The sequence below is a fragment of the Lycium barbarum genome, chromosome 5, assembly GCF_019175385.1.
Source record: "Lycium barbarum isolate Lr01 chromosome 5, ASM1917538v2, whole genome shotgun sequence".
NCBI lineage: Eukaryota > Viridiplantae > Streptophyta > Magnoliopsida > Solanales > Solanaceae > Lycium > Lycium barbarum.
Genome location: NC_083341.1, coordinates 31,511,968 through 31,584,056, shown reverse-complemented (window position 1 = coordinate 31,584,056; position 72,089 = coordinate 31,511,968). Strand labels below are relative to the sequence as shown.

The 72,089-nt window shown below is 39.6% G+C and overlaps 1 long non-coding RNA gene across 1 annotated transcript; it reads left to right on the top strand.

The window, feature by feature from the left end:
- The first annotated feature begins 48,490 nt into the window (after positions 1 to 48,490).
- LOC132642429 (uncharacterized) lies at positions 48,491 to 53,290 on the top strand. Its single transcript, XR_009583154.1, has 3 exons — positions 48,491 to 48,964; positions 49,875 to 49,925; positions 53,056 to 53,290. It is a non-coding gene; the product is annotated as an uncharacterized LOC132642429 (long non-coding RNA).
- The last annotated feature ends 18,799 nt before the right edge of the window (positions 53,291 to 72,089 follow it).

The window sequence follows — 72,089 nt, the reverse complement described above, 5'->3', positions numbered from 1 at the left end:
TGTTATTCAGCCATCCAGGTAGGTTATGGCTTACCCTTGGTGAGACTTCGTGTAGCGAAGCATATATTTAGATGATATTGTCGGAGATAGCATGTAAACCTTCGGGTATGAAGTTGGGTTAGATATTGTCTTAGGTTGGGCCCTGTTGTGTGATTGGGGCTAGCTACCCCGTTGTGTCATGACTTGATTGTTCTATTGTGATTTGCTTGATGCCACGTGATTGGTAGTAGATATTGGGAACTGTTGTTCCATCTTGATTGTGATATTGTAGTACCTCAGTTGTTGATGTTGATACGAGGAGAGAGATCCATATGACTTGTGTAGTCTTTCATGATATTGTTGGCGTACCCATATTGGTACTTGTGATATTGATTTGATTATTGATGTTGACACGTACATTGCACGCATTCTCATCCTTCATGATATACTGTTGATATATTTTTGATACTTGATGTAACATTGTGATGAGCTGGGCTCGAATTTTTTATGAGAGTGACGTGAGAGTCTGATATTTGATATTTGTCCCGAAATCATGGATTGAGTGAGTGCATGGACTCCATGGGTCCCCCAAGGTGGTGCTGGTGAAAATCCTCCGTGGGCAAAGATTCAGAGTCTCGTCTGTCTGTTGGGGAAAGATCCGGGGCGAGTAGCACTTAGACTTCGCGAGTCTTCTTAGGTTGTGCTACCGAGACGTCGATACTTCTGTTCGGAGTACATGTGTACACAACATTGCATAGCATTGCATTGCATTGCATTGCATTGCATTGCATTGCATACATACGTTATTTCATTGCATTGCATTATGGCCTATATTGTGATGATCTGGTGATTTACTGTGATATTTGGATTCGGATTGCATATACTGAGACTTAGCATACTTGGGTTTAGATGCTTCAACCTAGGTGATGACCAATACTTTGTTCTAAATTGTGTTGACTTATACTTGTTGATTTATCTGCCTATCCTGTTTTATTGTTTGAATTATGTTGGATATACTTTGTCGGCTGATGATACCTACCAGTACTGTGTTTTTGTACTTACCTGCATTTGCTGCATTCTGTTATGAATACAGAGTTTTAGGTTGGATCTGCTTCTGTTTCACGTGGCTGATAGTCGCTTCGAGATTTGCTTAGAATCTACAGGGTGAGCACGAGATGTTGGCTGCCTTGATGATTATTCTTTACTTATGGCTTACTTTATATTCCAAGACATACTCAGAATTGATGTATTGTTGATATTTAGACTTGTAGATTTTAGTTAGATGCTCTTGTATGGATTAGACCCGACTCTGGGGTGTATTTTCTCATTTCCGTACTTGTTCTATATTATTACCGTTAGACTTATGTGATTTATTCTCTTCCGCTTATTTAATTATTTATTTACATTTTAACTATCGTTGGGTTGAGGGTTCGCTTACCGAGGGGGGAAAGGTAGGTGCCCGCACGACTTAGCTAAATTGGGTCGTGACAAGTTGGTATCAAAGCCCTAGGTTACCCACTCTATAATACAAGAGCGTGTCTAGTAGAGTCTTGTGGATCGGTACGATGAGCTCCGTACTTATCGGCGAAAGGTTATAAGATATTTAGGAAAGCTTGTGTCACGACCCACCCTAGGGCCATGACGAGTGACCGAGCTTATCCTTCCCGATAACCCAACTTGTGTTACCTGTTCTCAAATATGGCATTCAATAGGTTTTTTTTTTTTACTAAGTCGGAAAGCGGTAATTAGAATACCGAAGTCGACCTGTAACTCAAAACATTCCAAAGCATATTTATATATATGTACATGACATAAGACAAGGCGAGCCAACGAGGCTACCGCCACTTCTGTACAACAAAATAATGGCCGACAAGGCCAAACAGTAACCATGACACCCACGCTGTTCGCAAACTTCTAAAGAGTATGACCCGCAATATATAGACACAAAATTATACCAAAACAGGAATAGTCTCCGAAGCAAGTGGAGCTGTCTGACTCCCAGTGCTGACTCCTCCTAGGTGGCTGGATTGCCGAGCCGCGTCCCTGAACCTGCGGGCATGAAACGCAGCCCCCGAAGAAAGGGGGTCAGTACGGAATATGCACTGAATATGCAAAGCATTACTGAATCATAAGCAAGGAAAGTGCAGCAGTAAGCAAGTTTAGGAGTCAAACTGTGAGGAACCTGAAACGGTATTCTGAACCAAGTCCTGTGGTCCTTACCCAAATACTAGCGTGCATAATTTTAATACAGTATACGCAAATTCTAGAATACACAATATAAGTTTAGTATCACAAGAGTCCCTTCGGACGGCTGCTTCCGGCTTAATAACAATGATGGCCCCTTCGGGCATGCTGTTTCCGGCATAATAGTAATAGTCCTGGCCCCTTCGGGCATGCCGCTTCCAGCATAATAACAATGATGGCCCCTTCGGGCATGCCGCTTGCGACGTAATAATAATAGCCCTGGCCCCTTCGGGCATGCCGCTTGCGACATAATAATAATAGTCCTGGCCCCTTCGGGCATGCCGCTTGCGACATAATAATAATAGTCCTGGCCCCTTCGGGCATGCCGGTCCCGACATAATAATAGTAGTCCTGGCCCCTTCGGGCCTGCCGATCCTGACATAGTAATAATGATGGTGTCAACACTACTTAATCTACGAATATCAATACAAAGAAGTGATGCTATGGAGAGTAAACTTAACTCGTAAATGAAACGAAATAGTAAAATCTCGCACTCCCTTCGGAGTGGTTTTGAAAATCTAAATAGTAAGATCTCACTTTGTGTTTCCTTTAGTATAAAACTAATTTTCTTTAAATCATTAGTAAAACCATATGCATATAAATCAATTTTAAGACTCGATGGACAAGTGTACTTACCGACACCTGAAAGCTCAGAAACAAGTTTCGGCTCAATCCGATTTTGAATTGGTCCCGTAAGGTTCTATCAAAGGTAGTCTTTTATTTGCTTACCCTAGCACGGATTTATAGCTATGGTCTTGCTATGCTATGGGCACTCCCCCCCCCCCCCCTCCCCCTTTAAAGTTTCAACTAAGTGTCTCACGAAGTCTCTTGTCTCGATTTACCCTGTTAACCGCTATGCTCGTATTCTAACTTATGTTGTGATACATCATGTTATAGTGATAAGGAACGGTTCGGATGTAGTTTAAATCCACCAATAAATTATTTGAAGAAGGGTATACCTGATGGTGCATCCTGCGTTGTCTCTGGACCCGGTCTCCCACCTAGAGCATAGATACGATGCGGCCCCGCACTGGAACTAGATGCTTTACCTCCGCCCCTACCTCGGCCGGAAGAAGTTTGAAGTCCTGTCTCGGGGGCTCTTACTGAGGGTGACGACGCTGCTACCGAATTCTCAGGAACAATACTACCCACTCATTATGGGCAATCTCTAGTATAGTGCCACGGGTCACCACAAGTATAGCATACACCCTGACGACACCGTCCTACATGATGTCTCCCGCAAGACGCACATCGTGGAGGGGGCATCACCTCCTGCCCTAACCTCAGCAGCTGCTGAGAACCCGATGCATAAGAAGAACTCTGTCTCTGCCTAGGGGATGTCTCCCTACCCCGCTGAGGTCCAAGAAACTGCAAAGGTGCACTATACTGGGGTCTGCTCTCTCTAGAGGGACCCTTACTCTGATCCTCTAACCTGGCCCTCATGGGCTGACTGCTACTCTGCTCCGAGATAGCCTCTCGTTGGCGTCTACGATCCTCTGACCCTTGAGCATACGCCTGAATACGAGCAATATCCATACCCGGCTGCATTTCTACTGCCATACAAGACTCCTGCAACCCTGGCTCTAATCCCATCACATATCGGTGAGCTCTATCTTCCATGTCCTGCACAATAGAAGGGGCATATCTGGAAAAAGAATCAAACTCCACACTATACTCTCTAACAGACATGCTACCTTGCCGCAGGTTAAGGAACCTGTCAACCCTTTCCCGCCTCGATTCGGGTGGCATATAATGGCGTAAGAACCATCCATAACATACTACAACATATACAACCATCCATAACATATAAAAGAAGATTAATTCTTACCTTTTTCCTTTAACTTCTCACTTGACTAGAATTATGGTCTTGCAACAAAGAGGGGTCTACTTGTTCCAACAATTATACCACGTTAAAGAGGACCTTCGAATTAGTGGGAATACTAGAAGAAAATATTTTTTTTTGGATCAAAATTGAAGGCTTCAATTTTTATTTTTCTCTTGGCCGAATGGCCCTTGTGGTTGTCTTCTTTCTCCAAGTTTCTTCAATGTTCTAAGAATGAAGAATGGAACATGTGCTATATTTATCATCTATTATTCATTAATATTGGGATCCCATGTGGGCCAAGGCCCACCCCACATGGCCGGCCACTTGGCCCATTTTATTCAAGCCCATTGTTTTTTTTGCAATTCATGAAAATTTATTTTCCAAATTTCAAATTTGCCCTTAGCCTTCCTCCACATTTCTATGAGTCATCTTGCGAATTTCCCTTTTTACCCCTAGCCATTCTTAATATTTCCACATCAAAATTTTTCATAAACAACTCATATATTAAACAAGATCAAAATATAACCTTGCCCTTAACTTGTCGCAATTATCTTGACATATCCGAATATACAAAATATGGGATATAATATCCTCCCCCCCTTTAGAACATTCGTCCTCGAATGTTGAATTGGTCCCGTAAGGTTCTATCAAAGGTAGTCTTTTATTTGCTTACCCTATCACGGATTTATAGCTATGGTCTTGCTATGATATGGGCACTCCCCCCCCCCCCCCCCAAAGTTTCAACTAAGTGTCTCACGAAGTCTCTTGTCTCGATTTACCCTGTTAACCGCTATGCTCGTATTCTAACTTATGTTGTGATACATCATGTTATAGTGATAAGGAACGGTTCGGATGTAGTTTAAATCCACCAATAAATTATCTGAAGAAGGGTATACCTGATGGTGCATCCTGCGTTATCTCTGGACCCGGTCTCCCACCTAGAGCATAGATACGATGCGGCCCCTCACTGGAACTAGATGCTTTACCTCCGCCCCTACCTCGGCCGGAAGAAGTCTAAAGTCCTGTCTATGGGCTCTTACTGAGGGTGACGACGCTGCTACCGAATTATCAAGAACAATACTACCCACTCATTGTGGGCAATCTCTAGCATAGTGCCACGGGTCACCACAAGTATAGCATACACCCTGACGACACCGTCCTACATGATGTTTCCCGCAAGACGCACATCGGGGAGGGGGCATCACCTCCTGCCCTGACCTCACCTGCTGTTGAGAATCCGATGTATAAGAAGAACTCTATCTCTGCCTAGGGGATGTCTCCCTACCCCGCTGAGGTCCATGAAACTGCAAAGGTGCACTATACTGGGGTCTGCTCTCTCTAGTGGGACCCCTACTCTGACCCTCTGACCTGGCCCTCTTGGGCTGACTGCTACTCTGCTCCGAGATAGCCTCTCGTTGGCGTCTACGATCCTCTGACCCTTGAGCATACGCCTGAATACGAGCTATATCCATACCCGGCTGCATTTCTACTGCCATACAAGACTCCTGCAACCCTGGCTCTAATCCCATCACATATCGGTGAACTCTATCTTCCATGTCCTGCACAATAGAAGGGGCATATCTGGCTAAAGAATCAAACTCCACACTATACTCTCTAACAGACATGCTACCTTGCCGCAGGTTAAGGAACCTGTCAACCCTTGCCCGCCTCGATTCGGGTGGCATATAATGGCGCAAGAAGGCATCCTAGAATTCCTACCAAGTCGGCGGAAGAGCATCCTTACCCCTCGATAATCTCCATGACTGAAACCAATTAATTGCTATACCCTGCAACCTATAACCAGCTAACTCAACAGATTCTGTAGCTGACGCCTTCATCACATCTAAGGTACGCTGCATGCCGTCTATGAACTCCTGGGGGTCAGCATTAGGTTCCGTGCCCTTAAATTCCGGGGGATTTAATGTAAGAAAATCTCGAGCCCTGGCACTAGCAGCCCTATCTGGATATTCGTGGCCCCTATCCTGTCGTCCAGCCTGGGTAGCAAGTATCTGAATTAACAAATGTATAGCATCTTTCATCTCTCTTATCTCCTGACTCTGAGCATCCGGCTGAAGGACTGGAGGCGCTGGTGCTGGTGCTGGAGCTGGGGCTAGGGCTGGATCAGGTGCCCCTCTGAGCCCCTCCGAAAATGGGGAAGTAGGAGGACTCTGGGACTGAATGTGTATTCCAGCGTAAGTCTGAGCTCTGGTAGACCTAGGGGCTCGGCTAACTACCTCATCGACAACTGGTTTGCCCTTCTGGGCTGCCGTCGGTTTACCCTTCTTAGTCATCACTGAAATCATATAAGGTTATTATATTAAGGACTTCACTTACGACACAGCTCTATCCGCACGATCTTCACCATGAAAGAAAGAATGAAACCCTATTAATGTCTCGTAGCCTCCTGTTTATAGATGTGGTGCACAACACACCGATAAACAAGACTCTATTAGACACCGTTTGCGAACATGCCGAGGACAGACCTGCTCTGATACCACTTTTGTCACGACCCAACCTAGGGCCATGACGAGTGACCGAGCTTATCCTGCCCGATAACCCAACTTGTGTTACCTGTTCTCAAATATGGCATACAATAGGTTTTTTTTTACTAAGTCGGAAATCGGTAATTAGAATACCAAAGTCGACCTGTAACTCAAAACATTCCAAAGCATATTTATATATATGTACATGACATAAGACAAGGCGAGCCAACGAGGCTACCGCCACTTCTGTACAACAAAATAATGGCCGACAAGGCCAAACAGTAACCATGACACCCACGCTGTTCGCAAACTTCTAAAGAGTATGACCCGCAATATATAGACACAAAATTATACCAAAACAGGAATAGTCTCCGAAGCAAGTGGAGCTGTCTGACTCCCAGTGCTGACTCCTCCTAGGTGGCTGGATTGCCGAGCCGCGTCCCTGAACCTGCGGGCATGAAACGCAGCCCCCGAAGAAAGGGGGTCAGTACGGAATATGCACTGAATATGCAAAGCATTACTGAATCATAAGCAAGGAAAGTGCAGCAGTAAGCAAGTTTAGGAGTCAAACTGCGAGGAACCTGAAACGGTATTCTGAACCAAGTCCTGTGGTCCTTACCCAAATACTAGCGTGCATAATTTTAATACAGTATACGCAAATTCTAGAATACACAATATAAGTTTAGTATCACAAGAGTCCCTTCGGACGGCTGCTTCCGGCTTAATAACAATGATGGCCCCTTCGGGCATGCTGTTTCCGGCATAATAGTAATAGTCCTGGCCCCTTCGGGCATGCCGCTTCCAGCATAATAACAATGATGGCCCCTTCGGGCATGCCGCTTGCGACGTAATAATAATAGCCCTGGCCCCTTCGGGCATGCCGTTTGTGACATAATAATAATAGTCCTGGCCCCTTCGAGTATGCCGCTTGCGACATAATAATAATAGTCCTGGCCCCTTCGGGCATGCCGCTTGCGACATAATAATAATAGTCCTGGCCCCTTCGGGCATGCCGGTACCGACATAATAATTGTAGTCCTGGCGCCTTCGGGCATGCCGGTCCCGACATAGTAATAATGATGGTGTCAACACAACTTAATCTACGAATATCAATACAAAGAAGTGATGCTATGGAGTGTAAACTTAACTCGTAAATGAAACGAAATAGTAAAATCTCGCACTCCCTTCAGAGTGGTTTTGAAAATCTAAATAGTAAGATATCACTTGGTGTTTCCTTTAGTATAAAACTAATTTTCTTGAAATCATTAGTAAAACCATATGCATATAAATCAATTTTAAGACTCGATGGACAAGTATACTTACCGACACCTGAAGGCTCAGAAACAAGTTTCGGCTCAATCCGATTTAGTATAAGAACGTTATGAGCGTTTCAAGTACAGAACCTTCTACGAACGTTTCAAAGGCCATTTTTGGAAAATCAAAGCAACAATCATGTTAGGTACCTTTCGAGTATCGTTATGGATCAAATCAGATAGAGCTTTTGGAACCATATGTACGTATCAAAATGTATCAACGACTCGATGGAATAATCAAACGTGCTATCATTTGAAAAACCAAGACATTAGTCATATCAATTATCTCTCGAATGCCATTCAGAAACATATCAACCGAACTTCGGACGTCATAGATACGCATCAAAACCATATGAAACAGCTTCTGGAAATCAAGAACGTTAGCCATCCTAGTGGCTCTAAGGATAGGAATCTCTTTGAGGTCATACATATACGTCATCTACTTGTTTCATAAGGATCATGCCAAAAGAAAGAAAGGTTAGGCTTTACATACCTTGTCTGCTTCCTAAGCTAGTTCGAACTTAAGTCTCGTCTTTCGTAAGATCTACAACAGTGTCAAAAGATATCAAACATTAGCTATGGACACTTAAGAGTCCAATCCTAAACTAACACTTTGTTTACAGAAATTTTGGCAGCACCTCTCCTGTAAATACAACCAACCCCGAGAATCCAACTCGGCCAAATCATCAACAACAATACCAACAACCATATTTCCAACTTCAACAATTAATTCAAAACGCATTCTAACATCGGTAACCATTTCTACGCAATTCGACGGCATTTCACTTATGTTCAAATTAACCACAACAACACAATCTAAAATCTTCCAACTTACCAAGAATAACAACAACACATTCCTTCCTTCCAAATTCATAAACTACACCAACAATTCACACACTAACAACATTATTTTCCATAAATACAAGAAGTGATATTATAGTCACGTTAGCTTCTAAAACAACTCTCCAACACTTACAACTTCAACTAGAATCATCAAACTTTCATTATCAACATAGAATCCACAACAACAACAACCCAAAACACTAGATAAAATAATTGAGTCATTATTCCTACACAACACACATATATACGGCCACAATATACATCCATATTTTTCATGAATTTCACCCATTTTTACATACTACAACATACACAACCATCCATAACATATAAAAGAAGATTAATTCTTACCCTTTTCCCTTAACTTCTCACTTGACTAGAATTATGGTCTTGCAACAAATAGGGGTCTACTTGCTCCAAAAATTATACCACGTTAAAGAGGACCTTCGAATTAGTGGGAATACTAGAAGATTTTTTTTTTTGGATCAATTTTTTTTTTCTTAGCCGAATGGCCCTTGTGGTTGTCTTCTTTCTCCAAGTTTCTTCAATGTTCTAAGAATGAAAAATGGAACATGTGCTATATTTATCATCTATTATTCATTAATATTGGGCTCCCATGTGGGCCAAGGCCCACCCCACATGGCCGGCCACTTGGCCCATTTTATTCAAGCCCATTTTTTTTTTTTTTTTTTGCAATTCATGAAAATTTATTTTCCAAATTTCAAATTTGCCCTTAGCCTTCCTCCACATTTCTATGAGTCATCTTGAGAATTTCCCTTTTTACCCCTAGCCATTCTTAATATTTCCACATCAAAATTTTTCATAAACAACTCATATATTAAACAAGATCAAAATATAGCCTTGCCCTTAACTTGTCGCAATTATCTTGACATATCCGAATATACAAAATATGGGATATAACAGCTTGAATTCTTTCATTCTCTCGTGTGACTTTATTCAAATTGGTAGCTAGTCGATTCCAATTGGTATCTGAACTTTCTTATCTTAATCACCCACGGAAGGTGGACACTCGTCCTTAAATTCTTGTGCGAATGGTTGATCTATGACGTGTGGTGGTTTGGTGCGAGATGTGTTATTCTGATTCAGGAAAGTGATCAAGTTCAGTCTCTAGTTATGGCCTGAGGTTTCGACTCTGTGGAGTCACGATCAGACTCGTTTATTGTGAGAGTTCGTGAGAAATAGAAAGATAGTTCAGAGGGTTACAAGGTCTCCATGTTTCAGCATTGGGTTGCTCAGAAGTGACAAATTGCAATTATGGCTTAACAATAGTGGGTTGCTCGATGATATGATCGGTTTGACTTCAGCTTCGTCAGCACTTTATGATGGTGTGTGTGACACTGGTGAACCAATGGCGGGTCGACAATTTAGCAATGGTAGAGTATTAGATTTCAGTATGTGAGAACAATTGTAAGTTCGGTGATGACCATCGAATGTGGGCAAACGTTTTTTTTTAATAAATTCCACTAGGCTTGTGGCCTAGGGCTGATTTTATATATTTTCTCAAAAACAAAGCAAGGTAATGTCTTTACAAAGGTGGTCATATAGACCAATAGAAATCATGATTAATCTAATGACCAGCGTAAGTCTTATATGATTGCTTAAGTTGGTACTACAAATGACTAAAATAACAAAGTAGTAAAAAACTAAAACTTGAAGAAGAAATTTGCTAATCCCATCCTGTAAGCCAATGTGAATGATTTTCTCCTGCATGTCAACCAATTTTTGTCTTAAGTTTGAAACCTTGATGCACAACTTGGTCATCAGTCCATGTATGGGCAAACGTTGATCGCGGGTAATAAAGAAAAAAAGTTGACAATAAGGACATGAAGGAAGCTTTTGTGCAAGTGTGTAGTTGTAACGACCTGTTTGGTCGTTATAGCTCTTTTGGCACTTTCACCACTTCCGAGCATTGATTGACTCACTTTTGACCCGAGGTTGACTTTTGGGCAAATGGACCTTTTCCTTAGTATTGTCAACTCCGAGAGGTCTAGATGGTTGTTTAGAACCTGTATGTATTGTTGGTTCAGTTCACAATGCATTTTGGTGCATTTCGGGACTTTGGATGGAAAATAGGAAGTAGGCATCGGTGGTTGACTCGGTCAACGAGACCTCCGTTGGAAATTTCGAGACCACGAGTGCGTTCGTAGCGTATTTTTGTATGGATTTAGGTGGTCGGGTTGTGAGAAGATAGCCTCGGGAATAACTCGAATTTTCGATTGAAACTTAGAAATGTATGGGGAATCTGGTGTCTAGTGCCCGCAACGGCAGCACAAGAGCCGCCCCAACGACACCGCTATGGCAGTGTGATGACCGTTGGGGCGGTCATATGTGATTTAGGCATTACCGCTGCGGCGGTCACGGGCAGTGACATTTCATTAAATGTGTCTTAAATAAGTCTTAGACCCTCATTATTTCATATCTCGATATTGAAGCTTAGAGAAGCTGCTCTTAGAGATAAATTGAGGAGATTTTTGGAGGTAAAACTTTGTCCAATCCTTTACTCTTCCTTAATCACAATCATCTTAGAATTTCCCCTTCCCTTTTATAATCCCTTAGAGTTGGAATTTGAAGAAGGGTTTTGGGAGATTTTCCCTTAGGGTCCTATATGATTAATTGATGATGTTGATGATAAAACTTAATGAATCTAAGCTTAGTAATCATATATCTTTCACTTTTAACGTTGAATTTCGGATTTGGAGAATTAGGGTTCATACCCAATTTGGGGTTTTTACTAGAAATCAGATTTAGGGATGATTCTTGAGATAAATCAACAATTAATGATCAGGTTATGATTACCTAGGATTCAATTTAGTATTTTACCCATGAATTTCCCATTTTTCCCTTATGGGCCCGTTTCGCCAATTTCTAGGGTTAAAATGGACCTAACTGATATCATAGCAATATTAGTATAATTATTCATGATTTCTAATTCAGAATTCGATTATTCTTAGACTACATTGGTTCTGAGCTTCAGAGGAAGGGCAAGGCGATAGAGTGACTTGTTGGTGTTACGGTTTGGCAGTCCAGGTAGGTTATGGTTTACCTTTGGTGAGACTTAGTATAGTGAATCACATATTTAGATTATGATGTCGGAGACAGCATGTGAACCTTCGGGTGTGAATTTGGGATGGATATTGCCTTAGGTTGGGCCCTAACGTGTGTTGGGACTAGCTACCCCATTATATGTGTTGGCTTGATGCCATGTGTAGTTGGTAGATAACGAATGTCGCTTGTTGTCCTGATTCGGATAGGATTGACATACCCGTTATTGGTATTTGTACTTTGATATATATATATATATTGGCGTACCCACTGTTGGCACTCGAGTTATTGATATATGTTGGCATACCCACTGTTGGTATTGTAGTATGATACATTGTTGACGTACCCCATTGAGGTACTTGTGATATTGAGCTTGCTTGTTGATGATTGACATATGCATTGCACGCATTCTCTCATAATTATCATGCATGGCCGATATCTGGTGATGATCCGGTATCGTTGATTGAGCAAAACTGATATTTGATCAACTCTTTTACTTGAGTGATTATGAAAAAGGCCGATGTCCGAAGATCCATTCTGGAATCGTTGTTTATATAAAACTGATACTTGATAAACTCTGTTACTTGAGTGATTGTAAGGAGGCCGATGTCCGAGGTTCAATTTTGGAATTGTTGATTTATGAAACTGATATTTGACACTCTTTTGAGTGATTGTGAGGAGGCCGATGTCCGATGGTTATATTCGGGCATCGTTGTTGCATGGCCACTTCCGATGTTATTTCGGAATCGATTGTAGTGCATGGGCTCCACGCGTCCCTTAGAGGAGTGCCGGTGAGACTCCCCCTGTGAGAAATTAGCCAGACCCTTCTGTCTGTTTAGCAAAGATTCGGGACGGGTGGCACTTAGAATTTGCCAATCACACTGGGTTGTGCTACCGAGACGTTGATATTTTCGTTCGGAGTGCATGTGTACACCTCATTTGCATTGCATGGCATGGCATCACATTAATAACATTATTGCATTGCATTGCATTACTATTGGAGTGAGATGTCATGATGACATTGTTTCATGCGTGATTGGTTTACTTGTTTATCTGCGTTATTTTCTGAATTGTGTTAACTATGCTTAGTCGGCCTATGATGCCTACTAGTACTGTTGTTTGTACTGACCTGCACTTGCTGCATTCTTTTATGAATACAGAGTATCAGGCCGGATCTACTTCTCTGACTCATGGTTGATCGACTCCTCAGCTTCTACTTGAGTTTTCCAGGGTGAGCATGGTGTCCGCTGACCTCGAAGACTCTTCTATTGCTTATGTCTTACTTTTCACTCAAGACATGATTTGAGACATTTTATGTATTATTATTCAGACCTTAGTATTAGGATTTAGATGCTCTTGTATGACCAGACCAGATACTAGAGTGGATTCATTTACTTCCGCACTTATCTATATTATATCATATTGTGAGACTTACGTCATTTTACTTCTTTTGCTATTATTTTATTGACTGTGAATGTTGAGTTAAGGGTTCGCCTACCGAGGTGGGAAGGTAGGTGCCTGCATGACCTAGGCTAAAATGGGTCGTGACAGTAGCGAAGTAAGACTTCTTAGAATATCTTGGATATGAGTACTTTTCGTGATATTGGGACAGGAAAAATTGGTATCTGGCATGGTTGTCAGGGCAAGGTTGCAATTAATGTAAGGACAAATTTTGTGTTCGATTGTGAAAGGTAAAGAGGGGTTCGGCATGACAGAACGGTACCGATATAGGTGGTTGTCTGAGTTATGGTTATTATAGAGTATTAAATCTTGTGGGAATAATTAGGCATAGGTTGGTGACGGTCGTACTTACAGATTCATGTGATATCTCGGAGATATGGTACTAAAAGTCATTCTCGATATAAGCCCGTTAATGTTAAAGAACTACACTATTAGTAAGTGAATGCTATGGTCTCATGGTTGGTCTATAAATTTAACTAGGTTGTAGGCTTCTGAGGAGCTAGTAATCGACTGATAGAAATGACTTCAATTATGGGCGTATGCGATGAGTTAATGACTTGGGAAGTTACAGGTTGCTACACTTCAATTTTAGGAGAAGTATTGATATTGTTTGTGGTTTGTTCGGCTCAAAGGGATGATTGGTTTAGAGGATCGAGTGATTTGATTGTTGTTGGTTGATAGTGATAGAGTGATTTCAGATGGAATACGGGAACTGAAGGGTTACAATGAGGCATCTTGCTATCGGGTTCAGGAGGTTGAGGTTCCTAAGACTTGAGGTGAGGTAACATGAGTACGTGAGTTGTGTTGGACTAATGGGGCATTATATCATGACATGTAGTAAAAGAGTGACCGATGAGATTGATCAGGATCTAAGAGGTTGAGGGCAGCAAGAAAATCATGGAAACAAGAGTTATGATGTGAGAGCTTGGTTGCGATTGTACAGTGTAGAGTGGGCTTGAGAGTTTATGGATGAGTTGGTATGTTCGGTTATGTCATAGACTAATACAGATCAGTGGTGGACAAAGGTTGGGAACCTTGTATTCGTTGTGTAAAATTGTCTAGATCCTGCTACTAGCGATGTTAGAAGAGGGATTGACATGCGAGTGGTTAGAGGTGTTCAAATTCGAAAATTGAGGTAAGAGGAGATTCTTCGAGAACTAGTAACGTTAAGGATTTGAGTAAGGGATTAGTGAACATGGATACTTGAAATGGTAGATCAATGATGGGTTAACTGAGTTGAGTTCGGGATAACATTTCGGAAATTAAGTAAGGCAATTCGGGCAAGAACGCTTCAGTGAGATACATGAGGATATTAGTGAGACTATTGTGTGATACGCTGGATTTAGAGAGTGCTCAATTTCGAGTTGTAAGCGTTAAGAAAACTCTAATGTGCAGAGTGTGTGGTATGATCCTATCTCCCGGATTGATTCGGCTAGCTTGTAAAACTTATGATTATGCGGTATTTGATTGAGTGGATTCGAGGATTGACTACGGTATTGCGGATCATGAATTGATTAGAAAATAGAAAATTGACGAGTCGAGAAAAGGTATAGTTGATTGTGAATCAATAAGAAAAAGGTACATTTTGGGGATTTCTTGGGCCAGTGTGGATTATGGTCTCATTTTCTTGCATATTCCAATTGAGATAGGCTTGTTGCGTGAGCTTAAGAAGGAAATCTACAGGAATGGACTATGTGATGTGACAGAGCTCCGTGACGTTCGTGATCAGCGACTAGTAAGAAGCAAATTTTAGTGAACCGACACGTTGAGGTTTATAAGAAGTGGCTTGGTGGTACACCATCGGATAAGTTTCGTAACATTCCGCAATGGATGAGTTAGCATGCCTTAAGAGAGAAAATTGTGGAATCCCTATCATGTGAGGACTATAGCTACATTTTCGAGGTGAGACCCTACTCGTGGTGATATTTTATGTTGCAAGTGGTATTGACTGGACAGTTTGGTAGGCAGTTTTGGTTATTAAAGACTTAGGGGCGATCGCGTGAGATTTAGAGCGGTAGTGTAAGACTGGATACTTTCGGAGAATTTACGAGCATATCGAGGTGATACTATGAGAGGTTTGATGGTTATATAATTACTATATATTAGGCTTCAGGTTTTGCGTCGAAAGGTTCGGGGTTGTATCGAAATTGCATATCGGGTAAAGGTTGAAAAATATGAAGAGTGAAATTGTAAGTAATAGCTCTTCGATACTAAGTTGATAACTTGGATAGGACTCAACTTGTGGAGTCGAAAGTGATAGACAGGATTTGTTATGCGTGGTATGACTATTGGTGATATTCGAGATTTATGCATTCATTTAGGGTCAGTGTGGTTCGAGTTAAGCTCAAAGGTCTATGATTAAACCTCCAGGAAGATATCTAATGACTCGAAGCACTTCGGCTCAGATTTGGGGTATGACAGATTTACTGAGCTTTGTAAGGGTTTTCTAGTGGATTTGATGATACTTTTTTAGAACAGTTATTCGGGACAGAATAAGAGAATACAATGAGCCTAGTATAGATTTGAGGAGGAACTATTGTGCGAAAGGTCTCTATAGTGATCAGTTGTTTGCTCGACGAGATATTTAGTGGTATGGTTCCTGTATTGTGATATGACGGTTCAAAAAGATTGGAACTGGCCAAGTTGGATGCCAGTAAGATCAGTTTTGATAGAATTGCGTAGAGATAACAGATGAATCAAGAATTCTCTCTGGCGAGAGTAAGTTATGAGTTTAGAGTTTTGGTATGTGTGTTCATATGTTTCTAAGAAATCGCGATGCGAGTAGCGACTTTAGAAGATATGGGAGAAAAAGTTAGCGAAATCAGAGTATTTTATCGGTTCAGAATGGGCTATGGTTTGTGACCAGGTTTCAAAGGATTGCGTTGGTTTTGGAAAGTGTTTGTGTGGCCTATTGATCGTGTTCAGGGCTGCGGTGTTCTCCAATCAGAGAATTCAGCTAAAAGCAAATTGTTATTCGAAGATTAGTTGTGAAGGAAATTTGAATGCGGAGATGCGAGAACTGGAGCTTGAGCTAAGTTAGAGAGTTGTGAGTTGTAGAGTAAACGATTAGGTTTTAATGTTACTCCCGGCAAAGGTGACTTGCGATTTGGGAAGGAGGACAAGTGAGCCCGAGGTGTATTGGCCATTGAGACTACTCGTTGTTAGACCCTTGTTCTATGAGTTAGTTTTTCACCAGATCTGTCATCTGGTTTCTGAATGGGCTATGGTTTGTGACCAATTGTGGTTTCTGAATCATTTGTTGGGATTCAGGTTTTTTCGATGAGAATCTTTCCTGTAAAGAGAAGTTTGACATGCTTAGTTGATATCTTCATTTATTGCCGATTCGAGAATTTTTTTGTCCTATCTTCCTTGTCGCTCGAGAACGAGCGATTGTTTAATTGGTATCTGATGTAATGACCCCTTTGGTCGTTATTGCATTTCCGACCCTTTTGACCCTTTCCGAGCTTGGTTAGCTCACTTTTGACCCAAAGGATCATTGACACCTTTCCCGAGGTATCTAGAATTGATTCGGGCAACTTGTTTTGTGAAATTTGAGCTTCAAGAGAAAAAGAGTTGACTCAAAGTTGACTTTCAAGTAAACGGACCTTTTCGGAAATCCGTCGATTCTGAAAGGTCCGGATGGTCATTTAGAATTGCGTGTATGTCTGGTTTGGTTTCCAATGCACTTGGATGCATTTTGGGACCTGGGTTGGGAAGTTAGAATTAAGCTATCGGGGGTTGACTCGGTCAACGAGACCTCCGTCGGGAATTTTGAGGCCACGAGCGCATTGGTAGCATATTTTTATGTGTGCCTGTGTATGTGATTGTGACCAGATGGCCTCGGGAATGAGTCAGAAATTCGAGTTGAAGTGTGAAAACTTGGGAAGTTTCTAGTGTCTGGTGGTTGCTTTGGCGGCACCAGCACCGCGACAGCTGTACCGCTAAAGCGGTCACCCTACCGCTGGAGTAGTCCTAGGCATTTTGGAATGACCGTTGTAGCTGTCATGACACCGCTGGAGCGGTATTACTGTCGCGGAAGCAGGTGACGGGCAGTTAGTTCATTAAATGACGTGTTGAAAGCCCTTAGTCTATCATTTACTATCATTCCGAAATTTGAGCTCTTGGGAACTATTCTTGGGGATTATTGGTGAAGATTCTTGGTGGTAAGTTCTCCTAACCTTCTTGATATTTCATTATTCCTAATCATCTTAGAACTCCTCTTTCCTTGTTAGTCCCTTAGTAAAGGAAGATTAAAAGTGGGTTTTGAAGGATTCTCTATCTAGGCTTATTAATGATGAAATTGATTGGGTTTATGCTAGATTATGATGTATCTAAGGCTGTTAATCATATATCTCCCATTATTAGTGTTGAATTCTTGAATCTAGGAGTTAGGGTTTGTACCCAAAATTGGGGGTTTTACTTGAAAGTCGAAATTAGGTGAATCCTTGAGTTAATTTAGAAATTAGTTTTTGGGTTTTGATTATGTCACGACCCAATTAGGGGCCATGATGGGTATCCGGAGTTACCCTACCGAGCACCACCCATCATACTTGTCATCAAACTCGTCCTAAATATACATTACTCTCAGCACGGAACTTGTCATAATACCATCATTATCATTTCCAAAATACATCCACCTTTGTGCACATAGCCTGCGAGGATATAAAAAATGATATATGAATATACACGGTAGTAATCATGAGACATCTACTACCCACACATAAGTATCTACGAGCCTCTAACCGGAATACTGGAGTCATAAGGACGTGATAGGACCCCGCTATGCCCCAAATATGTACACAAAAGAATATACCAATAGGTTGCACCTCCGGAGTAGTGGGGTGCTCCTGTACAACATCTGAGTAAGTTCCTAAGCGTCAGCACCGTCTCCCTTTCTACCTGTGGGTATGAGCACAACGTCCATAAAGAAAAGGACGTCAGTATGAACAATGTACTGAGTATGTAAGGCATATATGGTAACATAATAATGAAACATAAAAAGCATAAGAAGGAAATATAACTGTAACTGCTTGCCTCTTGAGGCGGAATCATGCATGCTCACTTTTACCTTTAAAAGCAGATTATAACACATATACACAAATATTAGTAAGCTGTCTGAGTCATGTGTCATCACTAGCCCACGTCCGGGATAGTCATCTCACGCCGCCCACTAGTGGTGCTGCCCGTGCCATATAGATACGGTGTAATCATCCATAAGCCGCCTGCCTTAGCGGTGCTGCTCGGCCGTATAGGTGCGGTATAATCTTACATATACATAAGCCAATGCATGCATGGGAGCTCAAATAAAAGCTATCACTCTACCGGAGTGACGTAAGGTCGGAAACCTCCAATTATGTTATGGAATAATCATGATCATCGTGTCTCACCTTGAAGGAACTAAAAACATGAGGTGAGACTAACAACAAGAAGCAACATTCATGGAATCATAAAAACAAGAATATCGAACTAATCATAGCATCATTATCATAGAACATATCTCATCTCTATTTCATAAGAAGCTCTTAAAAATCTTTAACTTTCCTCTCTTAGAGTGTAAGAAGATCATGGAAATCTAGAGAAGAAATCGCAATATAAGAGTCATGCCTTTGAAAGAAGGGGACTAACCTCACATACCTTTATGTCTTCTTAATGACTAAGGGTTCTCCTTTTAAGCTCGCGATTTTACATTCAAGAGAATCCGTACAAAATTAGCTCATTAAGAGCATGCTTAAATCTGGACTAAAGCGATTAAAAGGCTAACGAAAATTGGGCAGCATTTCCTTTGTTCCTATAACTTTCCCCATATAATCAACAACTCCCAAATATCATTAACAACACCCAAGACATCATAATCAATAAACTTCTTCAAGTTAAACATTATTCGATTCTTAAAATGCCCTTCCAATGTCATTCATAACCATAACTATAGTGTACCACCGTATTCGTTCGCATATAATACTTTTTCAACGTTCTTAACATCATTCAGCACAAGATGATACTCATGGCACATCAAGAACTATGATTCATGTCAAGTCACTATCCAAGAATACCATTAATTCCACCTTTGAGCTTCATATTCTACTCCTTTCCTTTATTCAAGTTATTCTACAACCAAATACTCTTATTAACATGGATTAAATGTGAAACTCACCTTTTATCCCATAGGAATGGTCCTTGGATGAAAATACTCCAGGTGAGAAAACCCCAACTTCAATTCCAAAGGGCTTCTTGGCCTCTAGCAACCTTAGAGAGCATCCTTGCACTTGATTTCCTTGGATTAATGATGTTTGATCTTTGATTTTCCTTGGATTTATGTTAGTAGGGTGTATAGAATATTCTAGAGCTCTCAAGAAGTGTGGAGGAAATGATAGAAATGAAAAATAAGAACTTAGGTCTAATATATGTACTTGCAAAAATCTGACCCGACATGGTTTTATACGGACACTTATACGGTCCGTATAATTTTATATTGTCCGTATAAGTCCATCAGAGATTAATCCATTCTGAAACTGTTATATGGACCATTATACGGACCGTATAAATGGTCGTATTACCCACTTTTCTCCCGAACTTGTTCTCATCGATTTGTTGATCTACAATCCTTATGGAACTTTCTTAGCACTTGTTTGACACTTCATTGACAATATAAACATCCTTATAACCCATTCAGAAGACCTTACTAAATAATCTTTAACTCGATACTTACGAAACCTTTTCCCCAAACGCGACTTATACCTCACTTTCCTTCGATGAACTTTCTTCCTCCGATTCATACAACTTCAAAATCTTATCGCATACACTTTAAAACTACCAAATACCCTCCTTAATGTCATAAAAACTCCATGTTCACCTTAAGCTAACGTTATTCTACGTATGACACAACGATATGAAATTCCGAGGTATAACACTCTTCCTCCCTTAAGACCATTCACCCTCGAATGTTTAGCTCTCGAGGTGTCTATAGAAATTATGCTAGAGTTTCCCCTATAATATTACACTACCATCCTATCAGCGCAACCCAAAGTAACACTGCCACTTAGGGCTACGATATCACAACACACAATATTGCCACACACGACCAAAAGCATTAACAGTAAAGCATTGCATTGCATACCTGGGGGCAATGACGTCTTGTCACACCCTGACTTTACTAGGGTGTGATGGGCACCCGACCCCATATTCGGAGCCGAGCGAACCCGCTGACTCTTATTACATGCATAATATCTTTGGACTCTTAAATCGAATAAGAATGAAATACATAGTAAGCTTTCAGAATCTTTCTTTTCCCTCGTACTCAAATCAAATGGAATCTGTAATCACATGGACTTTATAACATAACATAAGATGGCACATCGGCTGGTGGAGCCGTTTACAATACCAACACTCTATACCCACGACTCTGTCTGCAAAGTCTCTAACTTCGAACAAGACATCATAGCATAGTACCCTGACCCGGCAATACTCCAGAGCAAATGGAGCTTGCCAACTCCGCTGGAACATCTCCTATATTAGCTTCTACTCATCTGGGTGTACCTGCGCGGCATGAAACGCAGCCCCCGAAGAAAGGGGGTCAGTACGAGCAATGTACTGAGTATGTAAGGCATGAATGGTAACATAGTAAGGGATATAAATATGAATAATAACATAATGGAAATATAGAGCATATCATGAGGTAAAAGAGTAACCTGTACATCTGAGTGCCTCTTAGGGCGGATGCCATGCATGCTTAGCTTTCTTTGAAAAACATTTCTTGTTCATATATATAGAAAATAGAACATATCATAGCGCCGAACAACGTCGGCTCCTCCACATATGTCCCGCATCCGGGACGATATTAACCGATGTGGGATTTGCCTGAACCAATGTGGGATTTGCCTAAACCAATGTGGGATTTGCCTAAGGCAAGCCTTATACTCACCCCCCACTTTGGGACTCAGCGTTCTTGCTGAGGTTTGCCCCACCACCGGCTCCGATACCAACTGATCAGGTGGTTACGCGTATATAACGCTTTGTCCCTTTTTCCATATTCCCCATATACATATACATATATCATATAAGCAGCATGCAGGAGAGCCCAAAGAAAGTCATGTATCTATCGGAGTGACGTAAGGTCGGTAACCTCCGATTATATTATGGAATAACCATCATGGCTTTGTCTCACCTTGAAGGAAAAATTATTATAAGATGAGACTAGCAACGAATAACAGCGTTAAGTGAACATAGAATAAGATCATAACCACGTTTAGAGTCAATCCGAGTTAGTATAAGAAAGTTATGGACATTGTCCCTTGCAAAAACCTTTAAACATAAAATCATTTTCATCAGAGTCATCGTAGACATATTCTCATCCTTGACATCATCATTGTCACTGAAAAACATATCCATCATTGTTATCATAAGAGCTTACATAATCACAACCTTTGGTTTGGAGAGTACGAATATTTTGGAAAACATTTATAGGTTAATAGGAAAGAAATCATGCCTTGGAATCTTAGATCTTTAACCTTTGATAACGAGAAAAATATGGAAACATTTATGAAGTCATAACCTAGGGATCATGCCTTTGAAAAAGAGGGACGAGCCTTAACATACCTGTTCCACATCCTATTAGCTACGCTTAATTGTCCAAGCTTGTTATCGCTAGTCTACATTCAAGAAGATTGATGCAATCATTAGATTCATCACCATATACTTGTCTTAATGCTTCAAATGAATTCATTTATAATCTGCCGAAATTTCGGCAGCATCTCCCCTGTAAATACACCATCCCCGAGAATCTAACTCGGCCCAAATCATCAATCAACAATCCGAGAATTCAACTCGGCCAAACTATCAACAACAATACCATCAATCATACCAACAACATCAACAATCAATTTAAGACGCATTCTAACATTAACAACCTTTGTTATACAATTTAACGACATTTCATTTATATTCAATTCAATTCACATATCATTCAAAACGACTCAATCAACATACTACTTCACCCGAAACCTTCCAATTCCAACAAGAACAATAACAACCTATTTCCTTCTTTCAAATTCAATCACAACAACCCAACTTACAATCTTCCAAACAAATGTCTCACTTCCAAATTCATGAATTCCACCAACATTTTACATTAACAACTTCATTCATACAAATATAAGAATTCATGCTAGTGTCACATTAACTTCCACAACGACACCACAATGATTACAACTTCATTTCAAGCCATTAAATCCTCATTTTACATCATGGAATCCACAACACAACAATCAAACTACTAAATAAAATCAATTCATTTGTTCTACACAATGCAACTATATTCGGCCAACACCCCAACATACCAAATTCATGATTTTCATCCATTTCTACATGCTACAACACTCACAAATCATCCATAAAACATGGGAGGGGAGATTGAATACATACCTTCTTCACTTAACTCCTTCATTCAGCTAAGCTTATGAATTGCCCAAATGAATGCTTTGCTTGTTCCAACAACTACTCCATGCTAATAAGGGCCTTCCATTTAGTAGAAAAGCTAGAAGAAATGATTTTTCTTGATCAATTTCCATGGCCTCAATTTTTTGTGAGCCATGGCCGAACCTACTATATTTCTCTCTTCTTCTTTTTTTTTTCTTTCCAAGTTACATGTCTTGCTATGTAAGCCTTGTCCATATTTATAATTATTCCCAACAAATAGAAGAGTGGACACATGTCCCTTCTCTATATTTCTTGAGTTTCTTAAAAATAATCAAATATGCCAACTTGTCTTGCTAGGTAAGCTTAGTCCATATATATTTATAATTAGCCCCCATTTAATAAAATATGGCATGTTTCACACGGCCAACATGGCCACTCCAAGAACCTTCTCGAATATTTTGTGAAATTCTCATTTTGCCCCTAGCCTTTCACAATATTACCATGGGCCATTTTGTGAATTTCCCTTTTTACCCTTAACCTTTCTCAATATTTCCATACTAATAGTATTCATAAATAATATTCATAACCGACTTGTACATTAAAATAATTTTGGACAATGGTCTTCCCTTCACTTCCCACGACTTCCTCGAAATATCCGGACGTACAAAATACGGGCTATAACACGTCTCATCTTGAACCTCTTCTGGGAGTGGAGATAAATGTGTATACTTGGACTTCGTACCCTCTTTTGCTTCCCAATGCATATCTTCTACTTCCGCGTTCTTTCCTAATATCTTCATCAAGCTTACATCAGTTCTTCCTTCACTACTTCAAAACCATTTGAGATGTATCTTCTTGGGATTAATACTGCTCTTCCGTCATATGCTCATCCTTTTACTCTACGTCGTAATCTACCTTATTGTTGTATGACTGCCATGTTGGGTCATCCGCTCGTCTTCCCTTCTATGGTCCATATCTTGTATTATCTCATTCTTACGCCTCCAGTGGCCACGTTGCCTCAGAAAATGAAAGACTACCTCTTTGATGGTCTCTTGTTGCCACGACTATCAAACCATGAGGGAATTGCCTTTAGCCCTATGTTGATTTCCTCAATTCTATTTAAGACCCCTAGATCGTCTTGTGTATTAATCATTTCATCGATGTAGCTCATACTCATTCTATACTCCCTATACCGCATCGTCCACAAACTCACCCTCTCTTGGCTCACCTTTCCTCAATAATCACTCCCGGGACCTTTACCGTGTAACTCACCGGGGGTGAAATTCCATTTGTTACTGTCTGGAGATGCATATGAAGCCATTTCATTGGTCGTTCACAATCAAACCTTATTTCTTCTTCCGCCTTACCTCTCATCCTTTCCTTAGATGATTTCATCCACAGGACAATCGTTCTAAGCATATTTCAGAGTACCATTGACTACCCCTCCTCTTCTGTTTTTTTTTTTTTGAATTGCAACTTAAGGTTCAACGCCAATCCTTTCACACTCTTCTCTGATCAGTTCACACCGCTATAGGAGCATTGTCCCCTGCCATCTCAACATTTTAATAACAGGGTAATGCTTGTCCATTTTAAAATTCTTTAGAGAGATGTCGTATAAACTCATCCCTAATGTATAAATATCATACTTTACAATTGGTTCCACATTCCTTGTCATCATTTAATAAGACACACCATTCCCATCATAAGATTCAAAATTTCAACCACTCCATAGCACTTATTAACATTCGTACTTAATGTTAGGATATCCACAGGGTGTGGTTCTCTTCCACCCTCTATTTATCGGGTTTCCGCTCTAGTAGGCCTTTCTTCTGTTTGCCTCATTTTTGCCCTGCCTTCTCTATTTCCAACACATCTCTCTTTCTTCTCTTCTCCTTTTTTTTCTACTACACACATCAAACATACCGGGCATTCGTCATTTATCGTTCTTTTGTTTCGTTGATCAACCTTATTTTGGTTTCACTTCCCTTCATATCAGTAATAACAACTTCTGTCATGTAACTGTTTGAGTAAATTCCTGGATAAATAACCTGAACTACAACATAGGATACAACTGCAGTCATACTACCGACCAATTTCCAGGCAAGGAGCTTTTGTGAACACATCTCTCTTAATATCTTTCCTCGAGGTCTCACCGAGGTCAATAAGGCTAGCTTCCAGTGGCATCAAAGTTTTCCCCAACTATAATCATCAGGTAAAGCCTAACTTAATAATTTGATTTGATGTTACATGCATATACGTATACATCAATCTCATTTTATAATTCGATCTTCCAAATCATAAAAGGGCTAACCAAATTCGTCTAACTTACGACTTCTTCTGGAAGGCCTATCTCTTTAATTCTCCTTAGTATATGGAAATTCTTTCTATTTCAAGCACACTATTCTCCCTCCCCGTGTTCTTTATTCCATCCTAACCTATTCATCTTTCCCGTAGTTTAATACATACTTGCTATGTTTATTCTGCATTTTAACTAATAGCTCTGTCCTTAATCACTCGTTGCTGATCCTCTCGTCTTCTCCCACAATTTCCTTTAGATTCCTGGGAGAATTTCGGCAGAGTTTCCCTTGTGAACATAAGAATCCCAAACCAGTACATAGCCCAGAAAACACATCCCATGCCTTAATAGGACACATATCAAAACACATATAATACGCAACTCAGCAGCACAAAACTGTTTACCATAAAAGGATATGAGTAATAAAGCTTGTCTCATAAGTTGTACCTGCACACTCTTTCTAGAATTCCATTATATATAATTTTTTTCTACACACTATGTCAATCAACTCCCTTCGGGGAGGTTTACTTACTCATAAATCATTATTTTGGCTATCACTGGGTCATTAAGAAGCGTAGACATCTCAAATTATTTGATTGGCTCAGATTTTCACCTCAACACAGTCAACAACATCAGCAGTAATATATGATAGTGTAGAACCTGAATTAATCGATATATACACATCATAAGAGGATACTGGCATTATACCTGAGACAATATCACGGGGAGACTCAAGATCTTGTCGCGCAGCTAACGCATAGGCATGATGCTGGGATCCACTTGGACTGGGCATTCCTCTTCGATCTCTATCACAGCCTGCTAATATCTGCGGCTTTTGCCTCGGAGGGCGTACCGATGATGAAGATCCAACTACTAACCCCATAGGCTGAACCTTATCTCAACCGCGCATCTATGGGAAGTCGTGCCTGAAATGGCCTGGCCGAGCGCAGGCATAACAAACATCCAAGACCAAGCGGCACGGTCAACAATGTAACTTGTGACACTGAGTACATCATGGTACCGGTGATCTCACATGACTAGAACCACTACGAATCATAGAACTGGAAACTCTGAGACTCTGTGGTGGCCTAGAATAAGTGGATCTATCAAACCTGGGTCCAGGAAATAGTGGAGGAGCACTAGTTGTTGAACGAACTGAGTGCCTAAAGAATTGCTGCCTCGGAGCGCCCCTAAACTCATGATCAAACCCTGAAGACCTGACTCTCTTCCTCCAACTCCTATTACCATGGCCCGGATCCTCCTGCTGAGCTTGAGCTACTACTAACTTGGTAAGCAAAAGGATGGCCTGCCTCATCTACTGGCTTAAGGTATCTGGTGGAGGAACTGGGGGTGGGTCAAGGTTGAGACTCCCCTTTGATCCTCTAAAGTGGGCGAAGTATGGGAAAACCGAAATAGGGCCTTACTCTGGGGCTCTTTCTCCTCTATATCCATAGACGGCTCCCGTTCAAACCCCTCTTCAATCACTATCTTGCCCTTCTGGGCTGCTGTAGCTTTTTCTTTCATCAACTTTGCTGAAAACATAACGCACAGTTAGGAAAAAGGAAATTCTTATATTATAGCTCTTTCGCACAATTTATGAAGAAGAAAGACGGTCATCATTCCTAAATGCCCCGTAGCCTCCTGTTTATAAGTGTGCCGCACTTCACTACCATAAACAAGACTGGTAGACACACCTTAGGACGGAACTGCTCTGATACCACTTTTATCACGACCCAATTAGGGGCCATGACGGGTACCCGAAGTTACCCTACTGAGCACCACCCATCATACTTGTCATCAAACTCTTCCTAAATATACATTACTCTCAGCAAGGAAATTGTCATAATACCATCATTATCATTTCCAAAATACATCTACCTTTGTGCACATAAGCCTGCGAGGCTATAAAAAACGATATATGAATATACACGGTAGTAATCATGAGACATCTTCTACCCATACATAAGTATCTACGAGCCTCTAACCGGAATACTGGAGTCATAAGGATAGGACAGGACCCCGCCATACCCCAAATATGTACACAAAAGAATATACCAATAGGTTGCACCTCCGGAGTAGTGGGGTGCTCCTGTACAACTGCTGAGTAAGCTCTTAAGCATCTACACCGTCTCCCTGTCTACCTGTGGCCATGAGCACAGTGACCATAAAGAAAAGGACGTTAGTACGAACAACGAACTGAGTATGTAAGGCATATATGGTAACATAATAATGAAACATAGAAAGCATAAGAAGAAAAGATAACTGTAACTGCTTCCCTCTTGAGGCGGAATCATGCATGATTACTTTTACCTTTAAAACCAGATTATAACACATATATACAGATATTAGTAAGCTGTCTGAGTCATATTTCATCACTAGCCCGCGTCCGGGATAGTCATCTCACGCTGCCCACTAGTGGTGCTGCCCGTGCCATATAGATACGGTGTAATCATCCATAAGTCGCCCGCCTTAGCGGTGCTGCCTGGCCGTATAGGTGCGGTATAATCTTACATATACATAAGTCAATGCATGCATGAGAGCTCAAATAAAAGCTATCACTCTACCGGAGTGACGTAAGGTCGGAAACCTCCTATTATGTTATGGAATAATCATGATCATCATGTCTCACCTTGAAGTAACTAAAAACATGAGGTGAGACTAACAACAAGAAGCAACATTCATGGAATCATAAAAATAAGAATATCGAACTAATCATAGCATCATTATCATAGAACATATCTCATCTCTATTTCATAAGAAGCTCTTAAAAATTGTTAACTTTCCTCTCTTAGAGTGCAAGAAGATCATGGAAATCTAGAGAAGAAATCGCAATATAAGAGTCATGCCTTTGAAAGAAGGGGACTAGTCTCACATACCTTTATGTCTTCTTAATGACTAAGAGTTCTCCTTCTAAACTCGCGATTTTACATTCAAGAGAATCCGTACAAAATTAGCTCATTGAGAACATGCTTAAATCTAGACTAAAGCGACTAAAAGGCTAACGAAAATTGGGCAGCATTTCCTTTGTTCCTATAACTTTCCCCATATAATCAACAACTCCCAAATATCATTAACAATACCCAAGACATCATAATCAATAAACTTCTTCAAGTTAAACATTATTCGATTCTTAAAATGCCCTTCCAATGTCATTCATAACCATAACTATGGTGTACCACCATATTAGTTCACATATAATGCTTCTTCAACATTCATAACATCATTCAGCACAAGATTATACTCATGGCACATCAAGAACTATGATTCATGTCAAGTCACTATCCAAGAATACCATTAATTCCACCTTTGAGTTTCATATTCTACTCCTTTCCTTTATTCAAGTTATTCTACAACCAAATACTCTTATTAACATGGATTAAATGTGAAACTCATCTTTTATCCCATAAGAATGGTCCTTGGATGAAAGTACTCCATGTGAGAAAACCCCAACTTTAATTACAAAGGGCTTCTTGGCCTCTAGCAACCCTAGAAAGCATCCTTGCACTTGATTTCCTTGGATTAATGATGTTTGATCTTTGATTTGCCTTGGATTTATGTTAGTAGGGTGTATAGAATATTCTAGATCTCTCAAGAAGTGTGGAGGAAATGAGAGAAATGAAAAATAAGAACTTGGGTCTAATATATATACTTGCAAAAATCTAACCTGACATGGTTTTATACGGACACTTATACGGTCCGTATAATTTTATACGATCCGTATAAGTGACCGTATAAGTCCATCAGAGACTAGACCATTCTGAAACTGTTATACGGACCATTATACGGACCGTATAAATGTCGTATTACCCACTTTTCTCCCGAACTTGTTCTCGTCGATCCGTTGATCTCCAATCCTTATGGAACCTTCTTAGCACTTGTTTGACACTTCATTGACAATCTAAACATCCTTATAACTCATTCACAAGACCTTACTAAATAATCCTTAACTCGATACTTTTGAAATCTTTTCGCCAAACACGACTTATACTTCACTTTCCTTCGATGAACTTTCTTCCTCCGATTCATACAACTTCAAAATCTTATAGCATACACTTTAAAACTACCAAATACCCTCCTTAATGTCATAAGAACTCCATGTTCACCTTAAGCTAACGTTAGTCTACGTATGACACAACGATATGAAATTTTGAGGTGTAATAGATTACCTAGTGCTTAATTTGATATTTTACTCTCAAAATTCTCGTTTTGACCTTGTGGGCCCCGTTACCCCAAATTATAGGGTTGGTTTTGACCTAATTTGGATGATATTAAATTAGGTATCGATCTTTATGATTCCTAATCTAGATTTCGAATATTCCTAGACTTTCTTGATCTTGAGGCTCAGCGGAAGAAAAAAGCGAATGAGTGATTGTTGGTGTGTGTTGTTCGGCAATCCAAGTAGGTTATGACTTACCCTTGGTGAGACTTCATGTAGCAAAGCATATATTTAGATGATAATGCTATGGCTGGTTGGGCAGTTACCACTAATCAGTCGGGCAGTGCGCTCTACCATTGGGCGATAATCGGATGGGCAGTTAGCACTGTGCTACAACCGGTCGGGCAGTTACCACTGATCAGTTGGACGTTAGCACCAGGATGATAAGTTGGTCAAAGACACATTATTTTACATAGATGTAGTTAAGCATAAGAGAGTATAGAGAGACATACATGCTAGATCTTATTGGTAAGTTTGAAACACCAGATTGATTCTTATCTTTCTTCTTTGTAGTATATGTTTATTATGTTATATTTTTTGCCTTACATAATCGGTACATTATTCGTACTGATGTCCCTTTGCAAAGGGAGCTGCGTTTCATGCCCGTAGGTCTTGAGATACAGGTTAACGGATCTCCCAGTAGGATATCAGCTCAGTAGACAGTGTTGTGGCACTCCACTTGTTCCGGAGTTGCTCTCTGAGTCAGAATGGCTGCATATGCATTTGAATGGGTATGGCAGGGCCCTGTCCCGGTCACGTTATGTCATGTGCTCCAGCAGAGGTTTGTAGACAATATACACAGTTAGATGTATGTGATAGTCTGGTCCAGCTTGTATACTTGCGATTATTTTGATGATGTATGTATATTATGTTTTGGGCTTGTGTCCCATACAACTTAGGTATCTATGAGTTAGCATTATGGCCCACCCAGCTATGACTAAGAGTTGCATGTATGTGTTGCTCGGTAGGTTAGCTCCGGGTGCCCGTCATGGCCCTCCGGTTGGGTCGTGACATGAAAGGAGCTTAAACTCAATGTAATAGGCATCCTTTTTACAGCAAAAAACAATCTATATTCATAGTTATAAGTAAAATTATAGTTCTTTTGTTATTCTTATTGTACCGAGTTTACAAAGTTCTTCAAGGCTAAATGTTCAACGAGAGTGATATTCAACAAAGGATTTCCTTTGAGCTCATACGGCCCAGGCTAATTTTATTAACCGTCAATTGTTGTGTTATATACTTTTTATCATAATGGAAAGACATTATCGCATAGAAAAATCATTTCTGAAAGTGCAAGTTAATTAGAGTTGCAATTCTCTTTTGAAAACCTGATCATAAAAGGTCAAAAATCTAGGGGTTCATACTTATTGAAAGTAAAAATGCCTTTGTTTAAAGGACGAAGTATAATTGTTTTGGTATGACTGAACAAATAGCACTAGAAAGAAAAAGGTGAAATGTGCATTCCTCAAAGAGTTTGTGTCATCGAAAGAGCCCAGTTGTTCTGTGGAAGGTTTACTCCATGTTGGATCTTCTTGAAAACAATAAGATATTGATATTTGATGATTGAGAAGTGCAAAGTAAGATCATTCAATAAAGCAAAAAATACGTCTTAGGGTCAATAAACTGACCTTAATATGGGTTATGAGCCTACAAAAGTGACCGACATGTCCGGTCCCATGGCCCACCGAAGCTTAATCCAAAAAAGGGGAAAAGTTCACAGATAAAACTGATATTCAGATAAAATGGGGCTTAGAAAAAATAAAGGGATAAACATTTGAAGCATCTCTTGCAACAGGTGGAACATTAGAATATTCGCTTCTCGGATCATTTCCCTCGGCACCTTAGATGTCCTCAAGGGACAATTTGGTAGCTTCTAAATTGATCTCCACATCAAGTAAGGATGCAGGCAGGTCAAAGTCACTGGTGCTTGCTTCTTCGAGAGTGTCCCTCTGAGTCTTGAAGAATGCCAGGTCACGACGGAGCCCTAATTTTTGGCATCTAGCTCGGAGACTGTCACGAGAGACTTCGACACTAGTAAGCTGACCATGTTTGTTGTTCAAATCAATTTCCAATTTGGCCACTTTATTTTGAAGACCTACATAAGATGAGGTTAGTATCTGCAAGGAGTTCTCTCGGTCCCTAAGGGAATTGGTCACGTCCTCCAAACGAACTCTAAGAGAAGCCCGAACGGAGTTAGACTCCCGAACTTCGGCTTAGAGTCTTTCCACTTCAGCCCTAAGACGTTGATTATCCAATTGAAGTTTTTCTTTGCCATGGGAAGGAGAAATACTTCGAGCCAAGTCCATAGTCGATGTGGCAGCCACATGGCCCTGAAAAAGGAATTTTAAAGGTAAGCTAAAATATAAAGGACTTGCAAAACAATTTGTAAAGAGGTTTGCACGAGTACCTGGAGGAATATAGTAGGTAAATAAGCAACAGAGGATTCCAAACTAACAGTTGAAAGTTTGGGGCGGGGCGATGAAGCCGATGTCCCAGAATCAACATTGAAAGGTGGAACAACACTCCCTTTTGAGTGTTGGAAAATTAGAGCAGCAGGGCTCTCTGAATGAGTTCTGGGGGGGGGGGGGGGGACCTCTAGGTTCTCCAGAAGCCTTGCTATCATCAGGTAAGTGCTCTTCAGGCCCACTGACGTTATGCTTTTCATCATCATCATCATCATCATCATTGTGAACTACTCTGTGTTGAACTTTTCTCCACACTTCAATAAGCCTACGATGAGTCTGCACTCATGAACCAATCCCCATCCGAGGAGAGTTGGTAGTGTCCCGTGTCCTGCTTTTAAGGCTTGTTATGGAAGCTTGAACGATATTTGACAAAGACACATCACAAGGGACTCTTTGAAAAAACGAACTTCTCATAGGGAGGTGTGAAAGCGAAATATATGTAAAAATAAAAAGAGAAAAAAAAGAGGCGAAGTTGCACAAGGTTGAAAAGTTCGTTTGTTTACCGTGAAACTTTCCCTTCTACCAATCAGAAGTCATGCTTTTCCAAGTTTGGGTCATGTTGGCAGAAGCACGCAAAAGATTGCCTACCCTTTCAAAAATCCCAACTATGAGCTCTGGTTCCACAGGAACGGCTTAAAATGTGCATAAGGGTAAGATGGATTTAAATGAAATGGAAATGAGATTACAATAAGTAAATAAAGTCCTTAAGAAATATTTATGAGTAATGTTCCATATTTCAGGGAATGGTTCAGACGTTGGACAGTGAAATCGATTGGTTCGGATCATCATAAACCTATCTAACCATCCCTAATCAAAATCATCCTCAGGGTTGATCAAGCTATGTCTACCTTGAGGAAATAAATGTACCAATCCTCCTTGGAATAATCGGGATGAATACAAGTGCATTAAATGGTCAAAGATAAAATGTAATTCCTACTTGGTCAGCCAAGATTTGAATACATTAGATTAAGCGCCAAATTTAGGGAGCCACTTGGCCGATGAAAATTCGATAGTGACGACAGAAATCCTCAATTATCTTGGGAATCGGTAGCTTGAAGCCCATCGTAAAAGGATATGTATAAACCATGGAAATACCCTTGAAGTGATGAATCATTCTGGCTTCTGGGCCGATGATATCAACATTCATTTCTGGGCCAAAATTATAGTCCTCACGAACTTGAGGAAGGATATAGGCAGTAATTAATGAATTAATTTCTTCAACAAATTCATGGTGTTCATCTACACAAAAATCCTCATGATGTATAAATCTTGAGGGTAATACATCGGCGGCAAGGGACTGCAAGTCGACTTCTCGACTTGTAGGAGAAATAGGGTCTTTTCTTGGACGACGTACATGTGTAAGAGTTTCATTGTTGGATTTGTGTTCTGAAGAGCGAGTAGGGGAAGGATACAATGATAAGGTTAACATGGCTATAGTCTTGCAAAAAAAAAAAGTGAAGGGGCGTATGCAAACAATGTTTTTGGAGAAATCTTTCACATAAGGAAAGGAGGGTTTGGTTGAATTTGGGGAAAGATATTGTCCCTATTTATACAAGGAAATGACGGGTATGACGATTGGAATGCTAAGGGTCATGACATTTCATAAATGGTAGTTTTATGTCAATCAACAAGATTGAAAGGTCGCCGACGGTTCACGGAGAAGGCATTGAATGAAGATTTGACGGTTGTCTCTTCATATGAACCGTCAAGACATTTAGGTTTCCCGCCATAAAGTTGGATGTTCTTGAAAACGTTTCAAATCCATTTTTCGATCTCATTCTGTCATTCCACCGGGAAGTGGAGGGGTGGGGGGGGGGGGGGGGCGACTATCTATATATATTAGAAATACAACATTACATGTGGCACAGAAACGTGACAGACGAGGTTGAACAATGGCATGTTCTTTGATTAAATCCAAATAGAATGACTTCATGCGGACCCAGAGTGAATGTTACGAGGCAATTGTCACTGGTCATTTATGAGCATCAGACGTTATGCAACCGGTCCAGATATAATGATGAACGTGATAATTCTACATTTAAGCGATATTTATTGGTTATTATTACTCATTATTAGACACGATTTACTACTTGATGCTAGTGATTATTGTTACGGTTCAATTTTGTGCGGGTGCATAAAAGCTACTAAAAGGTTGTGCACTCTATTCGGATTTTATATTTTTTAGAGTTGCCACCTAATTTTATAAAGGAAATTAGGAAAACTAAGTTTAAAAGGGTTTATCAAACAAAAGAAAAATCCTTTTAGAACTAGAGTTCGAGGTAAGGGTTCTGGTGATCCCTTAAGGAAGGTTTTAAGCATCCTAGTATTAAGGATCCGTAGAATAAGGTTGACCTTCGAGCTTCAATGTATGATTAATTGTGATTATCTGCTAAAATGTTTTATTTCTTGCAAAAATTTTCATGTCAATATCATAACTTCATCTCTCTGGCAAAAATATATATTTTTTACGAAAAAGAGTTGGTTTCTTTCAAAAATGTTATAAGGGGGTTGGAATCACTTCATTTTCAGACCAAAACACACTTAAGTTTTTCTCTTATGTAGGGTTTCTACTAATTTGGTCCAATGTTATGATTTTTGTTCCTTACAAGTTTTTCTTTTGTGTGTGTGTGTGTGTCTATATATATATCTATATATATATATATAAAACAAATTGAGTATGTCTCCTTCTGAAAGTATAGAATAGGTTTTATAAACATATACATATATAAAGGGAACTTTACCTATTTTATTCCATTTTTAGCTCATTTGGTCAACCATATTCTACTACCAAAGCCATCTCATTCCCAAACTAAGGTCCAAGTATATTTCCTTTGTTTTTGTGCTTTAAGGTTAGGGCTTTTGGCCCAAAAAATTTAAATACCTTAAGTCAAAATATTTCATTTTCCTTTCTCTAAAAAAATATGTTTTCGTTTCAATTGGTCCCAAGGTTAGCCCAAATTTCCACTTTTTTTTGCAAATGAGGCCCAAAATATATTCAAGTCCAGACTTATTTGAGTCCCAAAAATAGTCCGTTTTCTAATCTTTCCCTAAAGGGGCTACGACCTAAAGCAGTGTCTTTATGCATACACGTTATTAGTTTTAACACTTTGCAAAATTTTGCAAAAAATCTAAAGTTGTCAATGATGTTATTATCATAAACCATACTTAACTTTGAAAGTCATTTTTTTAGAAAATATTTAGCTACTACCCGAGTCTTCCTACGTTCTAATCGCATTTGGGTTTCAATATTTACAAATGTTTTTTTACATATACATATAAAAAATGAAACGAGGGAGTTAGGCTGGTGGGCCTACCTAAGCCCACTAGTTGACCACTTTTCACCCATGGTGTGACCTTCTTTATTTTTAATTTCATCCGGACTCGATCAAAAGAGGAGTTGGGCCTCTGGCCCAACAGGTTTATGAGAAGTTGACCCAAATGGCATTGTCAAGGGTCCCATGCAAACACAGAGGGGGAAAATGGGAATAGCGGTTACAGGGCATCTATGCTTAATCACTAAATTAATAAGAGCTTAAGTAGTAAAAATGATTATAGATAACCATATACACATATATGTATGATAAACTCATTGATTATGACATAACGGACGAACAACGAAGACCAGAGGCCCAAATAGGAACAACATAAGGGCGAAGCCCAATTTAGCATAAAGGCTAAATAGAAAAGGAAAATAGGCCCAATTTGAAGACAAGAATGATAAGTGAAATGAGTAGGCCCAAAACAAATATCCTATCAACACACCTAATATCACGAGCTAATTTAGCTAAGTCGCGCGGGCACCTACCTTTCCCACCTCGGTAGGCAAACTCTTATCCCAACAATCGTAAAATCATGAATAAACAAATAAACAAGCGGAAGAGATCAAAATCACGTAAGTCTGATGATACTGATATAAAAGTATGCGGAAGTAGTCAAATCCACCCAGAGTCTGGTCTAACCATACAAGAGCCTCTAACTATATACTACAAGTCTGAAAGTAATAAAATACACCAATAGTCGAAATATGAGGCGGAATATCAAGCAAGACATAAATAAAGGAAAAATATCCAAGGTGATGGATGTCCCCGTGCTCACCCTATAAGACTCTAAGCAGCAACTCTCAAACCACTATCAGCCACGAGCAGTAGAGGTCGATCCTACCCGAAACTCTGCATTCATAAGAGAATGCAGCAAGTGCAAGTCAGTACAAACAATAAGTAACGGTAGGTATCATAGGCCGACTACGTTTAGCTAACACATATCAAGTCAATAAAGTAAGATAAATAGGTAAATCAATAAGTTATAAGTTAAACACGAGCCAGAAACCAAGTACACGTCATCACCTATGTTCAGCATCTAAACCCAAATATGCCAAGTCTCAAAATACTCAGTCAGAATCCGTATATCACAATACATCACAAGAATATCACAATAGAAGCCATAGTACAATGCAATGCAATAATGTATGAAATGTGTATGCAATGCATATGCTGTATCATACCTCCGTAGCATAACCCATGGGGGACCCGCGAAGTCCATGTACCTCACGGTTCCGGCAACAACTTCGGCAACCGCTACCTCACGATTTCGGCAACAACCTTGGAAATCGCTACGCACATTCTCGATTCCGGGACAACTATCAAACATCGGTCCTCACGTCACTCTCATCCAACTGAGCCCAGTTCATAACAGTGTTTCCTCAAGTATCATCAATGTGCCAACAGTATATCATGAAGGATGAGAATGCGTGCAATGTACGAGTTCAATGTCAATAATAAAATCAATATCACAAGTACCACACATGGGCATACCAACAATATCATGAAAAGGCTACACAATAAGCCATAATAGAACACTATCCTCTTATCAAACGTCAATAAGTGAGATACTACAATATCATGGTCAAGATATATCAATAGCCTCCAATATCTACTATCTCCACGTGGCATCAAACCAACAATAATAGAAAAAGATAAGTCACAACACAACGGGATAGCTAACCCCAATCACATAGCAGGGCCCAACCTACGACAATATCCAACCCAACTTCCTACCCGAAATGTTTACATGCTTACTCTGACAATATCGTCAAAACATATGCTTCGCTAAACGAAGTCTCACCATAAGGTAAATCGTAACCTACTTGGAAGGTCGAACAACAAAGCCTCATATAATCAAACCTTGTTCTTCCCTTTCATTTGAGCCTGAAAGTCTAAACATATCCGAATCACTCAATTAGAATCAAGAAAAACATCAATCAAACCCTACTTCTTTTCATGACCCAGATTCTCAACCTATGGAATAGGGTTTATGAACTAGAAAGATGAAATTAGGAATCTAAAGATCTCAACAAGAAATTAGAAGTTCTAGGTGATCAATTCCTATCAATATCAAGCTAGAAGAACCAACAATTTCCTCAAATTCAGATTCTAGGCAAAACGCTCAAATTTGGGTATAAACCATAACCTTAAATTCACAAATTAAGCCTTGGAAATGGAAGACTCAAGTTACAATAGCTAATACCCATCAATATCTGGCCAACCCATGCTAAATCTTCCAAATAAACAAGGTTTTATCATCATAAGATCATTAGAGACGAAAACCCACAAAACCCCCTTTTGTTCTTACCATTAAAGAGAAATCTAGGCATGGATTATTGATTAGGAAAATCTAATGAATGATTTAGAGACAAGATTGATACCTTAGAGAAGAAATCAGTGGTAACCCTCCATAATCGCTTCCTTAAGCCTCAAGAACGAAATATGGGAAAATGACTTAGTGTCTAAGGGTTTAACACATTAAAAGGCCTCTGACTCAGTAATTACCACTTCTGCGGTGTCGGGACCGCCATAGCGGTCGCGCTATGACGGTAACTCAGACCGTCACAGCGGTCCCTCAACAAATCACATTGCTGCTACTGCGGCCCTTCTACCACAACAATGGCACCGTTATAGCGGTTCTGGTGCCTCCATAGCAGGCACCAGACACCAAGTCACATACTCAAATTTCATCACTTGCACCCAAAATCCGATTATCGCTCGGTAAGACCTGTTCACATTCCATATACGCTACCCCTATAAAACAAATGTGCTACGAATGCACTTGGGGTCTCAGAATCTCCATCAAGGGCCCCGCTGACCAAGTCCACCCCCGAAACCTCCAAACTAGTAATCCAAACCAAGTCCCAAAAAGCACCCGAGTGCATTGCGAACCGAACCGAATATGCACACAAGTTCTAACAGACCATCCGGACCTCTCAGAATTGACGGATTCCAAAAAAAGGCCTGTTTACCCAAAAGTCAACTCTGAGTCAACCATTTTTTGCTTTTAAGTCAAATTTCCCAAAACTTACCCAAATCAACTCCGATGACCTCGAAAAGCATGCCAACAGTCCCCGTGAGTCAAATATGAGCTAATAAAGCTCAAAAAAGGATCAAATGGGTCGAAAACGCAATAACAGCCAAACGGGTCGCTACACCTAACAAGAATTACACCCAAGTTTTTCGATATACATTATATATCCCATCTATATGCCTTCTAAACGTATGCAAACAACATATATCAGGTATATCCATTGCATATCAAACAATATCCACTTAGAAATAAGAAGAAAACAGAGAAGAGATGCAATTAAGGATACCATTCTAGGCTCATGTCTTTTATAATAGATACATACATAATGACAATCCTTTTGAAAAGTATTTAAACCAATCAGAACTTAAAATACTCCTTTAAACTCAGTAAACATACCTTTTGCCTAATTCATATTAGTTACTTAGTAATATAAGCATTTCAAGACCTTTTAAGACCAACATACTAGATTAACCTAACATGGATGTAGTTAAATAGACTTGACTATATCCAATACGCTTCAACAGGAAAGAATCACAAGGAATAGTGAAAGGGTACATATGCATCATTCAGTTTGCTACTCAAGACCTTAAAAGGAAAAATAAATGTACAACAGGACACAAATAGGAGATCAGGAGAAGAGAAATGCAAGTTGCAATTACACAGATCTTAACTAGCCTCAGGTCATCCTAACTAATAATATGCAGAGTCTGTTTACTCAACAATGGGGAAATGGGAAGGGATAAGCATGAAGATAAGTTGGTTATGTCTTAGTCTAGTTATTGAATCACATTGGCATTTTTAGGCAGACAGGTTTGCTTCTAGGATTAAATAGCTAATTAAGCATGCTAACTTCCTCTTATGAACACTTAGGGAAACATATAGCATGTGCAACTCAAATCTCAGTAAGAAATAATACTACTTCTGATTACTAAGGTTTGTACATCATTTTATTTTTATTCTTAGGTTCTATAATGGACATATCTCAAATTTGTTTGAATGAGGCATACATTATCAAGGATTTTAAAACATTATGTATAGGTCACTTACAAAGAAGAACAGGATGCAATCCAAGTGTCAAATAAGTTTAAAAGCATGGCGATGATAAGATCTGGTTAATGATAGAATTAATGTCACGACCCAACTAGAGGGCCATGACAGGTACCCGGAGCAGACTACCGAGCACCACCTATCAGACTCATCATCAAACTCAACCTGGACATACACCATTCAAACACAAGTTTATCATGAAATGATCCTCAAATATCTCTCAAAACATATGAATACATAAGCCCACAAGGCTACAAAGTGATGTACAGAGTATACAATGAAGAGGTCACGTCACATCAATTACCCACACATATGTATCTACGAGCCTCTAACTGGAGTACTGAAATCATAAGGATGGGACAGAACCCCGTCATGCCCCAAATATGTGCACAAACGAATATACCAATAAGCGATAACTCCGGAGTATGGAGTGCTCCTGCAAATCTGCTGAGTAAGCTCCTAAGCGTCTGCGCCGTCTTCCATTCTACCTGTGGGCACGACCGTAGCGTCCATAAAGAAAGGACGTTAGTACGAACAAAGTACAGAGTATGTAAGGCATGTACAATAACATAATAGAGAAATAACAGATCATAAGATAAAGAGATAACCTGCAACTGATTGCCTCTTAAGTCAGAATCATGCATGCTATTTTTATAATAAACATCATCATATCATGTATACATATATAAACTGCCTGTCCATATAGGTACGGTGTGATCATCATTAGCCCGCATTCGGGCCTCCCGTGTTTGGGGTAAATATCTCAAGCTGCCTACTAGTGGTGTCTGCCCGACCAATTAGGCATGGTGTAATCATCATCATAGCTGCCCACTACGCCTATCGTAGTGGTTACTGCCCGGCCAACTAGGCATGGTGTAATCTTACATATACATAATATGAAGCATGCATGAGAGCTCAGATAAAAGCTGTAACTCTTTCAGAGTGACGTAAGGTCGGGAACCTCCGATTACATTATGGAATAATCATCATCGCTATGTCTCACCTAGAAGGAACTAATATCATGAGGTGAGGCAACAACAAGAAATAACATCAATGAAATCATAAAGATAGGATTACCAAGCTCATAAGAGCATCTTTATGATCATCATTATCATGGAACATATCTCATGTCTATCTCATAAGAAGCTCTTAAGAATCATGAACTTTCAACTTTTGGGATGCAAGATGGTCATGGAATATATGGAAGGTAGTAATATAGGAGTCATGCCTTATGTTATATCCCATACTTTCGTACGTCGAATTATTTGTAAGCTAATCGACGTAAGTCTAAGGACAAAATTAATTTTTGGGATATGAGACAAGGGATTTTAATCCCTGATTTTTAATAAGTACACGATTTGCTTGTAATTCCAATTAGTGTGGAAATATTAATGGAGATTAGGTATTAATTAACTATGATTAGATTATTAAGTGGAGATTAGTGATTAAATTAAGATTAATTTAATTAATTACACTTTGAGTGGGCCCCACCTGATTTATAAAAATATATATATATAAAATGATGACTCACTATAGAGGAGCACGTGTCCTAGAGTGGGGCAGCATATATAATCACATTGATGACTAATGTTAGTCATACATTCATTTGCAACTTCAATTAAATTGAGAAAGGGAGAGAGCAACACATAGCCATGGCATTCACGGCCATGGCAGCTTGTGAAGAAGCTCTCGGCCAGCATGGTTGTTGAGGAAAAATATTTTGTTGCTTGTTTTGATTAAGTTTCAAGTGATTTGCAAGTTCAAGGAGGTGATAGGAACATTGGATATTGAATTGAGGAAGAAGAAATAGTGAAATTGGAGGAAATAAGCGTAGAAATTCCTCCGATTAAATTAAGGTAAGATTTTCTTATTTTATGGTATAATTGTATTGATGATGTAGTAATGGAAGGATTAAAATTGGATTGGATGAAATTGGAAGTAAGAAATTGCATGAATCCGTTGATATTAGTATGTTAAAAATAAGACCAAGTAAGTACTTGATAAGAAAAGTAAGGATCCAGTAATAACAATGTGGTCACGATATTTTGGATACATTAAGGAAAGGTGTAAGATGGTTTAAGCCAAGTACCGAGATAGGATTAATACTAAGGGCAAATAGGACATGGCCATAGTTGAACCCTGATACCATTGAAAGGTATGAGAGAAGAATACAAGGTAAGGCATAAAGATTAGTGAAACGACACTAAGGTATTTCCCGGGCTAAATTGAGCACCTTCACATATTCATGTAAAGATTGCAACATAATGTGTGACAGGAAAACTAGAAACAAAATCTGAGTAAAGGGGCAATAGAATATGCCTAAAGTGTTACAAGTTGGGTTAATAGAAATTGTGAAATAGCTTAAACGAGATGAGCAGGACGATCCAGTTATTGGAAGACAGTGAATTTATATGTCAAATCAAGGGCTCTTTCGGAGTTATACCAATTGATAATGGACAGAGCACAGAGCGGCTATGTGAAGTTATACAATGAGGGAACTCCAGCGCTACTTGGTAGCCAACTCTAAAGATCGAGATTAAGAGCTAAAAGCAAAATAACAGTTAAAAACAAAGTCGAGAAGTGATACATGAGGCTGAAGATTCCAGACTATAGACTGGAACAGCAGGGAAATGTAAGGTTATTAAAGTAAAATAATGTTACACATTGGAAAATCTTATTTTATTCGTAGAGTCTGCGAAGGGTCTACTGGTTACCGGAGGCATGAAATACTCCAAGGATTGTAAAGTCTAATAAATCGACGAGGGACGTCTGTGCGGTATAAAATCTTATGTAAAGATGAAAAAGTGAGACGAATTGAATGATACATATTAAGGGAGTAACTTATAGAAGAAGAAGGGGTCGAGCTATGACTAAGTGCACCAGAAAGAGTAACACTTCAGTAGAAGAGCTCGCAATACAACTGACAACCGACTGCGAAATAAAGAGGAGAGTAAAGACAACGACGTGGAATAATTACCTCGAGATGCAACAGAGGGAGGAAATATTACGGGAATGGTTACATAGAGATCTGAAATGCATTGTAATAGATTGAAGGAAATAGACCAACGAAAGAGTCATGTGAAGAATATAATTCAGTAAAAGAATGCTTAAGGAAGTATTGGGAGTGCATGACTAGTTTAACATTCGAGGCGAATGTTCTAAAGGGGGGAAGGATGTTATATGTTACATCCGGTATTTTTGCATATTCGAAAAATTGGAGATAACTTGGCTTGTAATGAATGAGGCCATAATTGGACCTTACTTGGTATGAATGTGTTGGCTATGAAATTATTGGTGTGAAATACGGAGGAAGGCCAAGGGCAAAAATTGGAATTTTGGAAATTAGCCTCGGGAATTTTAAATTAGCCATAAGTAATTGGGCTTGGGGAATCAAAAAAAAAAAAAAGAGAAGACCCAAATATGCAAAGGGTGGCCGGCCATGGTAATTAAAATGGCCCAAGCCCACAATAAATTTAACTCATGTATTAATAAGAAGATGATCCATAATTCTTTCCTTTTCAAGAAGTTTCAAGAACATAAAATTGAGAGGAAAAAGAAAGAAGGCCTACGGCCAAGAAGAGAAAGAGAAAAGAAAAGAAAAAAAAAATTCTTGGAGTTAAATCCTTGGTTCAAAAATCCATTTCTTGTGGGATTATTACTAAGTGCAAGATTCTCTACCACTTGGTACAATTATTTTGGCAAGAAACTATCTTTGGTAGCAAGGAGAATTTGTTGGTAAAAAGGTAAGAATCTTATGTTCTTTTCATGTTATGAAGCTTTGTTTATGTTGTGGAATATAGGAATGGGTAGAAACTATGGAAATATGGAAGTTTGTATGGTATTGGTATGTATGCATATGTATGGCCGTGTGTGTGCATAATTGTGTGGTTGAGATGTGTTGAATTTTGTATTGTATCCTAGTTGTGATTATGATGGAATTTATATTGGAAGTGAAAGTTGAATGAATTAGGGGAAGTTGGAAAATATAGCATGTGGCCGTGTGGTGTGATGTGGATGATGGAAGGTGAATTAAATCTTGTTAGTATGTTAAGTGTGTTATTGTGAAGTGAATGAAAGAATAATGGTTTTTGTTATCATGGAAGAATAGTTGTTAAGTTGTTGTAGGAAGTTATGCAAATTTGTTGTCACTTATGTAAAAATGGAAATAAAAGTATTAAGAGGTAAATTATGGTTGTCATTGATGAAGTTGAAAGATAGAAATATATCATGAACATGTTTGCTAAAAGATTGGAAGTTGTGGGTGAATTATGCTTTTGGTAGGAAACTCGTATATTGTGCATACTTTATGTATATTTGGAGAAAACGATAGGATATGCCTTTGAATCATGTTGTAGTGATCTTGATGAGTGATGAATATGAAAATAATAAGTTTGGTTTGGAAGTGTAAGGTCGGAATGAAAGATGTTACGTTATGACGGAAAGATGGCAAATTGTGCCATATTATGTGTTTTGAAATACTTGTTGTCATTATGGATATTGTTGTTGGGTTGCGTTGATTGTTTGGCTGTGTTTAACTTTTGGGGATGTTATATGTATAAAGGAAATGCTGCAGAAATTTCGGTAGGCAAATATGTAATGAATTTGGAGTCTTAAATCTTGAATTTGACAATTGGTAAACATGACCATTTGTAGATTCTGGACGAGATTGGAATCGAAGCCAAGCGAGCGTAAGGCGCAATCGAGGTATGTAAAGCCTACCCCTTCCTTCTTAGGCATGTTCTGAACATAATAGGCTCTGCCGCGAGCCTTAAATACGACTTCGTTCCCCGGAATTCGAGATGGAAACCCGCTCCAATTCCTTCAGCAAGACTGAATCACTTTTCTTATAATTTGTCCCTAAAGTGAACTTTTGTATGAAACCTTCCTAAACAAAGTCGGAATACTCCCAAATGATTATGGATGACCTCTTAAGGTCTATTATCAGTAATTTACGTATGTCGCCTCAAGTTGGTCCGAGTGGGCCCACAAGGCCCCGACACTTTTTATATGACCTAAATTGCCCTATTTCTGTCCGTTTCTCACAGGCAACATCTGGACTATTATTCTGATCACGATATGAATACTTTTTATATAAATTTTACAAAATGGCTTTGACATAAAAAAAAATCCGATTCTGGTAATAACCTGTCGTGCCTTCCTAAGCAATATATAGGCGCACATTATGAACGCTATCCGAATACTCTGATTTGACTCGCCATTTGGCCTACTTCAGTTTGATTGAGTCGGTATAACGATCTGTATGTATGTGGTTTCTCATTAATCTGTTCATGGATGTCTCAATGCTTCCTTTCACCGGATCCCGGGCCGGTTTATATCGTGCGGATGGGCCGCCGAGTCCCTTGTCGGGGGCCGGGTCCCATGTATGAATTCTGATGTATGATGTGTCCGGTTCCGGGGTGCTGTGGTATATGTCGTCCCCGGTTACCGTGTATATGTTACGAAGTATGATGTGTCCGGTTTCCCGGCGTGTGATCTGTCCCCGGGGTTACCGTGGTTATGATATGATGTGTTATGTGACGGAGATGTTCGAAGATGTGAAATCTTCTGAAATATGATATGTTGTGGCGCCAAAGGCAGGAGTGGCGACCATGTTCTTGTGCCCTATTATGATTCTGTCTGTCTGATTGGATTCTGATTCTGTCTGTCCGTATGGATTATGATTCTGTCTGTCCGTCTGGACTATGATTCTGTCCGGTATCCTTCCGTCTGTCTGTCTGGACTACGACTCTGTCCGGTATATCTCTGTCTGTTCATTGGATTACGATTCCGTTTGCTATATTTTTGTGCTTCCGGTTCTGACTATGATTATGTTTGTTATGTTTCTGCTTTATATACTCGGTACATTTTTCGTACTGACCCCCGGTTCTTCGGGGGCTGCGTTACATGCCCGCAGGTACAGACGCACCTGAAGATACGCCGCCAGTCTAGTGCTCAGATTCTGCTATTTTGAAGAGCTCCTTTGGTCCGGAGCGTGTACTTTTGGTATATATCTTCTGTCTTCTGTATGTATGGAAACTCCGGGTACGGCGGGGCCCTGTCCCGTCATATGACTCTGTCGGTCTGTTTAGAGGTCTGTGGACATGTTTGTGGGTTAGGGTCTTTCTGTACGGATGTGTGTATATGTTGTGTTTGGGGCGACCCCATTCGCCGCGGGGCCGGTCCGCATATGTTTATATATTGCTTTGCTGGCCGGTGTGGCCTTTGTTGGTATTTTCTGTGCGCAGGGTTATTTTGGATAGTATGTAAAACAAAGGAAAATCTGCCAAAATTTTTCTGGAAATTATCTAAATTTGAAATATAGCCTTGACGGCTTCTGCTTTATACTTGAATGCGTTTGATAACAGTTGAGATAGCGTTGGATAGATGTGTTTGAGTGCCCAGATCGGGTACTAGTCACGGCCTACGGGGTTGGGTCGTGACAGAAGTGGTATCAGAGCGGTTAGTCCTCGGTATGTCTACAGGCCGTGTCTAGTAGAGTCTTGTTTATCGGTGTGTTGTGCACCACATCTATAAACAGGAGGCTACAGGGCATCTAGGATGTTACCTCTCTTTGAATCTTAGATCGTGCGATAGAACTGTATTAGTAGGATGATCCCCTCCTGACGATTTGTTATGTTTTCAGCGATGCCTCCGAAGAAGGCAACAGCTGCCCAGAAAGGCAAAGCGGGGGTGGAGGTAGAAGAAACCAGCCGGGCCCAGAGAGTTACCAGGGCCAGTGCACGGTTAGCGCGTGAGGATGAGCCCCTATCAGCCGGCTCTGTTACACCGCCCTTAGCAGAGGAGATTGGAGCTGCAGCAGCTGCTGATCAGAGGGAGGCTCCACCGCGAGCTCCCAGGGTTCCAGTGCCCGAGCCTCCAGCTCCACAGCCAGGGGCGGAGGACAGGGCTATGTGAGATGCGGTTCAGTTATTGACCACACTGATGACGGAGCAGGTTCGTAGGCATGGATTTGGGGGTGGTCGTTCGGACAGGTATGAATGCTCCAGGGCTCGTGAGTTCTTGACATGTAATCCTCCAGAATTCTCTGGGACAAAACCCGAAGAGGACCCCCAGGAGTTTATTAGAAAGATGGAGAGCACGATACGGTTGATTAAGGTGTCGCCGACTGAGTCCGTTGAATTGGCCTCGTATCGGTTATATGAGGTAGCGGCGAACTGGTATGAGTCCTGGCAGCTATCCAGGGGTGATGATGCTGCCCCAGCAGTATGGGCCGAGTTTACTAAGGCCTTTCTTGATCATTTTCTACCTCGAGAGCTACGGAGAGCCAGGGTTGATCGATTCTTGCATCTGAAACAGAACGGTAGAAGTGTTCGAGAGTATAGCCTAGAGTTCGACTCGTTGGCTAGGTATGCACCCGCTATAGTAGCCGAGATGGCCGATAGGGTGCACCGGTATGTGATGGGGCTAGACCCTTATTTGATCGATGGTTGCTTGGCGATGGCTTCTCAGCCAGGGATGCATGTTGCCCGGGTGCAGGCATACGCCCAGGGCATGGAGGACCGGCGTAGGGAACGTCGTCCTGATAGGGGCCATGACGGGAGCCGGCCTAAGAGAGCTAGATCGGCCGGGTACTCAGGGGGATTTCAGAGTGAGTTTTCTCAGCGGCAAGGTAACAGGTATTCGTCCCAGCCAGCATACAGTACGCCCCCACAGTTCTCGGGACAGAACTCCATGGCTTCGAGTTCGCAAGTAAATAGGAGTTTCAGTCAGATGGGGCCATCCATACCTCGGTGTCCTTATTGCAGGAGGCGTCACCCTGGTGAGTGTTATCGTGCCACTGGTGCCTGCTTTTCTTGTGGACAACAAGGCCATACGATGAGAGAGTGTCCGTATAGGGGTGGTCCAGGTGGTTCAGCCCAGCTTACCGGGTCAGTTGCTGGCTCGTTTTCTCCTTCGGCAGCCATACGCCCCACAGGGCGAGGAGCACCAGCACCAGCGAGTCGTGGTCGAGGTCGAGGTGCAGCTTCTGGTTACAGCGGTCCTTCGAACCGCGTATTTGCTTTGACCAGCCGGCAGGACCCAGGAGCGTCTTCAAGCGCACACCCAGGTATGTTAGTGATCTTTTCTTGAGGGATATGTGTATGAATGGGTCTATCCTTTATCATATTATGTGATTTTCTTCTTCTGGGTATTAGTAAGAGTAAGGTAATTGTCAACTTGATAGATATTGAAGATTCAGAGAGACAACATGATAATTGTATGGTTTAGCCCGGGGTGGGACCCGCTACGAGAACTTTTCAAAAATTTACTAAGATCCCGATCTGCCCTAAATTATGTGACAAAGGTCGTGCGGGGCAGTCGACGCAATTATATTAGCATTAACGCATCCAAGTGCATGAAAGTTTCGAAGTTAAGCGTGCTAAGGCCAGAGCAATTCTGGGATGGGTGACCTCCTGGGAAGTAATACAAAATTTTTCACAAGTGTAAGTATGATATATATAAATGTGGATATTAGAAAAGATGAAGGATAAGAGATGTGATTAAGCAGAATCTTTGAAAGAGTCGATAAGCGACACGTAAGACGATTTGTATGACAACTTGGCGAACAAGTTTATGAATGACTGAACAGGTTTCGGTGAGATAATCAGTGATATAATTGTCGAGGTGAATAATGAGAGGTCGACAAGGGGAAATTTTCGTAAATCACTGGAGCCTTAATAGAAGTGGTCTGGTCCTAATCAAAACTCTATTTGTTGCACTTCTGCACCTCTGATTCTGATAAGGCTCTGTCCATTACGCCTCTGTACTTCTGAATCCGATTACGTTTCTGTCTGATACACCTCTGTCCGATTGACTCGGGATATGAATCTGTCTGATATAACTCTGTATGTCTGACTCTGATTACGAGTCTGTCTGATACATCTTTGTACGTCTGACTCTGATCTCGGATCTGTCTGATACCCTCCCATACATCTGACTTTGACTACGAATCCGTCCGCCATAGTTTAGTACGTCTGCCTTCAATTGCGAATCCGTCCGATATGCTTCTATGCGCCCGATCCCAATTGTGAATCTGATTGGTATGACATGGGGATACTATGATGGGGTAAGGAACCGAGGAGCGTAACAAGAAGGGATATGGATTATGATGTCTGAAAAGCTTAGAAGGAAAGGAAGAAGGGACATAACGTCCGTGAAAGAGCGAAAAGCATTCATTTGTTACCAGAATATAGTTCATGGCCCAGTGACTGTGTGGGATGCGAGGAAATACGTTATGAAAGCATATGAGTTAGTAATGTGAAAATTTACTCCATCATATTGGAAAAGAATCCATATCGGAAAGTCAACAAAGGACGATTATAAAAAGAACCTTCCCGAGGTAGTATGACGCCCCATGAGGTCAATTTGACATTCGAGGACGAATGTTTTAAAGGGGGGGAGGATGTTACATCTGGTATTTTTGCATATTCGAAAAATTGGAGATAACTTGGCTTGTAATGAATGAGGCCATAATTGGACCTTACTTGGTATGAATGTGTTGGCTATGAAATTATTGGTGTGAAATACGGAAGAAGGCCAAGGGAAAAAATTGGAATTTCGGAAATTAGCCTCGGGAATTTTAAATTAGCCATAAGTAATTGGGCTTGGGGAATCAAAAAAAAAAAAGAAAGAGAAGGCCCAAATATGCAAAGGGTGGCCGGCCATGGTAATTAAAATGGCCCAAGCCCACAATAAATTTAACTCATGTATTAATAAGAAGATGATCCATAATTCTTTCCTTTTCAAGAAGTTTCAAGAACATAAAATTGAGAGGAAAAAAAAAGAAGGCCTACGGCCAAGAAGAGAAAGAGAAAAGAAAAGAAAAAAAAAATCTTGGAGTTAAATCCTTGGTTCAAAAATCCATTTCTTGTGGGATTATTACTAAGTGCAAGATTCTCTACAACTTGGTACAATTATTTTGGCAAGAAACTATCTTTGGTAGCAAGGAGAATTTGTTGGTAAAAAGGTAAGAATCTTATGTTCTTTTCATGTTATGAAGCTTTGTTTATGTTGTGGAATGTAGGAATGGGTAGAAACTATGGAAATATGGAAGTTTGTATGGTATTGGTATGTATGCATATGTATGGCCGTGTGTGTGCATAATTGTGTGGTTGAGATGTGTTGAATTTTGTATTGTATCCTAGTTGTGATTATGATGGAATTTATATTGGAAGTGAAAGTTGAATGAATTAGGGGAAGTTTGAAAATATAGCATGTGGCCGTGTGGTGTGATGTGGATGATGGAAGGTGAATTAAATCTTGTTAGTATGTTAAGTGTGTTATTGTGAAGTGAATGAAAGAATAATGGTTTTTGTTATCATGGAAGAATGGTTGTTAAGTTGTTGTAGGAAATTATGCAAATTTATTGTCACTTATGTAAAAATGGAAATGAAAGTATTAAGAGGCAAATTATGGTTGTCGTTGATGAAGTTGAAAGATAGAAATATATCATGAACATGTTTGCTAAAAGATTGGAAGTTGTGGGTGAATTATGCTTTTGGTAGGAAACTTGTATATTGTGCATACTTTATGTATATTTGGTGAAAACGATAGGATATGCCTTTGTATCATGTTGTAGTGATCTTGATGAGTGATGAATATGAAAATAATAAGTTTGGTTTGGAAGTGTAAGGTCGGAATGAAAGATGTTACGTTATGCCGGAAAGATGGCAAATTGTGCCATATTATGTGTTTTGAAATACTTGTTGTCATTATGGATATTGTTGTTGGGTTGTGTTGATTGTTTGGCTGTGTTTAACTTTTGGGGATGTTATATGTATAAAGGAAATGCTGCCGAAATTTCGGTAGGCAAATATGTAATGAATTTGGAGTCTTAAGTCTTGAATTTGACAATTGGTAAACATGACCATTTGTAGATTCTGGACGAGATTGGAATCGAAGCCAAGCGAGCGTAAGGCGCAATCGAGGTATGTAAAGCCTACCCCTTCCTTCTTAGGCATGTTCTGAACATAATAGGCTCGGCCGCGAGCCTTAAATACGACTTCGTTCCCCGGAATTTGAGATGGAAACCCGCTCCAATTCCTTCAGCGAGACTGAATCACTTTTCTTATAATTTGTCCCTAAAGTGAACTTTTGTATGAAACCTTCCTAAACGAAGTCGGAATACTCCCAAATGATTATGGATGACCTCTTAAGGTCTATTATCAGTATTTTACGTATGTTGCCTCAAGTTGGTCCGAGGTGGGCCCACAAGGCCCCGACACTTTTTATATGACCTGAATTGCCCTATTTCTGTCCGTTTCTCACAGGCAACATCTGGACTATTATTCTGATCACGATATGACTACTTTTTATATAAATTTTACAAAATGGCTTTGACATCAAAAAAAATCTGATTCTGGTAATAATCTGTCGTGCCTTCCCAAGCAGGATATAGGCGCACATTATGAACGCTATCCGAATACTCTGATTTGACTCGCCATTTGGCCTACTTCAGTTTGATTGAGTCGGTATAACGATCTGTATGTATGTGGTTTCTCATTAATCTGTTCATGGATGTCTCAATGCTTCCTTTCACCGGATCCCGGGCCGGTTTATATCGTGCGGATGGGCCGCCGAGTCCCTTGTCGGGGGCCGGGTCCCATGTATGAATTCTGAAGAATGATGTGTCCAGTTCCGGGGTGCTGTGGTATATGTCATCCCCGGTTACCGTGTATATGTTACGACGTATGATGTGTTCGGTTTCCCGGCGTGTGATCTGTCCCCGGGGTTACCATGGTTATGATATGATGTGTTATGTGACGGAGATGTTCGAAGATGTGAAATCTTCTGAAATATGATATGTTGTGGCGCCAAAGGCAGGAGTGGCGACCACGTTCTTGTGCCCTATTATGATTCTGTCTGTCTGTTTGAATTCTGATTCTGTCTGTCCATATGGATTATGATTCTGTCTGTCCGTCTGGACTATGATTCTGTCCGGTATCCTTCCGTCTGTCTATCTGGACTACGACTCTGTCCGGTATATCTCTGTCTGTTCGTTGGATTACGATTCCGTTTGCTATTTTTCTGTGCTTCCGGTTCAGACTATGATTATGTTTGTTATGTTTCTGCTTTATATACTCGGTACATTTTTCGTACTGACCCCCGGTTCTTCGGGGGCTGCGTTACATGCCCGCAGGTACAGACGCACCTGAAGATACGTCGCCAGTCTAGGGCTCAGATTCTGCTATTTTGAAGAGCTCCTTCGGTCCGGAGCGTGTACTTTTGGTATATATCTTCTGTCTTCTGTATATTCTGTATGTATGGAAACTCCGGGTACGGCGGGGCCCTGTCCCGTCATATGACTCTGTCGGTCTGTTTAGAGGTCTGTGGACATGTTTGTGGGTTAGGGTCTTTCTGTACGGATGTGTGTATATGTTGTGTTTGGGGCGACCCCATTCGCCGCGGCGGCCGGTCCGCATATGTTTATATATTGCTTTGCTGGCCGGTGTGGCCTTTGTTGGTATTTTCTGTGCGCAGGGTTATTTTGGATAGTATGTAAAACAAAGGAAACTCTGCCAAAATTTTTCTGGAAATTATCTAAATTTGAAATATAGCCTTGACGGCTTCTGCTTTATACTTGAATGTGTTTGATAACAGTTGAGATAGCGTTGGATAGATGTGTTTGGGTGCCCAGATCGGGTACTAGTCACGGCCTATGGAAATATGGAAGTTTGTATGGTATTGGTATGTATGCATATGTATGGCCGTGTGTGTGCATAATTATGTGGTTGAGATGTGTTGAATTTTGTATTGTATCCGAGTTGTGATTATGATGGAATTTATATTGGAAGTGAAAGTTGAATGAATTAGGGGAAGTTGGAAAATATAGCATGTAGTCGTGTGGTGTGATGTGGATGATGGAAGAATGGTTGTTAAGTTGTTGTAGGAAATTATGCAAATTTATTGTCACTTGTGTAAATGTGGAAATGAAAGTAGTAAGAGGCAAATTATGATTATCATTGATGAAGTTGGAAGATAGAAGTATGTCATGAACATGTTTGCTAAAAGATTGGAAATTGTGGATGAATTATGCCTTTGGTAGGAAGCTTGTATATTGTGTATACCTTATGTATATTTGGCGAAAGCGATATGATATGTCTCCGAATCATGTTGTAATGACCTTGATAAGTGATGAATATGAAAATGGTAAGATTGGTTTGGAAGTGTAAGGTCGGAATGAAAGATATTGTGTTATGTCGGAAAGATGGCTAGTAATGCCATATTGCATATTTTGTAATACTTGTTGTTGTTATTGATGTTGTTGTTGGGTGCTGTGTTGATATATTAAGCCGAGCTAAGTCTCTGGGATGTTAAATATATAGGGGAAATGCTGCCAAAATTTCGGTAGGCAATTATGTGATTAAGTATGGAATTCTAAAGGCTTGAATTGACAATTGGTAAACTTGACCATTTCTAGATTCTGGACGAAATTGGAATCGAAGCCAAGCGAGCGTAAGGCGCAATCGAGGTATGTAAAACCTTCCCCTTTATTCTTAGGAATGTTCTGAACATGATAGGCTCGACCGCGAGCCTTAAATACAACTCCGTTCCTCGGAATTCGAGATGGAAATCCGCTCCAATTCCTTCAGTAAGATTGAAACCATTTCCTTATAAAATGTCTTTAAAGTGAACTTTTGTATGAAGGGGTTACCGTGGTTATGATATGATGTGTTATGTGACGGAGATGTTCGAAGATGTGAAATCTTCTGAAATATGATATGTTGTGGCGCCAAAGGCAGGAGTGGCGACCACGTTCTTGTGCCCTATTATGATTTTGTCTGTCTGATTGGATTCTGATTCTGTCTGTCCGTATGGATTATGATTTTGTCTGTCCGTCTGGACTATGATTCTGTCCGGTATCCTTCCGTCTGTCTATCTGGACTACGACTCTGTCCGGTATATCTCTGTCTGTTCGTTGGATTACGATTCCGTTTGCTATATTTCTGTGCTTCCGGTTCAGACTATGATTATGTTTGTTATGTTTCTGCTTTATATACTCGGTACATTTTTCGTACTGACCCCCGGTTCTTCGGGGGCTGCGTTACATGCCCGCAGGTACAGACGCACCTGAAGATACGCCGCCAGTCTAGGGCTCAGATTCTGCTATTTTGAAGAGCTCCTTTGGTCCGGAGCGTGTACTTTTGGTATATATCTTCTGTCTTCTGTATATTCTGTATGTATGGCAACTCCGGGTACGGCGGGGCCCTGTCCCGTCATATGACTCTGTCGGTCTGTTTAGAGGTCTGTGGACATGTTTGTGGGTTAGGGTCTTTCTGTACGGATGTGTGTATATGTTGTGTTTGGGGCGACCCCATTCGCCGCGGCGGCCGGTCCGCATATGTTTATATATTTCTTTGCTGGCCGGTGTGGCCTTTGTTGGTATTTTCTGTGCGCAGGGTTATTTTGGATAGTATTTAAAACAAAGGAAACTCTGCCAAAATTTTTCTGGAAATTATCTAAATTTGAAATATAGCCTTGACGGCTTCTGCTTTATACTTGAATGCGTTTGATAACAGTTGAGATAGCATTGGATAGATGTGTTTGGGTGCCCAGATCGGGTACTAGTCACGGCCTACGGGGTTGGGTCGTGACATTATATCCCGTACTTTCGTACGTCGAATTATTTGTAAGCTAATCGACGTAAGTCTAAGGACGAAATTAATTTTTGGTATATGAGACAAGGGCTTTTAATCCCCGATTTTTAATAAGTACACGATTTGCTTGTAAATCCAATTAGTGTGGTAATATTAATGGAGATTAGGGATTAATTAACTATGATTAGATTATTAAGTGGAGATTAGTGATTATATTAAGATTAATTTAATTAATTACACTCTGAGTGGGCCCCACCTGATTTATAAAAAATATATATATATAAAATAATGACTCACTATAGAGGAGCACGTGTCCTAGAGTGGGGCAGCATATATAATCACATTGATGACTAATGTTAGTCGTACATTCATTTGCAACTTCAATTAAATTGAGAAAGGGAGAGAGCAACACATAGCCAGGGCATTCACGGCCATGGCAGCTTGTGAAGAAGCTCTCGGCCAGCATGGTTGTTGAGGAAAAATATTTTGTTGCTTGTTTTGATTAAGTTTCAAGTGATTTGCAAGTTCAAGGAGGTGATAGCAACATTGGATATTGAATTGAGGAAGAAGAAATAGTGAAATTGGAGGAAATAAGCGTAGAAATTCCTCCGATTAAATTAAGGTAAGATTTTCTTATTTTATGGTATAATTGTATTGATGATGTTGTAATGGAAGGATTAAAATTGGATTGGATGAAATTGGAAGTAAGAAATTGCATGAATCCGTTGATATTAGGAGTTGTGGTTGTTATATGGAATTGTTGAGTTGAAAGGATTAAAAGTATGGTTTATGTTCATATGTTGTTGTTCGTGTTGTTGTCGTGTTGTCGTTGATGTGGATTCTAAATTTGGAAGAAAGAAGTGTATAACGTATCGTATACAAAGCGTATGTTGGTTTGTTTGGGGTATAATCTTAAAACGTTAATGATTTGGATTGGGAAAGGGTTAAGAAGGGTTGTTGGATTGTTTGAGTTGTTTATGGGCTGAATTGTAAGGGTTTTATATGCATATCTCTATTACTGTCATTGTTGGTATTTTTGTGATAACAGGAGGTTAATTGGAAGTTCGGGTTAAGCGAGTATATAGGGGAAATGCTGCCCGATTTCCGTTAAGTTCTTAACTAATGAAAGTATGAATTAACGGATGATTCCTATAGATTTATAAGCTAGAAAGTTTAGTTTACTAACGATAGCGTTACTTTCATATTAAATAGGCTAAAGGGGCGACGAAGCGAACGTGATTACGATTAACCTTTAACAGGTATGTAAAGTTATCATTTCTTTCTTTTTGGCATGATCTTTATGAAACAAACAGACGACGTGTATATGATTCCAAAGGAGTTCCTATTCTTAGAACCGCTAGGATGGCTAATGTTCTTGATTTCCATAAGCTATTTCATTATGTCTTGATACGTGTATGCGATTCCAGAAGTTCTATTCGATATAAACCATAGCGGTATTCGAAAGGTACTTGATATGACAATTGTCTTGATTTTCAAATGATAGTTCGTTTTGATTATTCTATTGAGTCTCAAATATGATTTAATTTGCATATGGTTGCTCACTACTCTACTCGTGCATGCCTCAATATGTCTTTCACTGAATCTCGGGCCAGGATACGTTTTCGTGCACAGTTTCACTGCATTGTTCACCAGGTCCCTCACTAGAGGGCTGGGTACTATATATATATGTATGATGGTGTTATGATGTGATGGTGCTATGATGTGTTGGTGTTATGATGTGACGGTGATATGATGTGTTTATGGCGCCAAGGATGGTATGTGGCGACCTTATTCACCGAGTCCCGTAATGGGCCGGGTATGATATATGATATTGACACGCATGATTTATGTTTCAAAAGGCAAGTGTTTTGGTATTCTGAATGTTATACTTGTCTCCTGTACTTCCTATTTCAGTATGATTCTCTTTATTGTATTTCATGCTTTATATACTCAGTACATATTCCGTACTGACCCCCCTTTCTTCGGGGGGCTGCGTTTCATGCCCGCAGGTACAGATAGTCGGTTTGGTGACCCTTCAGCATAGGACTTCTACTCAGCTGTCTTGGAAAGCTTCGTTGTTCCGGAGCCTAGAATTTTTGTACAGATCTTATGATGTATACGTATATGTTTATCCAGGGGTACGGCGGGGCCCTGTCCCGTCATATTTCGCTATCGATACTCTTAGAGGTCTGTAGACATATGTGTGGGTTGTGTATAAGTTTTGTTCAGTTGTGTCTATACGATGTGCTATGATATGATGTTCGTCTGTAGTGGCAGCCTTGTTGGCTTGCATATGATATTGATATGTAGTAACAGCCTTGTCTGCTTGCGTATCATTTTATGATTTGATTAGTTGTGACTCCTCAGGAGACAGTTTATCTGGATATATATATATATATATATATATATATATATATATATATATATATATATATATACGTGACGACGTTATGAACCTTGGAGTTCTTTTGCAAGTTTCCATATTGTTCTTAGATTCAGTTTGGCTATATCCAACAGGTATGTACGAGTGTCGAGGTCGGGCACTAGTCATGGCCCACGGGGTTGGGTCGTGACAAAAGTGGTATCAGAGTAGTTTATCCTCGGAGTGTCTACAGACCGTGTCTAGTAGAGTCTTGTTTATCGGTGTGTTGTGCACCACATCTATAAACAGTAAGCTACAGGACATTTAGGATGTTATCTTTCCTTCTTATCCTAGATCGTGCGATAAAGCCCAGCCATAGGAAATTAAATTCCTTATACTAACCTTTGATTTCAGCTGAAGAACAACATCGACAGAAGAAAGTGACTGATGATATTAGAAGCTACACAGTACACAGGTAAGCCACGGTGCGAAAGATGCATGTCGGATAAGGTAAGAATGTTGAAGTATGATTAACATGTAAAGTTGAAGAATGAAAGGGGAGGTAGATAGGAAGGTATAACAGGACAGATCGTTAAAGGATCAGGTACATCTCGAGGTGCGATATGTGAGGTAAGTTTCGACACCTCTATACTTTTTACTTGAAATTGGGAGCCCTGTGTGGCTATGATATGATATGATATATACGTATATATGTTGGCCCTGTGAGGCATTGTTGGTATTTCCTGCGTGCAGGTTTTGGGATAGTAAGAAGTACAGAGGAAACTCTGCCCAAATTTTGCCAGAAATAGAAAAAAGAGAATGAGATATAAGTTCATAACATGTCTTGAAAGTCGATACCGATAGAGTAAATTTATTATGTTGGATTAAAGCTTTAAGAGATACCCTCCATGTCATCCGTAAGAGGCACCATTCTTATTTGGGGAAATTGTATTTCGAAGAAGAATATATGAGCAGCAAAGTTTGGAATTCATTTGAACGGACCAGAAAACTTTCCAGCCACATTTTTACCTTAGAAAAGCTCATATTGAAGGGCAAAAACGTCCAGCAATTAAGTTTCACTTCATTGGAAGAATACAGAGCATACAGCAAGTAGTTTATGAACTAAACAATTCGTTCACGACTCAAGAATAAATCTGGAGGTAAACCATGTGAATCAAGCACTAGAAGTCCTGTGGTGCTTGTCGGATTCTAGTTTTTCTTCTGGTGGTGGTTGGAGAATGCCTCATGGTGACATTTTATTAGTTATTAATAAACTAATTGGAGATGGAATTTGTGGAAGGAAAACTCAAACTTGTGGGCTGTCTAGGATCATGTGTTTCATATGTTGTTGATGAAATGCTAGGATAAACTGGAAAGAGCTTGTGACACTTAGGGAATAATGTAGAAAAAGGTGGAAAATCTTAACAGAACGTCTTATTGAGGTATCGAGTGAATTGATAAGTAGGGATAAATTACGACGAGTTTGCAGTTAAAATGAGTAATAGTATGATTGAGATAAAAGTACGGAGGAGGAAGAATTACGACAAATATGATGATATTGATAAGACAGCTTATGAGATATTAAGGATAAGACTGATCAGAAAAGGTGGAAGGTTAAGTACACCTGCTCCATAGAGTTAGATTAAACCATAGTAAGAATCGTGAATCCTTAAGGCTAAGAAGTGTTACACCATAGGATTGATTACGATCAAGATATAATGTGAGTATAATAAGGATAGCTACAAAAATGAGTAAAGCCCAGTGATGAAGTAACTAAAAGATATGACGTGATCCATGTGACTAAAGTATAAAGGCAAATGTGAAATGGAAAGGCAGGGTATAGAACGAATGAGAAGGACTTATAAAGTTATGTAGGGAAAGTTGAGAATAAAGATTATGCGATAACGGAAATGGAAGTGAGCACAAGAAAAGAAGGAGTTAATTGAAAGAAGGAAATAAGAAGGAACCGAGCAAGATAACAGTGCAGTAATTGGTTACGACATGTATAGCCAAGAACACAAGCAATATAAGTGACAGAGTTGTGAAAGACCAAACTATAGAAAGACGAACAACGAGGTGGAATGAGTGCTGGAAAATGACTAGTGTGACAAGAACAAACAGGGATGAACAGAATACGTTTGGAGAATGAGAAAAGGGGTTATGTAGAAATAGTGTTTTCCGAAGGATACAGAGGTAGCATGAGATTTCTCGTGCACAGAATAAAAGATGGACATAGACTGAGAAATGATAAGGGGATACTAAAGGAAGCACCTAAGACAGACAAATTAATTGAGTACGAGTATAGAACGAAAGGGAAATATATAGCTATAAACTTAAAGGTGTATTACGATGACAAAGTGATAAGATAAGACTGTCATTAAGAGGAACTCGATATGACTTTGAGTAAGTTAGAAGTCAGTACTGGGTATACAACAAGGGTGTAAGAGCATAAGGCATAAAGGAGTACTGCGTGTATATGACTTTACCTCGGAAATAGTGAAATCCTTAAAGGACAAGGACGGTAGGCCTAAGGAACAAATAATGTATTGTAAATATATTAGAGGAAACAGATGATATCCGTTGGGATAAAGATAATACTACAAGAGAACTTTGTACACTTATCATCGGAATATAAGTGCTAACCAATTGAGCGTTTGGAACGACTATAAGTCCTGATTAATTACGAATTGGAGTAAGTGGAATGTGGCCTTAGATGAGTTCCTACACGGGTTGTATTACTCGAGTATAGATGGTTAGATGAGATTTGTACTGTACATAGAAAAGTTCTCATCGCCTCGTGATTGTATTAAGGTTTCATACATGGGTAATCTAAGTTATAGATGATAAAGAAAAGACATAGATATGGTGCAGTATACCAAATGTATTGGAAAAAGAATCATATGAATTTGAAAATTGGAAATGGGGACATAGAGCAGAATAGAAATAGATAATGATATAAGTACACCCCAAAAGGGGGGAAGCGGATAAGGGAAATACAAGTGTAAGGTGAAAACAATTGGTACTGCAAAATATTTGATATGAATGCTTAAACTTTAAGTGAGGTCCCTCTCTGGGACAAATCTGAAAGCCAGCACTGAATGGATAGAAGTCAGGATGGTATTTGAGATGGTGCGGAGAAGCGTCGGTAAAAATCTTAAATGATATGGCATTACAAAGTGGGTGCCTATAAAAAGAAAGAGTGCGACAAGAGAATGGTAATGAGTAACTTAAGCGGTACTACGAAGGATAGCCATGCTATACTAGATTAGAGGCTAAGATGTTGGAAATGGAGTTGTTCGTTAATGATATTGTGACTTATAAGTAGCAAAGGAGAAAGGATAGAAAATCTCCTATAGTAGAATATGAGAAAATTGAATGGTAAGTAAAGGAAGGGAAATGAGTATGACAAGATAGACAGCAAGTGAGTTTTAGTACAATTAAGATATGTAAAGCAGAATGAACCAGGAGAGGAAAGGCTACGACTAAGATTGGATGTACCTTGTACAAGTTATACAAGAATAGTTATGCGATCTACGCATATTTGTATGTTAAAAATAAGACCAAGTAAGTACTTGATAAGAAGAGTAAGGATCCAGTAATAACAATGTGGTCACGATATTTTGGATACATTAAGGAAAGGTGTAAGATGGTTTAAGCCAAGTACCGAGATAGGATTAATACTAAGGGAAAATAGGACATGGCCATAGTTGAACCCCGATACCATTGAAAGGTATGAGAGAAGAATACAAGGTAAAGCATAAAGATTAGTGAAACGACACTAAGATATTTCCCGGGCTAAATTGAGCACCTTCACATATTCATGTAAAGATTGCAACATAATGTGTGACAGGAAAACTAGAAACAAAATCTGAGTAAAGGGGCAATAGAATATGCCTAAAGTGTTACAAGTTGGGTTAAGAGAAATTGTGAATTAGCTTAAACGAGATGAGCAGGACGATCCAGTTATTGGAAGACAGTGAATTTATATGTCAAATCAAGGGCTCTTTCGGAGTTATACCAATTGATAATGGACAGAGCACAGAACGGCTATGTGAAGTTATACAATGAGGGAACTCCAGCGCTACTTGGTAGCCAACTATAAAGATCGAGATTAATAGCTAAAAGCAAAATAACAGTTAAAAAGAAAGTCGAGAAGTGATACCTGAAGCTGAAGATTCCAGACTATAGACTGGAACAGCAGGGCAATGTAAGGTTATTAAAGTAAAATAATGTTACACATTGGAAAATCTCATTTTATTCATAGAGTTTGCGAAGGGTCTACTGGTTACCGGAGGCATGAAATACTCCAAGGATTGTAAAGTCTAATAAATCGACGAGGGACGTCTGTGCAGTATAAAATCTTATGTAAAGATTAAGAGGTGAGACGAATTGAATGATACATATTAAGGGAGTAACTTATAGAAGAAGAAGGAGACCAGCTATGACTAAGTGCACCAGAAAGAGTAACACTTCAGTAGAAGAGCTCGCAATACAACTGACAACCGACTGCGAAATAAAGAGGAGAGTAAAGACAACGACGTGGAATAATTACCTCGAGATACAACAGAGGGAGGAAATATTACGGGAATGGTTACATAGAGATCTGAAATGCATTGTAATAGATTGAAGGAAATAGACCAACGAAAGAGTCATGTGAAGAATATAATTCAGTAAAAGAACGCTTAAGGAAGTATTGGTAGTGCATGACTAGTTTAACATTCGAGGACGAATGTTCTAAAGGGGGGAAGGATGTTATATCCCGTACTTTCGTACGTCGAATTATTTGTAAGCTAATCGACGTAAGTCTAAGGACGAAATTAATTTTTGGGATATGAGACAAGGGCTTTTAATCCCCGATTTTTAATAAGTACACGATTTGCTTGCAAATCCAATTAGTGTGGAAATATTAATGGAGATTAGGGATTAATTAACTATGATTAGATTATTAAATGGAGATTAGTGATTCAATTAAGATTAATTTAATTAATTACACTTTGAGTGGGCCCCACCCGATTTATAAAAAAATATATGTATAAAATAATGACTCATTATAGAGGAGCACGTGTCCTAGAGTGGGGCAGCATATATAATCACATTGATGACTAATGTTAGTCGTACATTCATTTGCAACTTCAATTAAATTGAGAAAGGGAGAGAGCAACACATAGCCAGGGCATTCACGACCATGGCAGCTTGTGAAGAAGCTCTCGGCCAGCATGGTTGTTGAGGAAAAATATTTTGTTGCTTGTTTTGATTAAGTTTCAAGTGATTTTCAAGTTCAAGGAGGTGATAGTAACATTGGATATTGAATTGAGGAAGAAGAAATAGTGAAAAGTGAGGAAATAAGTGTAGAAATTACTCTGATTAAATTAAGATAAGATTTTCTTATTTTATGGTATAATTGTATTGATGATGTTGTAATGGAAGGATTAAAATTGGATTGTATGAAATTGGAAGTAAGAAATTGCATGAATCCGTTGATATTAGGAGTTGTGGTTGTTATATGGAATTGTTGAGTTGAAAGGATTAGGTGTTTTTAATCTTTGAAGAGCTTTGAGGGACAAGATCCGTACTGATATCAGAATAGCCAAACTGGGAATTTCTTTACCTTCCATATGCACCTATTGTACTTTACCCAATGTTGAAAATGTTGATCATATTTTCTATAATGGATATTTTGCTCAAAATATATGGTGTATAATAGGGGCATTATGGGAATCCCAGCAAGATCCAACAACTTCAGGCAACAACTCATTAACTGGTGAAGCTTTAAAGCTCATAATCTAGTAACTATCACACTGAAGGATTGTTTACCTATCATAGCTGTTTGGGAAATCATGAAAGAAAGGGGTGGCATCAAATATGGGAATGCGAGGAGCAACTTCACCATATATTTAGCTACTATCTCATCCACCATTGCTATTTTGCTTCTGTAATGACCCGCTCGGTCGTTATGGAGACTTTGACCCTTTTAGCCTCACTAGTATCTTCCTGAGGCTAGGAACGAGCTAACAACGATTTAAAAAGTATAAATTAAAGGTTTAAAACTTGATTCGGTTAACTACGTGTTTTGTTTGAACTTGTTGTGTGTTCATTCGGGGGTTAACTTAATAATTCTGACCTCCGTCGGGAATTCTGAGGCCGCGGGTGAGTCTGTAGCATATTTTTACATTTTTTTACATGATAAGCTTGTGTTATTAGGACCTCGGATTTATTGTGAGAAGTCGGGTGAAAGGTTAGTAAATCATTTTGTGTTCACTGCCTAAGGGCGTCGCTGCAGCGGAAGTATTCCTGCTGCGCCGAAGCCGCTGCAGCGAGACACCGTGGAAGTATTCCTGCTAAGGGTCAAACTTCCAAGGGTCCGCTACAGCGGAAGTGGATCTTGCTGCAGCGAGGCCGTTGCAGCAGTTCTCATTAAATTAGAAATCCTGTTTATATACCTTATTTCGACCCTCCCCACATAACTCCAAGAACAGTTCCCAATAATCCTTGAGGCAAATTTTCTAAGGCTAGGTCACTACTCCTTTATCAAGGTAACTTTCCACCATTAATTTTATTCGTTCTTCAATCATGATAACTTCTAGCATCATTAAAAGCTTGTTAATGGAGAATTGAAAGGTTAGAACACGTCAGTTTATAAAAATCTAGAATAATGAATGGGTTATTGATATTATTGATATTATTGATAATTGTTCATCTAGGAGTTTATATAATCACTTCCTAGGATGATAATTTGATATTAAATGGTGAAATTGTTGAATTAAAACCTAGGGTTCTCATAGAAATGGAATCTTTGGCCTAAAACTATGTAAGGACGGTTAAATCGATTAGAAAACCCATTAGCTGGTTCTATATGATGACTGAGACTAGAATTAGGATGATTATGGTCCTAAGGATTAATTAACCAACTAAAAAGGGTAGAAGTAATTGGGTCTTCTCCCCAAATTGTTGTTCTTGTTTGAATAGAAGGTTTATCGCTTACTTAGCATCATATTGCTTGACTTTGACCGTTCTGAGGCACTTTGGAAACATAAGGCTCGTGTGGAGAAGGTCGTGGCTCCTGTTCTGCATTTGAGGTAAGTTACGACTTACTTTAGTTAGACTTTGATTCGCGAAATGTATATGTTGTGTAGAATTGATGGGAGAAAGCATGATTAGGTCTTCGGACATGGTATTTGGTTGGATATTAACTAGGTTGGTTTGACTTCTGATTATGTACACCTGCCGCTGTTATTTACGCATTGTGAATGTGCAGTTGTATTCATACTGTGGCGATTCAGGATGGAATTCTATTAGCTTGGTTGTTGTTAATGGTGGCTTGCTACCCTGTTATTGTGATTGAACGTACTACCTGAATAGTTGTGTTGTGATACGTGTTGTACCCAATTCTCTTTTATTGTGACACATATCATCGTAGAAAGGAAGGATAATTAGTTTAGACTTGAATTGTGATATAAACTTATCATAATACGCAGATGAAAACTTGGCGTATGGATTACAGTTAATGGTGATATTATACTTGGCATGCATTCTCATTCCATATGTATATTGATATTGAATTATGACTTGGTAATGATGATGAGAACCTTGGTGATACAATACTTAGTTGTAAAGTGTACTCGTTATATTTGGAAGTAAAGAGGGACATAGACTCTTTATGTTGACTGACATAGACTCTTTATGTTGACTGAAATGGTTTGAATGATTCATTCCATGGTTGAGCTGACTTATCTAAAGTTCTGGAAGGGCTTATAGTATTGTGACTTGCACTTTTATTTGTACTTGATTTCGTTGATTGATCATGCTTATAGTTGAGTCAATTTATCTAAGTCTTGATGTGACTTATGTCAGTATGACTTCTTGTACCTTCATCGTTATTTAAGTGCATTGGTTTACCATATTTACACCTATTTCTGTATCCATACATTATGGAAATGGTTTGAAATTATTGAAGGGAAGGTGTTTATATATACCCTTCACTGATTGATTGAGATAGCTGTATAATTAGGCTATGGTTTAGCAGAGCTATTGGTGAGTCTTATTATGACTTGTGTTACTATGATTGTACTTCATTGATCTGTCATTGATATGTATTCTTGAGTTATTCATTGTGATTCGATTATGAGGCGTTATTGATGTGATTTTGAGATGGAACATATACATCTATTAAGGCACATTTGACAGGGGGTGACGATGTGGCCTAGTTTTGAGCTCGTGGTCCGAGGTTCGTTTCGAAATGAGTGGCATATGGATACCATGGATCCCCTGCACGTTGTCACGACCCAACTCGAGGGCCATGAGGGGTACCCGGAGCTAGCATACCGAGCACACCTGTCAGACTTCTCATCAAACTCAACCTGAACATATACCATTCCCAACACAAACTTATCATGAAACGAACTTCAATTACTCCTCAAAATATACGTATATGTACAAGCCCACGAGGCAACAAAATAATATACAAGACATATGCTAAAGAGATCATAAAACATTTACTACCCACACATATGCATCTACGAGCCTCTAACGGGAGTACTCAAATCATAAGGACGGGACAAGACCCCGCCATGCCCCAAATATATACACAAAAGTATATACCAATAAGCGACAACTCCGGAATAGTGGAGTGCTCGTGTTTATATGCTGACAAAGCTCTTAGGCGTTTATGCCGTCTCCCTGTATATATGCTAACAAAGGACCTCAGTACGAATAATGTACTGAATATTTAAGGCATGTATAACAACATAATCAAGAAATAAGAGAGCATAAAATGAAGAGATAACCAGTAACTGATTGCCTCTTAAGGCGGAGTCATGCATACTAACTTTTATATTAAAACAACATCATATCATATATATACATACATAAACTGCCCAACCATATAGGTACGGTGTGATCATCATTAGCCCGCGTCCAGGGTAACCATCTCATGCCGCCCCCTAGTGGTGTCTGCTCGGCCAACTAGGCACGGTGTAAAGTCACATATACATAACATAAAGCATGCATAAGAGCTCAAGTAAAAGCTGTAACTCTACCGGAGTGACGTAAGGTCGGTAACCTCCAATTATATTATGGATCAAACATCATCGCTAGGTTTCACCTTGAAGGAAATAGTATCATGAGGTGAGATGGCCAACAATGAATAACATCAAGGAAATTATGAAATAGGATCATTAAGCTCATAGTAGCATCAATTCACAAGCTTTGGATTCTCTAGAAGTAAAATCATTATCATCATCATCATCATCATCATCATCATCATTATCATAGAACACATCTTATCTCTTTCTCATAAGAAGCTCTTAAGAATCTTTAACTTTCAACTTTCATGATGTAAGAAGGTCATGGAAATATAGAGTGGAAATCACAATATAGAAGTCATGCCTTTGAAAGAAGGGGACTAGCCTTAACATACCTTTATATTTTCTTAATGACTAATCGTTCACCTTCCAAGCTGACAACTCTACATTCAAGAAAATTTGTGCTAAATTAGATCATTTAAAATATGCTTAAGTCTAAACTAAAGCGACTAAGAGCTAACGAAAATTGGGCAGTATTTCCTTTGTTTCGCCAACTTCCTTCAAATACTAAACAACTCCCAAACATCAATAGCAACACCCATAACATCATAATTAATAGACTTCTTCAAGTTAAACATTGTTCATAGCAACACCCTAGGAGTCCGCTTACGAACTAGCTGGTGGAGCTCACGAACTAATTCTTTCTTCTCAGGTTGAACATCACATAGACTGCCCATAGATTTGGATTAGGGAAGAAAATAGAGTATGAAGTGCAAATATGGAAAAAGGGGAAACTCTTGAATGGTAACATGACATGAATCATAGTTCTTGCTATGCCATGAGCATAATCTTGTTATGAATGATATTCAGGATGTTTAAGAAGCATTATATGTAAATGAATATGATGTGGTGTTGTAATTATTGTTATGGATACCCTTGAAGGGGAATTGTGAGAATTGAATAATATTTAACTTGAAGAAGTTTATTGATTATGATGTCTTGGGTATTGTTAGTGATGTTTGGGAGTTGTTTATCATATGGAGAAAGTTGTAGAAACAAAGGAAACGCTGCCCAATTTTCGTTATCCCTTAGTTGTTTTAGTTGAGGCCTAAGTATGTTTCCGGTTATCTAATCTTCGTACGAATTCTTTTGAATGTAGAATCGTAAGCTTGGAAAGAGAACGTTAGTTGTTGAGGAGACGGGAAGGTATGTAAGGCTAATCCCTTCTTTTCTAAGGCATGATTCCTATAACATGATTCCCTCTATCTTTCCATGATTTTCTTACATTCCGGAAATTACGAGTCCGTGATTACTAGGAGCTTCTCATGAGATAAAGCTAAGAGATGTGTTATGAATATGATAAGGACAATGATGACTCTATGTCCAGAGATTTTAAAGCTCATGATATGATGCTATTATGATGTTCATGATTTTTACATGATTCCTTGATGTTATTCATTGCTGGTAGTCTCTCCTTATAATGCTATTTCCTTCAAGGTGAGACATGATGATTATGATTATTCCATAAAATAATCGGAGGTTACCGACCTTATGTCACTCCAATAGAGTTGAAGCTTTTACTTGAGATATTATGCATATTTCATGTTAAGTATATGATGATGATCACACCGTGTCTATATGGCACAGGCAGCACTGCTAAGGCGGGCGGCCCATGGATGATGACAGCACCACTAGTGGGTAGCGTGAGATGATTACCTCGGACGCGGGAGGCCTGGACTCGGGCTAATGATGTTATTGATTCAGAAATTTTATGTATGTATGTATGTATGTGTGATATGTTTTAAAGGTAAAAGTGAGCATGCATGATTCCGCCTCAAGAGGCAAGCAGTTACAGTTATCCTTTCTTCTTATGCTTTCTATATTTCCTTATTATGTTATCATATATGCCTTACATACTCACTACATTGTTCATACTGACGTCCTTTCTTTTATGGACGTTGTGTTCATGCCCACAAGTAGATAGAGAGACGGTACAGATTCATAGGAGCCTATCAGCAGCTACACAGGATCACTCCACTACTCCGGAGGTGCTATTTATTGGTATATTCTTTTGTGTACATATTTGGGGCATGGCGGGGTCCTTTCTCGTCCTTATGATCTCAGTATTCTAGTAGAGGCTCGTAGATACATATGTGTGCGTAGTAGGTGTCATGTGATCTTATCAGTGTATATTTTGTATATCATTTTTGTAGCGTTGTGGGCCTATACGTATTTATATGTATAATTTGGGAGATGTTAGTGATCATTTCATAGTAAGTTTATTTTGAGAGATTAGTTGTTTGAGATGAGTATGAAGGATAGAATGATATGCGGTACTCGGTAGTCAGCTCCGGGTACCCATCATGGCCCCCTAGTCGGGTCGTGACACATCCCTTCCTGGAGTAAAGCTGTCAATCATACTTTGATCAAATGTGGCCCTAAGCCACTCACAAATCGATGAACCCGGTCTCCCATATCAGCTACCATAGTCGGAACATACCTAGCCAATGAATTAAAACCGAGACTATACTCTCGAGCACTCATATTTCCTTGCTTTAAATTCAAAAACCTATCAGCTTGGGCCTGACGGACCTCAGGTGGAAAATAATGGCGGATGAAAGCATCTACAAATTCCTGCTATACGGGGGGAGGTGCATTTTCCTTTCTCGAAGATATCCAATTATTATATCATAGAATGGCTACATCCCGCAAGTTACTGGAAGCTAACTCCACTGACTCCGTATCGAAAGCATGTATTATTCTCAGTGTCCTCAGTATCTCATATATAAAGACCGGTGAGTCTTCATCCGGCTTTGACCCAAAAAATTCTGGAGGATTCAAACTCATAAAATCACGAGCCCTTGCACTAGTCGCTCTGTCACCTGGACCCGCACTCTGCCGCTGAGCTTGAGTAGCAACTAGCAGGGTCAATAATTGAATAGCCTTGGTCATCTGCTGGGCCGAAGCACCCGGTGGAGGGCTGGAGGCATTGGAGCTGGAGCTGAGGCCTCTTCATGCTCTTCTAAAATAGGTGGAGTATTGGAAGTACGAGATGGAGCCTCATCATGAGAATCTCCATCCTCTATATGTACCAGGGACTCCCGTTCAGTCCGCCTCCCTGACACTGTCTTGCCCTTCTCGGCAGCTATTACTTTCCTCTTCACAGGCATAGCTGAAATCATACGCACAATTAGAGAGAAAAGAGGAATCTTACATTATATCTCTATCGCATGATCTATGAAGAAGAAGGACGGTCATTTTTCCTAAATGCCCCGCTGCCTCTTCTTTATAAGTGTGGCGCGCTTCACACCCATAAACAAGACTCTACTGGACACGGCTCGTAAACACACCCTAGGACAAAACTGCTCTGATACAACTTTTCTCACGACCCAACTCGAGGGCCATAACGGGTACCCGGAGCTAGCATACCGAGCATCACCTGTCAGACTTCTCATCAAACTCAACCTGAACATACACCATTCCCAACACAAACTTATCATGAAACGATATTCAATTACTCCTCAAAATATACATATATGTACAAGCCTACGAGGCTACAAAATAATATACAAGACATACGCTAAAGAGATCATAAAACATTTACTACCTACACATATGTATCTACGAGCCTCTAATGGAAGTACTGAAATCATAAGGACGGGATAGGACCCTGCCATGCCCCAAATATATACACAAAAGAATATACCAATAAGCGATGACTCTAGAATAGTGGAGTGCTCCTGTATATATGCTGACAAAGATCCTAGGCGTCTATGCCGTCTCCCTGTATATATGCTGACAAAGGACCTCAGTACGTACAATGTACTGAGTATGTAAGGCATGTATAATAACATAATCAAGAAATAAGAGAGCATAAGATGAAGAGATAACCTGTAACTGATTGCCTCTTAAGGCGGAGTCATCCGTGCTAACTTTTATATTAAAACAACATCATATCATATATATACATACATAAACTGCCCGACCATATAGGTACGGTGTGATCATCATTAGCCCGCATCCGGGCTTCCTGCGTCCGGGATAACCATCTCATGCCGCCCACTAGTGGTGTCTGCCCGACCAACTAGGCACGGTGTAATTATCATTATAGCCGCCCACTACGTCCATCGTAGTGGTGTATACCCGGCCAACTAGGCACGGTGTAAAGTCACATATACATAACATAAAGCATGCAAGAGAGCTTAAGTAAAAGCTGTAACTCTAACGGAATGACGTAAGGTCGGTAACCTCCAATTATATTATCGATCAAACATCATCGCTAGGTCTCACCTTGAAAGAACTAGTATCATGAGGTGAGATGGCCAACGATGAATAACATCAAGGAAATTATGAAATAAGATCATTAAGCTCATAATAGCATCAATTCATAAGCTTTGGATTCTCTAGAAGTAAAATCATCATCAACATCATTATCATAGAACACATCTTATCTCTTTCTTATAAGAAGCTCTTAAGAATCTTTATCTTTCAACTTTTGGGATGTAAGAAGGTCATGGAAATATAGAGAGGAAATCTTAATATGGAAGTCATGCCTTTGAAAGAAGGGGACTGGCCTTAACATATCTTTATTTCTTCTTAATGACTAATCGTTCTCCTTCCAAGCTCACAACTCTACATTCATGAAAATTCGTGCTAAATTAGATTATTTAAAACATGCTTAAGTCTAAACTATAGCGACTAAGAGCTAACGAAAATTGAGCAGCATTTCCTTTGTTTCGCCAACTTCCTTTATATACTAAACAACTCCCAAACATCAATAGCAACACCCATAATATCATAATTAATAGTCTTCTTCAAGTTAAACATTGTTCAATCCTCAAAACTCCTTTTCGAAGCCATTCATAACCATAATTACAACACAACACCATGTTCATTTACATATAATACTCCCTCAACATCCTTAGTATCATTCATAACAAGATTATACTCATAGGATACTAAGAATCACGAGTCAAGTTAACTTACTACTCAAAATCTCATTATTTCCATATTTGAGCTCATACTCTATTTTCTTCTCTCATCCAAGTCATTCAACCACTCAAATACTCTTAATAATATGAAATAAATGTAAAACTCACCTTTGATCATATAAGGATGAACTTTGGATGAATATACTTTACTTGAGAGAAACCCCAACTTCAATACCAAAGGGAATCTTGACTTCTACAAACCCTAGTGAGCCTTCCTTCACTTGATTCTCTTGATTCTTGGTAATTTATCCTTGATTTCTCTTAGATTAGTGTGGATATGGTGTGGGGAATGTTCTAGAGCTTTCAAGAGTTGTGGAGAGTGTGGGAAATGAATTAAATGGTCATGGGTCATATATATATATATATATATATATATATATATATATATATATATATATATATATATATATATATATAAAGAGAAAAATCTGGAAAAAGTTACCCGATTGAGTTATACGGACACTTATACGGTCTGTATAACTGACCGTATAATTCCACCAGAAACTGATCCATTCTGTGACTATTATACGGACCGTATAAAGTTATATAGACCGTATAAGTGGTCGTATAACTCACTTTTTCTCGAACTTGTTCTCGTCGATTCGTTTGATCTCAAATCCTTATGGAACCTTCTTGGCACTTGTGTAACACTTCATTAACCATCTAAGGAGCCCTATAGCTTCTCCTCAATATGTTACTAAATAATTATTCACTCGATAATAGCTAAGCCTTCCCAAATACAACTTATACTTTACTTCTTTCAATGAACTTAATTTCTCTGGTTCGTAATACTTCAAAAATCTTGTAGTATACACCTTTAAGCTACCAAATACCCTCCTTAAGATCATATGGACTTCATGTTCACCTTAAGCTTATGTTAGTCTACTCACAGCACAACAACACGAAATGTCCGAGGTGTAACACAGGTCATGACTAGTTGGGAAAACATTACCATTTAGTGTGTGTGTACCGGTTTGGAGTATTTGACCAGCGCATTGCATTGCACATCGTTATATTTTTCATTGCACTTCATTACATTTTATTTTGCATTATTATATGGGTCGTTTAGTTCTGATTTTGGTATGGGTTGTTGAAACAACTGTTGTGGTATAAATATGATCATTGGCCGAGTGAAATTGTGGATTAGTGACTTTACCTAGGGTCGGAACTTGGACTTGTGATTATTAGGTGAGATTATTGAGACTGGACAGACTTGTGGTTTAGAAGCTTTATCTTAGGCTGTGATTTAGTTATGGGATATTCTGTGACTTGGATATGAGTATTATCTGCCTATCTATTTATGTTGTTGATTTTATGCTTATATATGAGAACTAATCTTAGTCGACCTATGATGCTTATCGGTACATAGTGTTTTACTGATACTACGTTGCTGCACCCTTTTTGAGTGCAGATTGTGTTCCAGAAATTTCATCCAGATCATATCCCTAGCTTGAAGCTAGTTTGCTTGATCAGATCTGAGGGTGAGATTCTATCCATGCCATGCCACCTGAAGATCTTTCTTTCCAGATGTCTACTTTCATTCTAGACATTATTTATTATTATATTTGACAGATATTTCATTCTTTAGACATTGTTAGTTAGAGTCCTTGTACGATGACTTTCAGATTTTGGGAATTTAATAGTTAGACTTCCGCACTTATATTGTTTATCATTTATGACTTGGTTAGACTATTTATTTATTCACTTATTTATTGGTTGTTAGAGTATAAATGATTAAAGAAGTTGAAATTGGCTAGTGATTAATGGGTTAGCGGGTAAGGGTTCACCTTCTAGTGATAATAAGGTAGGTGCCCACACGATCGGTAATTAGGGTCGTGAAAGCTTCAGCAACAGTTTGCTAAAGTTAATGTTCAACAAATGATGGAAGGCATCATGAACCTGTGTGACAACCACATCTCATTCCAGGAGACTATCTTACTGAAATGGTTAAAACCATCTATGAGTTCTGTCAAACTCAACTCTGATGGAAGCTGTAAAGATGATTTGTTCGTTTGAGGAGGTGTCGTTAGAGATAACAAAAGGCAACCTGCTGATAATGCCTTTTACTATAAACTTGAAGGAAGGAACAAGTAATTGGGCTAAGGCAATGTTACACCTCGGA